The sequence below is a fragment of the Apium graveolens genome, unplaced genomic scaffold, assembly GCF_009905375.1.
Source record: "Apium graveolens cultivar Ventura unplaced genomic scaffold, ASM990537v1 ctg5133, whole genome shotgun sequence".
Taxonomy (NCBI): domain Eukaryota; kingdom Viridiplantae; phylum Streptophyta; class Magnoliopsida; order Apiales; family Apiaceae; genus Apium; species Apium graveolens.
Genome location: NW_027418835.1, coordinates 42484 through 113777, shown reverse-complemented (window position 1 = coordinate 113777; position 71294 = coordinate 42484). Strand labels below are relative to the sequence as shown.

Genomic DNA, 71294 nt, shown 5'->3' with positions numbered 1-71294 from the left:
CTTTTCAATCTTGGCTGTAAGTTTTCCTTAAATTGTGAATAAGATGCTTGTCGTTGACCCAGATCTCTTTGATAATCCGGATCAAGGTCCAGTTTGCGTTTAACCTGTTTTTATATTATTTTTTTTGACTTTGATCCGGATCTCTTTCTTCCAGCTTGATGATCCGGATCAATCGTATAGTTTGCTTATAGAATATAGTTTGTTGTCTCTGATCCGGATCTCTCTCACCCGTCTTGATGATCCGGATCATGCTTCAGTTTGTTTTTAACATGTTTGGCTAAATTTGTTGCCCCTGATCCGGAATTTAACCTTGGGTTTTTTCTTTTGTTCCAACAGGTCTTCCTCATTTCAACCGGGATTTTCTGAGAATCATGTCTTCTTCCGCATATGCTGCTGCTTTCAACACTCTCGGGCTGGCCTTTAAGACAAGCAAGGGTGCCCCTGGTCCCGGATCTGGCTCCGCAGATATTGAGGGAGGGGCCGAGTCCTCCGTCCCTCAGAACATCCTGGATCCGGGCCATGAGTCTGAGCCCGAGGTACAGGAGATTCCGGGCGGTGATGGCCCTCCGAGTAAGAAAAGAAAGTCTGTTCCGAACAAGCCACCCCGGGGCAAAACCGTGGTTTCCAACCGGGTTATATGTGATTCGGAAGGCCGAGGGCCCGATGGAGAGGCCGTGAAGATAGGCACCAAAACTCTAATCGACGTAGCCGGGTTCATGTCCAGTATCCCCTCCGAAGAAGATTGGGAGGAGGTTGAGGGTTATAATATGACTGCTGCCTTGAAGAGGGTCACAGGTCAATGGGGGCAGGTAACTTCTGAATTTTTATGCTCATAGTTCCGGATTATGCCCTCCAATCCACTCTGCTTGTAATAATATTCTTTTTTTTTGTTTCTCAGCTCGGGAGTGCGATATCTATCTGCTCCGATGTTGCCTTCACTGAGCTCAAGGAGGCCAACAACCAGACTAAAGCTGAGAAGATGCTTTTTGATTCCCTGAGGGGTGAGCTGGAGGAGGCCCGGGAGGGGTTCCGGGTTGTGGAGGCCGGGTTGAACGAGAAACTGAAGAATTCGGAGTCCCGGGCTGAGGGGCTTGCCAAGGAAGTGGAGAGGCTCAAGGCCGAGCTTGCTGCTAAAGAGTATTTGAACAAGGAGGCTATCATTGCTGAGTTCAAGGCCAGCGATGTCTATGACTTCGAGGTTGCTCAGGCTGGGGTTCCCGAGGTGCGCAGGTCCTGGGTAGTTGCCGAGCGCCATATCAAAACTGACCCCTTTGCTTCCTGGGAGAGCTTTATTCAGGAGTTCCTTGCTGCAAAGGCTGCGGTTGAACAGGGTCAAGGTGAACCGGAACCCTACGATGGTTCGAGCCCCAGCTTCCTATAGATCCGGACCAGCTTTGCAAAGCTTCTCGGGCCCAGCCCATATAATTTCATTTCTAGGATTTCTTGATTCCGTACTTTAATTTGAACTATATGTAATACTTGGATTTGTTCCGGATTGATGTCAATTCGGATCCTTCTTTGAAATTTTCTTTCGTCGTAGAAAATGTTTGCTTTTCTTTTGTCTGTTGTTTTTCCTTTTTGAGCAATCCGGATCCTTGTTATTGCCCCTAAGCCGGACTGGGTTCATATCGGGTTTGGTCCGGGTATGGGACAGTGTCCGGGTTGATTCTTACTTTTTTACTTTATGTACTTGCTTTTAATTTTGCTTTCAATCTGGGTATGTTGAACCCGGATTGATGTTTGTTTTTTGTTTTATTTTCTTGGAAAATGTAAGTACATAATGTTTGTTTGCATCCCGGATTTGAATGCTAATCCGGGTTGTTCTGTGCTTTTAAATTTGCTTTCAATCCGGGTATAAGGGCCACCCGGGTTGATGTTTGGTTTTTTGCTTTATGTACTTGGGGAATGTAAGTACATAATGGTTGTTTGTAACCCGGATTTGAATGCTAATCCGGGCTGTTTTTTGCTTTTAAATTTGTTTTCAATCCGGGTATAAGACCCACCCGGGTTGACGTTTGCTTTTTTGCTTTATGTACTTGGAAAATGTAAGTACATAATGGTTGTTTGTAACCCGGATTTGAATGCTAATCCGGGCTGTTTTTTGCTTTTAAATTTGTTTTCAATCCGGGTATAAGACCCACCCGGGTTGACGTTTGCTTTTTTGCTTTATGTACTTGGAAAATGCAAGTACATATTGGTTGTTTGTGACCCGGATTTGAATGCTAATCCGGGCTGTTTTTTGCTTTTAAACCCACCCGGGTTGACGTTTGCTTTTTTGCTTTATGTACTTGGAAAATGCAAGTACATAATGGTTGTTTGTGACCCGGATTTGAACGCTAATCCGGGTTATTTTCTGCTTTTAAATTTGCTTTCAATCCGGGTATGTCTAACCCGGATTGGTGATTGCTCCATTTACTTCGAATTTTTCTAAGCAAATAGTGGTAGCTTTTGTTGTTTGCTTCTAACCCGGGTATGAGAACGTGACCGGGTTGCTTTTTGCTTCCATAACTGGTAATTTAAAAGTGATAACTTTCTAGGAAAGAAAAAATCCTTTCATTGATTTGCAATTTTTTTCATACAAGATATAGGATCATAGATTGGTTGCTTGCCATAGGCTACAAGTTCTGGTTGCTTTTGGTTACTTTTTCTACTGGTAAAACTTTCTGAGCCTGAGTCCATGCCATGTATTCGGTACTTCAGACTCATCCATGTTCATGAGCTTGTATGTTCCTGGCCTTAGAACTTCCTTGACTTTGTATGGGCCTTCCCACTTTGGCATTAGCTTTCCAGTGTTGGTGGGGTCTGAAGCTTCCGTGTCTCGAAGTACCAGGTCTCCAACTTGAAAGTTTTTGACCCGGGACTTCTTGCTGAAGTGCTCTCTTGTTTTCTGCTTATATTTTTCCATTCTTGCCACTGCCTGGTCTTGGACTTCATCAATTAGCTCAATATTCGTTCTGATCCCCTCCTAATTTGCTATCTCATCAAATTTGATTGCTCGATGGGAGGGGGATCCTACTTCAATTGGTAGCATGACTTCAGTTCCATAAGCCAGCTTGAAGGGGGTTTCTCCTGTACTTGTTCTGGGGCTTGTTCTGTATGCCCAAAGTACATTAGGCAATTCTTCTGGCCATTTGGTTTTGCTTTCCCTTAGTCTCTTCTCTATCCCCCTGAGAAGTATTCGGTTTGTTACTTCAACTTGGCCATTTCCTTGAGGGTAGGCTACTGATGACTTCTTGTGCCGGATGCCCCTTTCTTGAAGGTAGGATTCGAATTCTGAACCAACGAACTATGGACCGTTATCTGAGACTAGTACCCTCGGGATCCCAAACCTCATCAATATGTTGTCCATAAACTTGATGCAGTCTTGTTGGTTTATTATTCTCATTGCCTTTGCCTCTACCCATTTTGTCATATAATCAATTGAGATTAGTAAGTACCTGAGGTCTCCTCTGGCCCTGGGAAAGGGTCCCATGATATCAATGCCCCATACAGCAAATGGGATTGGTGACAAGACTGAAGAAGGCAGGACTGGGCTCATCCGTGTCACATTGCTGAAGAGTTGGCATTCCTTGCATTTTTTCACAAAGTCTGTTGAATCCTGATGGATAGCAGGCCAGTAGTACCCCTGTCTTATGATTTTGTGAGCTAGTGCTTTTGCGGATATGTGGTCCCCGCAGATTCCTTCGTGAACTTCCATGGGGCAGTACTGTGCCTCTCCTGGGCCTATGCACTTGATGATTGGGGAGGAGAAGGTCCGGCGATAGAGTATTCCCTCTTCCATGAAGAATTTTGAAGCTTTTGCCTTTAACCTTTGCGCCTTCCCTTTATCCTTCGGGAGCTCTCCCTTCTCCAAGTAGTTAATGAATGGGGTCATCCAATTTGGACTGTTGTCTATTTCCATGACTTCCTCAGAATCTGTGCTTGGTTTCTGCAATTCTTCGAAGTAGACCGAACAATCCAGGTCTGATGAATTCTGAACGAGCTTAGATAGTGTATCAACTTCCGAATTTTCCTCTCTGCAGATTTGGATGACTTGTATTTTTGGTATCAAGACGAGGTAGCTTTGGACCAGAGCCTGGTACTTGGCTAGAACTGGATCCTTGGCTATGTACTCGCCATTTGTTTGCTTTATGATGATCTGAGAGTCGCTGTAGATTTTGAGATTCTGAATCCTGAGTGTTCTTGCTAACTTCAATCCTGCAATCAAGGCCTCGTACTCTGCCTGGTTGTTTGTTGCTGAGAATGCAAAGGAGATCGCAGTTTGGATTGTGAACCCTTCTGGGCTCTTTAGGATGAGGCCGACTCCCGATCTTTCATTGGTTGAAGAGCCATCAACTTTGAGAGCCCAGGCTTCTGTTTCTTGATCTGTGCTTCTCTCAGGGACAATGCACATGGGCACGGGCTCTTCTTCTGGGAAATTGCATTCTATGATGAAATCAGCTAGAGCCTGGGCTTTGATTGCTGTTCTAGGAATGAAACTTAGGTTGAACTGACTTAGCTCAACTGCCCAGTTTACCAACCTCCCTGAGACATCTGGCTTGTGTATTATCTTTCTTAATGGTTGATTTGTTACAACTCGTATCTCCCTTCCCTAGAAGTAGTGTCTGAGTTTCCTGGATGTTGTGACTAAGGTAAAAGCAAACTTTTCTAGCCTCGGGTACCGGGTCTCTGCATCTTTTAGCACTTGGCTCACATAATAAACTGGTTGTTGTTTGCCATTCTCTTCCCTGATCAAGGCTGCTCCAACTGTTAGGGCCCCTGCTGACAGGTAAAGGGATAGGGGCTCCCCGGGTTGAGCTTTTGTTAACACAGGGGGTTCAGAAAGGTACCTTTTGATTTCTTCAAATGTGCTTTGGCATTCCGGGCTCTAATTAACTTCTCTCTTGTTGGTTGCTCCTTTTAACAGGTCAAAGAAGGGTAGGCATCTTTCAGCTAGCTTGGAGATGAATCTTCTTAGTGCAGCCAGTGACCCTGCTAGCTTCTGCACATCTTTTTGCGTTCTGGGGGCCTTCATCTCTTGGATTGCCTTTATCTTTTCTGGGTTGGCTTCAATTCCTCGGTTGCTTATCATGAATCCAAGAAATTTTCCTGCCCCTACTCCGAATGTGTATTTTTCTGGATTGAGCCTGAGTGAGTATTTTCTCAAGTTGTCGAAGCATTCTCTCAGGTCTCCTATGTGCCCGGGGACGCTTGTGGATTTTGCAATCATATCGTCCACATAGGATTCCAGGTTCCTTCCAATCTGGTCCTTGAAGATTTTATTCATTGCCCTTTGATATGTTATTCCCGTATTAGTCAATCCGAACGGCAGCATTACATAGGCATAGACCGCCCTGTGGGTGATGAAGGCTGTCTTTAGAATGTCTCTGGGATTCATCTTGATCTGGTTGTACCCCGAGTAGGCGTCCATGAAACTTAGCATCACATGCCCAGAGGTTGCATCGATCAATTGATCAATATTTGGCAAAGGGTAGGGGTCTTTTGGGCATGCACTGTTCAAGTCTGTGTAATCGATACACATTCTCCACTTTTCGTTTGGTTTTTTCACCATCACTACATTTGCCAGCCATTCTGGGTATTTGACTTCGCATATTATTCCAGTTTTCAGTAGTTTCTCAATTTCTTCATCAATTGATTTCTGCCTTTCCGGGGCAAAATTTCTTCTCTTTTGCTTGACTGGCTTCCTCTCTGGGTTGACGTCCAAGCTATGCATCGCTATGGATTCATCCAACCTGGGCATTTCTTTCGGGGTCCAAACGAATATATCAGAGTACCCTTGGAGTAGTGACACCAAGTCTTTTCTGGAATTAGCCTCGAGCCCGGATCCTATCTTTATCTTTTTTGAAGGATCACTTGTACTGATCAGAATTGTTTCTGTTTTAACAGCGGCCTCTATCTTGGATTGATCCGTATCTGATACCATCTTTTGGATCCGAGCCCTGTGTTCTTTTTCATATAAATCTGAGCCTGGGCTGTCATCTCTTTATTGTTTCTTTCTTCAGTAATTTCTGTATTGGTTGCTTGCACAGTAGGGTTGGTTTGGTCAATGCCTAGGCCCAATCCACTCCCTTCTGTGACTTGGTTGCTTTTTTGCTCTTCTGAGCCTTGTTTGGTTGCTTTTGGATCTGAGAGGGTCTCTATGACCTGAACTTCTTTTCTCCCATCATCCCTTGATTGTTGGCGATGTTTCTTAATACTTTGCTGTTTCCAGAGCACGACTGCCTTTCTCTTGTTGTCTTGATGGGTCTCAGCCATTACCAGAGCCTGGCTATAATATCTTTCAGCTACCTCATAGTCTCCCTTGATTTGTCCTACCCCGGTTGGGGTTGGGAACTTGATTTTCAAATGTGATATGGAGGTGATTGCTTGGATCCTGGTCAAGGCTGAGCGCCCGATTATGCTGTTGTAAGATGAGGGAGTATTGATCACGTAGAACTTAATCACATGGGTAACTTGGTTTGGGGCCGATCCAAACATCACTGGCAAGTACAAAGTTCCTTGGATCGGGACCAAGTTGTTCCCGAACCCATACAGAGGGTCCTCTCGGCATTCATTTGAGCGTACGCTCCCTAGCTTCATCCGGTCCATAGTATGCTTGAAGAGTATGTTTACTGAAGATCCATTATCAATCAGCATCCTTCTCACTTCGTTGTCAAAGATATCAAGTGTTACCACCAAGGCTTCATTGTGATTTGGGTTGACCCCTTCATAATCCTTGATGCTGAATGAGATCATCATCTCCGGGTAGGATTGAACTGAGAATACCTCATCTCCTGAGCCCGGGCTCCTAGGGGGAGAGTGTGAGCCTCCCAGGACCACATTTACCACATTTTTACCTTTTCTTTGCCTTTCTTCTCTCTGATTTTTCTCCCTTGATATGTATTGATTTAGGTTGCCTTTCTTGACTTGATCTTTAATAAATTATTTTAAAGAGACACAATTTTCGGTCTTGTGCCCATGGGTTTCATGATAGTCGCACTGCCTGTTGTAAGGCCTGCTCTCTGGGGGAGTCTGCATTGGCTTTGGAGGATAGTAGAATGGCTTTCCCTTAATCTCCTTCAGTATCTCTTCCCGGGTCCTGTTTAGTTGTGTCCACTCTGGCTCTTGCCTAGGTTCCCTTGCCTGCCTAGGTGGACCGGGATCACTTTTGGACTCTGTTTTGGGACCCAATCTTTGGAATATTGGGGTGTTTTGTACGACATTTGTTTGCTGGGTTTGGTTGCTTTGTTTGAACTTTTTCTCCTGATGGTAACCCCCTTTCGGTCGGTCATCAGAAGATTTGTTCCTGTTTCCTCCATTCCGAGTCATTCTCATCGCCTGGAGAACATCTGTTTCTTTTATGAACCGGGCTGCCATGGAATAAGCCGCGGCCAGGCTTTGGGGCTCTTTGTTTATCAACTCCACAATATACCTCTCGTTGTGTTCTGGATCCAGGTTTCTTCGAAATATGCTTAGAGCCTCCCTTTCATCGAGATTCGAGACTTTGTTGATGGCTTCCTGGAACCTCCGCATATAGGCTGAGAGTGCTTCGTTATCATATTGGCGGATTGTCTCCAGGTGGCACATGTGCATTTCATGTGTTTTATTGGCTCTGAATCTTCTAAGGAAGGCTCCTCTAAATTCTTTCCAGGAGTGGATGCTTCTTGACGGGATTCTGCTGAACCATCTTTGAGCCCCCCTATTGAGGGTCGAGGCGAAGAATCTGGATTTCGTCAGGTCATTGTAATAGTATATCTGAGCTATCTGTTCAAAGTAGTTGAGGTGTTCTTCCGGATCCCCAAGTCCGTCGAAAGAGTCAAAGTTGTAATATTTGAGATTTTTCTGTCGAGGGATGGCTTCTAGGGAGTGACTGAAGGGCGTTAGGGTCTCCCCAACTTCCACCCCGGATTCTTTCTCCATTTTTCTCTGGAGCTCGTAAATCATGTCCTTGAGATCTTTCTAACCCTCCTCTTCGTCATCAGAAATAAGTTCGGGGGTAGGGTCCCTCCGAGTTCTTTTTCCTTTTGTTTTAGCTAGGAGCCTTTCCTCCTCCATCTGCATTCTTTTCTGAATTTTTTGCTCCAGCTTTTCCTCCTCTTCTTTTCTTATCTTTTCTCTGATTTCTTCTAACTTTTTCTTTCTGGTTGCTTCTGTCTCCTTCTTACTAGGATCTTTTTGATTCTTTTTTGCCTTAGCCCCAATTCGGTCGAAGACAGATCTCCTGGATTACTGAGAGTCCCCAGACTCTTCTTGCTCATCATCTTGTTCAAATTCCATCTGAGCCCGGGCTTGTTCATCTCTGTAGAGCCTGATTGCTTCAGCAAGTTCATGGCTTGTTAAGTTAGCCATATGCTCTTCTGCAACTGGAACATTGGTGTACTTGTACTGATTTAGCTCTATGACATTTCTAGCATCCCTGATTGGGGTATGCTGTGTCAGTGGTTGCTCCTGGAAGGTCTCCCTGTCTCCCCCAGGTTCTTGAACTTGAGAGGGGTCTTGATCCTGAATATGGGTACTGGCGGAGGGCCTGCCAGCTGTACTTTTTCCTGCTCTTGCCATTACCACAAATGTAAAAACTGACCAGGATTTGAGGCTACAAATGTGGATCTGGGGTTACTTTTTTTAATATTACAAAAATTTTCCAGAATAACAGCAAGCAAACTTTCTGGGTTTTGCTGACAATAATACCAAACAAGAACAGCAGGCTCTTGAACACAAAGGAAAATACGCAAGCTAAAACAGTTCTGGGTTTTAAATCGCCAAGACTGTTATTCCTAGAAGACTAACAATGAGATTTACAGAAGGGGGGTTGAATGTAAATCTCAAAACTTTTTCAAGTTTTGAGCAGTTTATAAAGTTGTGTGTTCAAGAAGAACAAGTGTGTGAATTGCTTTAAGCTAATACAGACAGATATATATTCAAGCACAAATGTAAAGAACACAACAGACCTTAAAAACTTTTCTGGTGGATTTGTTGTTCCACCAGAGATGGTATATTAGAAAATCTGTGTTCAACAATGTTGATCACAGCTGCATCCTAGTACAAACTAGATGAATTTTCTCTCAAGATATCTCTTAACAGCTCTGGAAAAATCTATCTAATTACTAGCTTCTTCTTGGTTCATATATATTACCAAGTGTACAAGTGAAAAACAATATAAAATTACAATAGTAAAATAAGTTCTTCACTTGCTTCTTTTCCTGTTCACTCAAGTACTTTGTTGACTATTGCAACTTTGTACAAAAGAAGAACGGCTGCTTTTTCTGTTGATCCTGAAATTCGGCTACCACATCTCAGTTTTCTCTGTCAACCCACGTGCCTCTGCTTGTAGGTACAACTACCACTTATCAACGGCTGATTAGCAGAACATCCGTTGAAGCTTTCATCCGTTGATGACTTCATCCGTTGAAGGATGTTATCCGTTGAAGCTTTCATCCGTTGATGCTCTCATCCGTTGAAGGATGTTATCCGTTGAAGCTTTAGAGACATCCGTTGAAGCTTAGCTTCTCATCCGTTGAAGGTCTTTTAAGTCATCCGTTGATACCACTTCATTTATACAAAATTACAAGGCATGAAATATTTACAATTGGCCTTCCTATCTGCATATCATCTAGTAGTCAACATGACTCATAGTTTCTCTCAACTTCTAAGAATTACAATTTTAAATACAGAGACTGAAATATGCTACAATACTAGACTTATTTCTAAGTAAAGCTACACCATCAACGGATAGCCAAAGTGGTCTTATCCGTTGAGGCTACAGACACTAAATTTCTACTTAAGTGTTTTGTTAAACATATCATCAAACTAATGCACATATATTCCTAACAATCTCCCCCTATTTATGTCTATAAGAACTGTAGGCATAAATTCAGGGTTAACTTGATGATAACAAAACACTTAACACATATTTGAATTGAAACTAAGTAGAAATATAAAAAGTGCTGCAAAAGTGTATGTACTAGGAGGTAATTGAAGATTTACAGTATTTCCAAGGGTGCTCCTCTAGCCTGAGCAAATCATCATTTTCTTCTTTGTTCCCTGGTTTTCTTTCCTAGCCCTTTGTCATTTCCCTCAATTTGGAGTTGGAGTTTTCTGAAGAATTCAGCTTCATCTTCATCACTGATATCCAACTTAGATTGCATTTCCTTGAGAGTTTCATTGCTGGCAATCTTGAGTTGGTCTTCAAGTCTGAAAAATCTTCTGACTCCTTTGTCATCTCTAAATTCCATCAACCAATGAGGTGATTTGTGAATTTTAGTTCCCCTTTCTTGTATGAGTAAGGTTCTGGGCAAAGCATTTGGTTCCCTCCAAGTCTTCCTTATGTTGGCAATCTTGTTGAGAATTTCAGTCTTGGCTGTTCTGGTAAAGCCAGAATCCTTTTTGATGGCTGAAAAGACTCTGATCAAGGTAGAGTAGCCTTCATTTAGAATCCTGTGGAGAGGCCATGTTCTTTCCCCAGCTCCTTTATATCTGAACACTAATCTTTCTGGTAACTGTCTGTAGGCAGCTATTCCCCTTACATCCTCCAGCTCATCCAGATAGAGTTCAATGTCTGAAATTTCTTTTATGTCACAGATGTGAACATAATCATCTTTAGAAATGGGTGACTTAGGCTTAGGTTTTTGTTTTTGAGTGAATTTCTTAGAGGTTGTGGGAGGTGTAGATTTTGGTTTTCTTTTCTGTTTCTTTGGTGGTGGAAGAGTGGTTAGAAAGGTAGGCAATGTGATGTTGTCCCAATCAAGAGGTTCCTCTTTTGGAATGATTGGTTCACCATGGATATTTATAGAGGGATCAGTAACAAAAGGTTCAGGTATGGAAGGTAGTGGTTTAGATGTAGATTTGGTATCTTCAGGGTTATCTTCACTCCTTCTGTGTGCCTTGGCCTTTCTTCTGTTTCCCTTCTGCCATTCCTCTCTTTCCTCCATATTTTCACCAAATATGCTCCCAAGAACCTCATCTAAGTTAGCAATCTTTTCTTCACCCCTGACTTCAATTCCTTTCATTTCTTCAACTTGGCTTGACTTTAGCTGTTTTTCAAGCTTTGCTTGTGCTCTTTTGTCAGCCTTTAATTGCTTGGCTTCTTCTTTCTTAGCTATTGAGAATTTGGGATGTCCTTGCATCACACATATGCTCTTTCCCTCTCTAATGATAATAGCTCTATTTCTCCTTACAGCCTCATCCATGGACTTTTTGAGATAGGCAATACTCCTGCCTAAGATCTTGTTCTCATCATCTTTTGAAGGAGGAAAGTCCACTTCTTTTAAAGGATTCTTTGTTGAGTCCTTATTGGATCTTTCATTGGGCTTGAGGATTATAGCTTGTAGCTCTTTGGAAGAAGCTTCTCCATCCTTAAGACTCCCTACTGGCATGAGCTCCATGTTGATTGGTTCAATCTTTGTGCTAAATTTCACAGATGTTGATTTATTTTGTGTAGAACCAAACACCAATTGCAACCTTTCATCAATTCTCCTCCATTGTTCTTTCATTTGTATTTCAGCTGCTGCTAGCTGAATCAAATCAATTCCATCAGATTTTCCCTTGATTTGAATGATTGGAGAGGTAGTGATGGCAGGAACTAGCACTTTAGATATCTGAATCTTTGTAGAGGGCTCTCCTTCCCCTTCCCTTTTATTCTCCCCCTTTTTGTTATCATCAAGGAGAGGGGTCAAGCCTTGTGCTTTTGCCAGCTGCATTAGGAGATTGGTTTGAGATTGTTGGTTGAGAAGAAGGGTGGCCACAGAATCTTCAATTCCTTGAACTCTGTCTTCCAACTTGGCCAGCCTTTGTTCAGTAACTGATTCCTTTTTCAATCTCGAAACCAAGTCCTGCAAAGTACCATAGGGCATGACTGAATCCAATTTTTCTGAAGTGAAGGATTTCAAGTCAGCAATATCTTTCCTGAGATCATTTAGACTCATATCTTGCTTTACTTTCTGCAACTTCATGAGATGCAGTGAGTCCAGGTGAGCTTGGAGGATAGCCTTGATATTTGCATTTGAAGTGTTCTGAATGGCCTGTTGAATAGTGATGATTTGTTTGACCAGGTGGACATTGAATTCACCTGTTCTATGCTCCTTAGTCAGGGCCCATTCAGGTAGATTAGGAATGGAACTAGGGTCTTCATCTCCCCCTATGTTCATGCTTCCATCAGAAGAAATAGAGTCATCATCATCAGAATTTACTCCAAATTCCTCAGATGGCTCACCAGCTGTAGAAGGCATCCTGTTAATAGCAGCTTTATCCCTTTGAAGAGATTCTGTTGAGTGCACTAGATGTAGTGTCCTCTCTGCCTCCTCATTGCCCTGAGCAGCCAACAGTTGATAGGCTGTCACAGGATGAGTAAAAGTGTCAGCATCCAAGGAAATGTTATCAATTACAGCTTTGTAATGTTGCTGAAATTGTCTTTCCTTTTCAGCATCATCCACAATCATTGACTCATGAGCAATGGCTGGTTCCACCCTTGTATCAACTGTACCTGCTTTTCTCTCTTTTTCTCTATGTTCTTGCATCAGGGGCTCCCCCTGGCTCACACATCTCACTCCCTCACCTTCACCTTCTAAGGTGGTACTCCACTCACTGACTTTTGCCATGCTGGAAGAAATAGCATGCATTTTTGTGCTCTCAATCTCTCCTTTTGCCTGGGAGCAACCCAGCCTCTCACTCAAATTTTCACTCCCTGCCCTCAATCCTAAAAGTGATTGCACAGTATTCATGTCTTCTACACTTGGAATCATTTCAGTTATTTGTGTAGAGACTATCAACGGATGTGGAATATCCGTTGAAGTTGAAACTGTTGTTATCAACGGATAACTGCTGTTAAGCTTATCCGTTGAAGAGCAACCACTTGTCAACGGATGAGTGATATCCATTGAAGAAGGAAAAGAAGATGAAATTGAAAGTGATATAACTGTTGAATCTGTATAGATTGATTTGATATGTGTTGATACAGATCCTTCAATTATATCTGAAAGAATTTGCGGGTGATCCAACAAATCATCTAAAAGATGATGATCACCTGTATTTGAGTGGGGCTTCTCCCTGAGTTGTAAAGAGGGAGAATCAGGAATTGATGGGAATAGCATATCCACATCCAGAGATGGTGAAGAAGTATTTGGTGATTGATGTGTAGTTATTGTGAGAGAATGGGGCTGTGACTCCACATTTATTGGAGTCACATCAAACTGAGTTTGAGAAGGCACAGAGACAGATGGATGTATCTGTGCAGTGTGTGCACCCTGTGTAGAAGATTGGGTTCTAGCCTTCTTTCTTCTAATAAAGGCTTTTGTAGGTGAGTGTTTGGCTTTAGTGTCCCTCCCTCTTTTGTTCTGTGTTCCTGGATGGGAACTCTTTTCAATAGTAACATCCTTTTGGGAGGATGCTACTAGGGATGTGCTAGAGACCTTTTCAACCACCACAGCTTTTTGAGAAACTGGGGCTTGGCTAGCTTGGGAAGCACTCAACTCTCCTTCCTTATCCTGGGGGTTTCTTTGATGTTCACCCCTCCCCTCACCACTCACACCCTGATCACTTCCCTCAGGGTTAATGGTTGTTGTTACAACTGTTGTCTTTTGAGAAACAACAGAGGTGGTTTTCTTTGTCTTGGATTTTGAAAGTTTGGATTTGGTGACCTTGGTAGAAATCTGTTGGGGCATTGACACAGATTTCATGGCCACACTAGAAGATAAAGAAATAGAGGGGTTGGAAGAAGTAGGAGTTGTAGAAGCAATTACCTCACCTACCTGGGGTGCATTCATGATTGGTAAATATACCAATTGCACACTGCTGTTAAGATCCATTCTCTTCAAGTCTGCAAGAACTCTTTTCTCTTGTGCCCAGCACTTGAGTTTATTATTCTCATTGATTATGACTAAACCTTCAGCAACATGGTTAGCCAATAACATAAAGAATCTAGCATAATAGATGTTATTAGGTCTATTAGCTTTGTTACCTAATCTAGTACCTAATTCTAGCATCACATAGTTGCTAAAGTTAAAGTACCTATCAGAAACAAGCATATAGAACATGTTAACAAGAGATGAAGTTATGGCATCAAAATTACTAATTTTCCCAGAGAAAACCTTTATGAAGGCATCCCCAAGAAAACTCCATTCTTTCCTAAGGCCTTTTCGTCTAATACCCCCTAAATTAGCAGAGTTAAGAGAGTAACCTATGGAATCTAACATGCTGGATACATCACTATCAGTGTGTGGTGTCATGGCATTGTTCTCAGGTAATTTAAAACATGCTTGTAAGTCATCACAGTTTATACAGTGATTTTTACCTTTGAGAGTGAAGGAGATAGTCATATCCATGGAGTTGAACTCAGTAGTTGTCCAAATCTCCTCAACTACTTCACAGAAAATCGTTGGGGCTTCCAGCATTGCATAGCTAAGTTTACAGTTTTTGATGAAGTCCATCATTTTGTGATAATCTGAGTGGGCTTCATTCTTCTCTACCAGAGCTATGAAATTATTCTTCTCGTAGATGAACCCAGATTGAGACATAATCTTCACGACTGGTGCCATTGTTGTGAGTAGAAATTGCAGAGAATAACTTGAGGGTTTTGCAGAGAGAAAATGGTAAATGCTTGAAATTCTAAGAAAGCGTAAAGTAATAATGAACAATCAGAAGGGCTTATTTGCTTTTAAAAAAAAATAAAGGATTAATCAATAAATGGGTGTTGGTGAATTTCAGCCGTTTAAGAATAAACTGTAAGTATTCTAATAACTACCTTTAAAACCAATACATAAAGATGTATGTATGGTATCAACGGTTAAGAAAATAGAATCAACGGCTGTGAAACACCTCAAACGTCTGATGTGACATTTCAACGGATAATGTAAATTGTCATCCGTTGAAAAGTACTTCAGCTTTATCCGTTGACGGATAAAAGTTCCAGAGATATACTTGTCTTTCAACGGATAATGAATATCCGTTGATAGAGCAATTTTGACTTTCAACGGATAGGGAACATCCGTTGATGGAATAAACTTTGTTAAAAGTCAAATTTGTTCTAGCAACTAATATATTTCAGGCTCCACATCAAATTGCAAAGAAGACATGAATTTTAAGAGTAATTAAGCATACCTAGCTCACTTACCAATCTTGTGAATGTTGATTCATCAAGTGGCTTGGTAAATATGTCAGCAATTTGTTGTTCACTTGGAACAAAATGTAGTTCTACTGTACCATTCATGACATGCTCCCTGATGAAGTGGTACTTAATATCAATGTGCTTGGTCCTTGAGTGCTGCACAGGATTCTCTGTTATGGCTATGGCACTTGTGTTGTCACAAAAGATAGGTATTCTATCAACATGAAGTCCATAATCAAGGAGTTGATTCCTCATCCATAACATTTGAGAACAGCAACTTCCAGCAGCAATGTATTCAGCCTCAGCTGTAGAAGTAGAGACTGAATTTTGCTTTTTGCTAAACCATGATACAAGCTTGTTTCCCAGGAATTGACAGGAGCCTGTTGTACTTTTCCTGTCTATTTTGCAACCTGCATAGTCTGCATCTGAATAACCAATTAGATCAAAGCCAGATTCTCTAGGATACCAAATTCCTAAATTTGGTGTACCCTTGAGATATCTGAAAATTCTCTTGATAGCAATTAAGTGAGACTCCCTAGGATCAGCTTGAAATCTCGCACACAGACATGTAGCAAACATTATATCTGGTCTGCTAGCAGTTAAATATAAAAGTGAACCAACCATGCCTCTATAACTTGTAATGTCCACAGACCTTTCAGTCTTATTTAATTCAAGTTTGGTGGCAGTGGCCATGGGAGTTTTTGCAGATGAACATTCCATTAAGTCAAACTTCTTTAAAAGATCATGAATATATTTAGTTTGACTAATGAAAATTCCATTACTAACTTGTTTAATTTGTAAACCAAGAAAATAGGTTAGTTCTCCCATTAGGCTCATTTCATAATTACTTTGCATTAGCTTAGCAAACTTCTTACAAAGATTATTATCTTTAGAACCAAATATTATGTCATCTACATAAATTTGAACAAGTATACTAGAGCCATTAACATTTCTAAAGAAGAGAGTTTTATCAACAGTACCTCTAGTGAAGTGATTCTCCAAAAGAAATTTTGATAATGTTTCATACCAGGCTCTAGGTGCTTGCTTCAGTCCATAGAGTGCTTTCAACAGATAATACACATAGTCTGGAAAATTTGGATCTTCAAATCCTGGAGGTTGACTTACATAGACTTCTTCCTCTAATTTCCCATTTAGAAATGCACTCTTGACATCCATTTGATAGACTTTGAAATTGGCATGGGCTGCATAGGCTAGAAAGATTCTGATAGCTTCAAGTCTTGCAACAGGAGCATATGTCTCATCAAAATCTATTCCCTCTTGCTGAGAATAGCCTTTAGCAACCAATCTGGCTTTATTCCTTATGATAATGCCATTTTCATCCATCTTATTTCTGAATACCCATTTTGTATCAATAGGACTCTTGTTCTTTGGTTTGGGTACCAGCTTCCAAACTTGGTTTCTCTCAAATTGGTTTAGCTCTTCCTGCATAGCTAATATCCAATCTGGATCCAATAAGGCTTCTTCCACTTTCTTAGGTTCCTCCTGAGATAGAAAACTACTATACAGACATTCATCTTGAGTAGCTCTTCTTGTTTGCACTTTAGATGATGCATCACCAATGATCAGTTCAAAGGGATGATTCTTGGTCCATTTCCTTTGAGGTGGAAGATGAGCTCTAGATGAGGTGATCTCAGTATTGTCATGATGTGAGATAGAGTTTTGATTAGTTGAAACTCCCCCTGAGTTGTTGGTCCTTTGCAGGGAACTTGGAGTTCCATCAATTAATGATGTAAATTGATTATCAGTTGATGAGCTATGATCAACGGATGTTTCATTAAGTACTTCAACGGATGATGCACAATGTCTTTCAACGGATGCTGAATTTTGTGCATTATCCAGGAGCAAATTTTGTATTCCTTTTGAAGTGTCGTCTCCATCAATCTCTTCTTCACTATCATCACAATATATTTCAATATTGTCAAATTTGAGTCTCTCATAATGTTCCTCATCTGTTAGTCCATCAATCTTTTTATCATCAAACACAACATGCACAGATTCCATAACAATGTTGGTTCTTAGATTGTAGACCCTATAAGATTTTCCAGCTGAATAACCAACAAATATTCCTTCATCAGCCTTTGCATCAAACTTCCCTTTATGGTCAGATTGATTCCTTAGTATAAAACATTTACATCCAAAGACATGAAGAAAGTTTAGAGTTGGTTTTCTTTTCTTGAACAACTGATAAGGAGTCATGCCTTTAGCTTGATTGATCAGAGAAATATTTTGAGTGAAACAGGCACAATTAACAGCTTCAGCCCAAAAATATGTTGGTAACTTTGATTCTTCAAGCATTGTTCTGGCAGCCTCAATTAAAGATCTGTTCTTTCTTTCAACTACCCCATTTTGCTGAGGTGTTCTTGGAGCTGAGAACTCATGCATGATTCCATTTTCTTCACAGAACAGCCTTAATGTCAAATTCTTGAACTCAGTTCCATTGTCACTCCTGATGTTTCTTACTTTTAAGTCAGGATGATTATTGACTTGCCTGATGTGATTGATAATGATTTCACTTGCTTCATCCTTTGATCCAAGAAAACAGACCCATGTGAACTTTGAGAAATCATCTACAATCACTAAACAATATCTTTTTCTTGCTATTGACAATACATTGACTGGTCCAAACAAATCCATATGTAACAGCTGTAATGGTTCATCAATTGTTGTTTCAAGCTTCTTCTGAAATGATGCTTTCCTTTGTTTGCCTTTCTGACAAGCATCACACAGACCATCCCTTGAGAATTCAACATGAGGAATTCCTCTTACTAAGTCCTTTTTGACTAGATCATTCATTGTCTTGAAATTCAAATGGGATAGCTTCTTGTGCCATAGCCAACTCTCAACTGAACTTGCTTTGCTGAAAAGACAAGTAATAGATTCTGCATCTGTAGAGTTGAAGTCAGCTAAGTACACATTTCCTTTTCTAACTCCAGTTAGAACCACTTTGTTGTCTTTCTTACTAGTGACAACACAGGCTTCAGAATTGAAGGAAACTGTATTCCCTCTATCACATAGTTGACTGATACTCAGTAAGTTGTGCTTGAGACCATCAACTAATGCAACTTCTTCAATGATGACATTCCTTGTTGAAATCAAGCCATATCCCATAGTAAACCCTTTGCTGTCATCTCCAAAGGTTATGCTGGGGCCAGCTCTCTCTTTAAACTCTGTGAGCAGGGAGAAATCTCCAGTCATGTGTCTTGAACAGCCACTGTCCAAGTACCATTGATTTCTTCTATTTTCCTGCACACCACAAAATCAATCAATTTGATTTTGGTACCCAAGTTTCCTTGGGTCCATTCTTGTTAGCCTTTCTCCTAGACTTCATTCCTCCTGCATCTTTAGACTTAGGTGAGTTTGAGTCAACCTTGGTCTTAGATGTGGTTGGTTGAGGTGTAGGGTTAGTCACAACATTATCCAGCACATTTATAGTATTATTAGGCATGGATTGTGCATACATGTTATTCCACATTGGCATATTGTATGGCAATTGAGGCATACTGAATGCAGCAAGATAAGAATTGTTAAAATATGGCATGTTTGCAAAATGTGCATAAGGATTTTGTTGAGACATAACAGGCAGAGCATGTAGAGGTGATACAGACATGTTAGGCATGGAAGAGGGTACAGTTATGGGAGATTTCTTAATAGATTTACAGTAAGCAGATAGATGATTAACACTACTACAATGCACACAGCTTTTTCTAGGAGCATACTTGTCAGGTGTGTAATTGTTATGTTTGTTAACTCCTACCTTCCCATTTCTGTTGGATTTCCTTTTGGATTCCTTTTTATCCTCAACCATCTTGAGCCTATTGTTTAACTGTTCTAAGGTCATGTGCCCTACATTCACCTTTCTGACATCTTTGGATGTGCTTGCTCCTTCTTTGACAAAGTTCTTTGAAGTTGAACCAAACTTTTTGTTGAGTTTCTTTAGATTTTCTCTTTTAGAAACATCTGCCTGTTTTAATTGAGGAACCTTCAACGGATGTTCCTTTTCTTCCTTCAACGGATAACTTTCATCATCCGTTGATTCCACATCCGTTGACAGTCCATCAATTAATTCCAGTTTCTTTTTATTTTTATCCCAGGCAGTTTCACAGAATGATTCAATTCCTTGGACTTTGGCAATTTGAGCACTTACATCCCTAGATGTTTTCCAGGCTTTAATCACCTCTTGCTCTTTCTCTAATTGATTGGAAAGTATTTCTACTTTCTTAATAGATTCAGCTAGTTCATTTTCAACAGATACACAATGCAGCTTAGTCTTTTCTAGGTCAATTAACTTATCTTCTAACACAGCATTTCTATTACTTAAAAACAGATTGTTCTCTTTAATCCTACTATTTTCTTTAGCAAGAGATTTAAGAGATACACGCAAATGATACAGTTCAGTAGACATGTCATTAAAAGCATCATTGCACTCTTCTTTAGTAAGCTGTGTTATATCAGTAGTAATTACCTGGTTGCTTGATGAACTAACTTCATTCTCCTCAGAATCAGCCATGAGAGCCAAGTTAACATATTCCATGTCTTCATCCTCTTCTTCTCCATCAGCTGCCCAGTCTCTTTCTTGAGTAATGAAAGCCCTTTCCTTCTGTTTGAGCAGATCAAAATATTTCTTTTTGTAATCTACTTGTTCAAATTTCTTCTTTTCAGAGGTTGGCTTTCTGCACTCACTTGCAAAGTGTCCACTCATACCACAATTAAAACACTTGAACTTGGATTTGTCCACCATGTTCTTATGGGGTTTAGTGGCTCTAGTGTTTTTCCTGAACTTCATCTTTGCAAATCTCCTGGACAGAAATGCAAGATGCTCATCAATACCATCAGAGTCATCTTGACTGGAGTTGTCTTCATTTTCAGCAACTTGCCCTTTACCCTTGTCTGATTCTGGATTTCTTACACCATCTTTGGAGCTTGATGTAGATCTCACAGTTTCTTTTCTGCATTCTTTCTCATTTTCAGCTACCAATGCAACTGAACCTCCTTTCTTTCTCCCCCTCTCCAATACCTCATCCTGTTCCAACTCTAGTTCATAAGTCTTCAAGATTCCATATAATCTTTCAAGAGTAAAGTCCTTATAATCTTGAGAGTTTCTTAAGGAAACAGTCATGGGTTTCCATTCCTTTGGTAAGGATCTCAAAAATTTAAGATTTGAATCCTTCACCTGGTACACTCTACCATACAGCTTCAGTCCATTCAACAGTTTTTGGAATCTATTGAATGTGTCATTTAAAGATTCATTTTCTTCAAAATGAAAGTGCTCATACTGTTGAATGAGAAGCTGCATTTTGTTCTCTCTTACTTGTTCTGTACCTTCACACAGCAGCTGAACTGTGTCCCAAACCTCTTTGGCAGTTGAACAATTTATCACATTATCAAACATATCCTTGTCAAGACCATTAAACAAAATGTTCATAGCCTTCTTATCCTTGTGGACTTCTTCTGTGTCTTCCATTGTCCATTCTGCTCTAGGTTTTGGAATGGATTGACCAACAGCAATTGTGGCCGTAGCAACTGTGGCTACTTTGTGGGGAATGTGAGGACCATTCTCAATGCAGTTTACATAACCTTCATCTTGGGAGAGTAGATGAAGGTGCATTTTCACCTTCCAGTGGTGATAACTGTCTTTGTCAAGAACTGGGATCTTTACTCCAATATCCTTCTTACTCATCTTTGTTAGATTCCAAGATCTTTAAACTCTTTGTGTGTCAAGAGCCTGCTCTGATACCAATTGTTATTCCTAGAAGACTAACAATGAGATTTACAGAAGGGGGGTTGAATGTAAATCTCAAAACTTTTTCAAGTTTTGAGCAGTTTATAAAGTTGTGTGTTCAAGAAGAACAAGTGTGTGAATTGCTTTAAGCTAATACAGACAGATATATATTCAAGCACAAATGTAAAGAACACAACAGACCTTAAAAACTTTTCTGGTGGATTTGTTGTTCCACCAGAGATGGTATATTAGAAAATCTGTGTTCAACAATGTTGATCACAGCTGCATCCTAGTACAAACTAGATGAATTTTCTCTCAAGATATCTCTTAACAGCTCTGGAAAAATCTATCTAATTACTAGCTTCTTCTTGGTTCATATATATTACCAAGTGTACAAGTGAAAAACAATATAAAATTACAATAGTAAAATAAGTTCTTCACTTGCTTCTTTTCCTGTTCACTCAAGTACTTTGTTGACTATTGCAACTTTGTACAAAAGAAGAACGGCTGCTTTTTCTGTTGATCCTGAAATTCGGCTACCACATCTCAGTTTTCTCTGTCAACCCACGTGCCTCTGCTTGTAGGTACAACTACCACTTATCAACGGCTGATTAGCAGAACATCCGTTGAAGCTTTCATCCGTTGATGACTTCATCCGTTGAAGGATGTTATCCGTTGAAGCTTTCATCCGTTGATGCTCTCATCCGTTGAAGGATGTTATCCGTTGAAGCTTTAGAGACATCCGTTGAAGCTTAGCTTCTCATCCGTTGAAGGTCTTTTAAGTCATCCGTTGATACCACTTCATTTATACAAAATTACAAGGCATGAAATATTTACAATTGGCCTTCCTATCTGCATATCATCTAGTAGTCAACATGACTCATAGTTTCTCTCAACTTCTAAGAATTACAATTTTAAATACAGAGACTGAAATATGCTACAATACTAGACTTATTTCTAAGTAAAGCTACACCATCAACGGATAGCCAAAGTGGTCTTATCCGTTGAGGCTACAGACACTAAATTTCTACTTAAGTGTTTTGTTAAACATATCATCAAACTAATGCACATATATTCCTAACAAAGACTATTAAACCCCAGGCTTCGAGATTACCAAGATTATCAAACCCTAAACAACTAAAACTTAACAAACAAGAGCGGGCTCACACAAACACGGCCTAAAGCAAGAAGCTCATACAAACGTGGCTAAAATGAAAACTCATATTCAAGAAAGGGTTTGGTTGTTTATGTTCTTACAGGTTTGAAAGTGGACTCTCTCAAGAGTTTGCTGATGAAGATGAATCCAGGGGCACCGAGACCCAAGGATGGAGCCCCCTCCTTCTAGCGCCAAATGATAACTCCGGTGAGCGGGCGGCTCCGTCCGACGGCGTTCCTGGACCTTCTGTGCGTGGCTGGGGTGTAGCTGCTGGTTGGGCGCCTGCAAAACAACACTGGAAGGGGGGTTTGGCTCCCACGGCGCCTCCGGTGTGAGAATGAGAACAGGCCTTGGAGAAGACGAAGGGATGTATGTTTATGCCATTTAGAGGCTGCTGTGGGTGTGTGTGTGTGTTTATATGTGGTGGCTGCTGTGTGTTTTTGAGTGTATGAGAGAGTGTGTGAGTGTAAGAGTAAAAATATTTTCCAACCCCTAAACCCTTCAGCCTTGGGGGTATATATAGCCCCAAGGTAGGGTTTAGGGGTAGTTACCTCCAAATCTGGACCGTTGGATCTTGGGATCAGAGGACGCCTGGCTTGGGTGGATCGCTTACACGTGTCCAGGGGGGACCACCTCCAGAGTGTCCTAACAGCCTTTTGACACGCGCCGTGCTTGTCTGGTGTGTTGGTTGTTGATGGCTGTCATAGTCACATGCCTACGTACCCTTCCTTGGCGGGTTGTGGGATGTGAATGTGTTTGCTGGAACCCCTCTCATGGTGGCTTGTGCCCTGATCCGGATCCGGGTAGGCATTAGGCCAGGGTTCCGGGTTGGATCAGGATCCGGGTCATGGGAAGGGCCCGGGTCTGGTCTCTCCATTTGACTGTTCTGGGAGAGGGGGGTCTCGGTCCATCGATCGAGCCTGGTATCCTTTAGATCCAAGTTGAATCCTAGCCGGGTCTCTTATTCTCTATCATGCTTATACTTCAAAATGTACTGACAGCATCTTCCCTAAAAGATGTCATTGCAATAGTATAAAAATAGATAATTTATTAAGTAAGAGTAAATATTTTGATTATTATAATATTATAAAAATAGTATTAATAATTACATATCAATTTAACAGTAAAATATATATTTAATTTTACTCTCCTTTCAAGTAAATTACAAACTTCATTAGCTTGTCATGACAATTGGCAAATATATTTTCAGAGGAAGGATAACATGAATTATAGGTTAGGCTCCGAAATTCTAGAGTAAAAGCGCGTTTTCTCTCAGTCAAGCTTGCAAATTTTTTTTAGTAATTACTTGTTGTAATTTCAGTCAAATATAATATTTTTTTGATTTAAATTTAAACAAGGATAATTAAGTAAAAAGCAGTAATATTTATTAAATAAGTAAGAGGAATTAAGTAATTTCATCAAGTACGGAAGGACTGACTATCAAACTTTAATATTTCTGTCTATTATAATACATAAAATAAAAATGAATTTTAATTTTGGGTGAAAGAGAAAGGGAGCTTAAAAACCCCAAAATCGAAAGAGGGGCTAAAGCGAATAAGGGTAGACCTGACAAATCGGATAATCGGGTCGGTTTCGGATTGGATCTATTTCGGATTGGTTCCACTTTTGGATTATAATATAACCGGAGACCATTCGGATCGGATCGGATCGGATGTCATTCGGTTCGGGTAGCGGATGAAATTCGGATAAAAATCGGACAAAATTCGGTTCGAATATTTCGAATCCTAACTTATTTATTTTTTCATGTTGTGAGACTTAAAAAAAATATATTTTTATTAAATGTAGTACTTTTAATATAATATAATGTAATATAATATAATGTACTTTTACATTAATTTATGATTAAATAATTAAATTATCACGAATATAAGATACATTTAAGTATGAATTTTGTTTATTTCGGATCATATTCGGTTCCGATTTTATATAAATCGGTTTTGTTCGGTTCTAAATTATAATCAGATCTAGTATTTCGGATCATTTTCGGTTAAATTTTCGGTTCGGGTACTTTTCAGATCGGTTTAATTTGGTTTTCGGATAATTATTGGTTTATATAATTCGAATCTCGGATCGGATCTCGGATCCATATATTTCGGTTCGGTTATTCGGATTCAGACCCATTTTGTCAGGTCTAAATAAGGGTTTGCAAAAGGCGAAGAAGCGAATTGATGGCGAGCAAAGTTGAAACATCATCAATAAGGTCAGATGATAATCGTTTTCTGTTCTTGTTTGTGAGGAGAGAAGATGGTGTTTACTTATTGTATAAGATTGATTTTGTTAATTGTCTTGAGAAGAAAGATCCAGAAGAAGAAGTGGCGCTCTCACCTTTAATTGTATTCAGCAAAAAATGTCTTGCTACTGACTGTTATTTTGCTTTTGTGTTTCTGAAACCCTATTTCTATTTCATTGGAGGGGATAACAAAATCTTCACTATCAGGAAATCTCAGCTTTTGAAAATTGATCCTTCAGAGAAGAGACGTGGCTCGCATCTTTTAGAACCTCTTGATACACGGATGCATGGAAACAAACTAGACCCTCTTGCTTTTACTTATGAAAACAACCTATATGTCATTTCAAAGGGCTATTTTCCTCTCATTTACCCAATTGACGAATCGTTCTTCGAGTTTGAAGTTTATTCCCCTGAAACCAAGTCTTGGACTGATTTGGGTGATAAACCCATGAGACACTGTGGTATCACTTCTCATCTTGTCTTTCATGACATTGTATATTTCACCACTACTTCACATGTTGTCGTCTCTTTTGATTTGGTCAATCAACTATGGCTCACCATGTTTGACCCATATGGTCTACTCGCCCGTTATCCCGAGTATTCTGTTTTTCCTCGCTCCACTTTTGATTCTGATATTCAAATCATTGGCAATACTGTCTTTGGGGGTATTTTTAATACACCTGCTTCATTTTCAGATATTTGTGCTTCTCCTACCCTCATCCCAAGTGATGATATGTTCTTGCGACCATCTCTAACACACGATAGATCTTTTCATGATCATATCTATGCCTTTCCCCGCCTAACTCGTCGCCATCTCACCACTCTTTCCAAGTCGCTTGTTACCATCAACAGTGAGGAACGAATTATGTGTGTAATCGGCTATGGCAACGACCCTTATGATAAACTTGCCAATTATGCTGTTCTTACCTTCTTTAAGGTCCATGATGGTTCCCACCAGGGTGACATCATTCATGAACCCGAAGAACAGGAAAATGGGAAAGAATTCGTTCAGCGATCTCATTGGATCAATAAATTTGATTATGCCACGGACGAGCAGGGGGACCATGTCAACTTTTTCCGGGCTGACTTCATCACCTCTACCCTTATGCCTATTTATACTAATAAGCAAGCCACTCCGGGTGTTATCTACAATTCTGTCCTAGCTTGATCTTCAACGGACTTAAGTCTAGACTGTGCTACTGTACCTAGAAGGTGTAATTGCAGACATCTGGGATATTTTTCAGTATGGATTATCTTCTCTGTACTTTTACTCTTTATCTCAACTGATATGCATCTTTTAAGACAGCGCCATTAAGCTGTTTATGTTGCAAGGGATGATGTCCTGTAGTTTTGCTTCCCGAGACTATGGAGGTCATGTATTTTCTGCTCGCTTAACTTTCCACAATTTTTTTTACTTGTTACATTGTTCACTCTAGACTTGGATGCACTTATGTCAAGCTGACGTACTCTTGTATTGCATGTGGTTCTACTATTATTTCTTTTATGGTTTTAGTTATTGTATTCAAATCGTCTTTGTTTTCTATTGCTTTTGCGCCCTATAAGTCCCTCATATTTCCTTTGATATCTGTTTTGCAAATTGCAACCAAGTTTTTCTATTATATAAGTCTGTATTGTTGTTGGATTCCCTTTTTTTGGATGTATGATCTGTGGGATTAATCTTTGCTGGGGCAGATTTTTTATCGAGGTGGACTACTTTTGTGCATATCTTAAGTTGAAATGGTTGGGGCCGTTTCCACTTCACATTCCTCAGAATTGAAGATCCTTCTCTGCTTTCGGTATAATTGACATTCTAAGATTTTGTCCGCCGGATGGTTTCAAAGCTAAACAATGATTTTAAGTTTCTGCTCCATACAAATTGATGCTAGATTATGTTCCTTGGTGTTAGCTGTCTAACTTTTAGCTTGTGCTTGTTTTTCTTGTAAGCTTTCTGTATAATTATGATTACATCACTTGGTTTTCTGTTGTTAAATATTTTTGTGATATTTCCTTTGATATCTTTTCAGCAAGCAAGTTTTCTTTGACATAAGTTGGTATGTTGCTGAATACTCTTTTGGTTGGAGGTTTGATCCATGCGATTAATGATTGCTGGCCAAGTTTTTTATTGTGCTAAATTACTTTTCTGCATGTTTGGTTGGGCCCTTCTGAACTCAAGTTTATTTAGAAATGTTCTGTTACAGATCCTTCACTCCATCACTGTATGATTTAGAGCTCGTCTAGTGCCTCTGATTGTGGGTTTTTTTTGGGGGGGGGGGGGTTGGGTTCAAGTAGGATCGAAAAGATTTAAGCTCATCCTCGACTCGCACTTTTGTCATCATGTCAGCCATGCATCTATGCTATGTCACCATCACGTGCAACTTGTTTGTAACTTTTCTATGTAATTATGGATGATGAGATGATTTCCTCAACATCGTTTTATTAGAAACTGGTGTTTAGGATCTTCCATATATAGATCCGTAGATCGTACTGTCCTTTTTGTTTTGTTGCTGATGTTGCAACAGTTGAGCAATTTAGAATGGTTCATGTGTATTCTTTCCGGGTTTTTTTGCAACATGGTTGTTGGGACTTAGTTGGGCTTATGAGCAAGCCAAAATGTTAAAAGAGGGTTAGACGAAAGCTCTCTTAATACATATGAAAACTTTCTAGGTCCTGTCCTCACTTTTGGCTCCAAGCCTCTGGTGTTGTAATTGGCTGCATGGCTGGATGGTTCTAAGACTTGGGATCCCCCCCATTGGGATTGGTTTTGTTGTTGTTGAACTTGTGCAACATTTAATTGACAAGTTTAAAGTATTTACCGAGTGTCACTGCCTTCGATTATAATTGGCTGTCTAACTTTAGCTTGTGCTTGTTAATGTTGTAAGCTTTCTGTATAACTATGATTACATCATTAGTCTTCTATGGGTTCATTAGTTTTGTGCATTTAGAGTCTGTATGATGAGATGATTTATTCTTCCTTGCGTTGTTAATTCCTTGACATCGTTTTATTAGAAACTGGTGTTTAGGATCTTCCATGTATAGATGGTACATGTGCTTTATATTTTGTTGACGATGCTGCAAGAGTTGAGCAATTTGGAATGGTTGGTGTGTTCTATTTTTACTGGGTTTTCTTGTAATTTGGTTGTTTGGACTTGTTGGACTTATGAGCAAGCAGAAATGTTAACAGAGGGGTTAGATAGAATCTCTCCCCTATAAGGTCACCTTCGTTTGTTTAATTAGGGAAGAAGAATATCCAAAATTGACTGTAAATTCCTGCAGAAAATGTTAAAAACAACATTTTATTTAAAATCCTCAACACTTAGCTATAATATTTCAGAGGGGGCTACTAAATCTGAGAGGGAAAGAATGATAATCGGAGGGAGATAGAGAGCATATATTAGGATGCTTGGTGCAAATTTTATATTCACAAGGCCATATATATATAGCCAAGTTGAAGAATAAAAATATTCAATGCATTATCAAAATTTCTACTCCTAAGACTAGCTTTACTATTTTACCATCGACTTAAAAATTACAATCAATTATAACACTCCCCTTTGATTGTCATTTAACATGGATCATAGATTGTCTCGTTAAAACCTTGTTAAAAAAAACTCGGTGGGATAAAAATTTTGACGAAGAAAAAAGAGTACAATCTCCCCTGGAAAAAATAATCATTCTCTGATTTTGTTGTAACAGATCCTTGAATCGACACATTCCAATGTTATGTCGTAACTTCCCAAATGTTGAATTCGGTAATGATTTCGTAAATAAATCAGCAAGGTTGTCACATGACCGAATTTGTTGAACATCAATTTCACCATTCTTTTGAAGCTCATGAGTGTAGAAGAATTTTGGTGAAATGTGTTTCGTCTTGGTCTCCTTTGATATATCCTTCCTTGAGTTGATCAATGCATGCAGTGTTATCCTCAAACATAATGGTATGACTTCTATTGATGTCTGGTAATTCACGTGATTCCCGAATATTTTTGATGATAGATCGCAACCAAACACATTCTCTACTGGCTTCATGAATTGCAATGAGTTCTGAGTGATTTGTTGAGGTTGCCACTGTAGTTTGCTTCGTGGATTTCCAGGAAATGGTTGTACTGCAATATGTAAATACATATCCAGTTTATGGTTTACCAAAATGAGGATCTCACAAATATCCAGTGTCTGCATATCCAAAGTCTGTTGTTCCACGAAGATAACGAAATATATGATTGATCCCATTCCAATGTCTGTCCATCGGAGCAGAGCTAAATCTAGCCAATAAATTCACAACAAATGTAATTTCTGGCCTTGTATTATTTGCAAGATACATAAGTGCACCTAGATATGGGATTTCAGGACCAAGAACCTCTTCATCATCTTCTCGTGGTCGAAATGGATCTTTATCAGGCTCTAAAGATCTAACCACCATTGGAGTAGTCAATGGATGAGATTTATCCATGTAAAATCTGTTCAAAACCTTTTCTGCATATGTGGATTGGTGGAGGAAAATTCATGTTGACAAGTGCTCGACTTGTATCCCAAGACAATATTTTGTCCTTCCAAGATCTTTATTTCAAACTCTGTTTTTTAGTATATGACAACATTATTAACCTCCGTAGTTGTTCCTACAAGATTTAAATCATCCACATATACAACAGTAATCACAAAACCAGATTGTGATTTTTGATAAAAACATATGGAGAAATTTGGTTACTAATATACCCATTTTTTTGTAAATAACGACTTAGTCTGTTATACCACATACGACCAGATTGTTTCAGTCCATACAATGATCGTTGAAGTTTAATGGAGTATATATGACGAGGTTTCTTGAACTCATCCATTTTTAACCCTTCTGGGATTTTCATAAAAAATTCACTATCAAGTGAACCATATAGGTATGCAGTAACGACGTCCATAAGACGTGTTTCCAATTTTTCTTTATATGCCATACTTAATATAAAATGAAAAGTAATTTCATCCATCACTGGCGAGTATGTCTCTTGATTATCAATTCCAGGCCTTTGAGAAAATCCATGTGCTACAAGTCGAGCTTTATATCTCATAATTTCATTCTTTTCATTTCGTTTTCTTATGAATACTCATTTATTCCCAACAGGGTTCACACCGATTGGTGTTTGGACAACAGGTCCAAATACTTCTCTTTTACGCAATGAATTTAATTCTGTTTGGATTGCGTCTTTCCATTTTGGCCAGTCTTTTCTTCGACGACATTCATCCACACTTTGTGGTTCAGGATCAGAATTTATGTCTATATCCAATGCTGCGGAATACACAAATACATCATCGATTATGGCTTTACTTCGATCCCATAATTTCATATCATGCACATAATTTATTGAAATTTCATGATTATTTAACCCCGTATCTTCAGGGACTAGAATCTCTTCAGGAGATAATACCACTTCAGGGGTATTTGCTTCTTCTGGAGCATGTGCCACTTTAGGGGCAATTTTCTTTATTTTTCTTTTTCGTGGTGTAACATCTTTTGCACCGACCGGTCTACCATGCTTCAGGCGTGGCTTTGATTCTGTAACCAATTCTTTTGTATCTGATTTTTGAATTGGTATATCTATTCTAACTGGAGTATTACTGCAGGTATATGAGATTTAGTTATATTTCTAGAATCGTTAAATGCGTCAGGCATTTGGTATGCAATATTTTGCATATGAATAATTCTTTTAAGTTCAAGTTCGCATTGACCGGTACGTGGATCTAGAAAATAAAATCCTGATGCATTCCATGTTATGTCAGGATTAACTTTATTTGAATGTTTATCTCCCCCTAAGGGAGGAAACATAGACTCGTCAAAATGATAATCTGCATATCTTGCGGTAAATAAGTCTCCGGTTAGAGGCTCCAGATATCTAATTATAGATGTGGAATCAAAAGCAACTTAGATACCTACTCTTCTTTGAGCTCCCGTCTTCCATCTTTGTGGTGGAGCAATCGGTACATATACAGCACTTCCGAAAATTTTGAAGTAAGAAATATTAGGAACTTGACCAAGTACCAGTTGTAGTGGAGAATGTTGGTTGTAGAAAGTTGGTCTAATCCTAATAATGTTAGCAGCATAAAGTATTGCGTGACCCCAAATAGATGTAGGTAATTTTGCTTTCAACAACAGCGGTCTTGCAATAAATTGGAGTCTTTTGATAAAGGACTCGGCTAACCCATTTTGTGTATGTACATGAGGAACTGTGTGTTCAACTGAGATTCCTACAGACATGCAATAGTCGACAAAAGTTGCAGATGTGAATTCGCCGGCATTATCTAAACGAATTAACTTAATACAATGATCTGGGAATTGAGCTCGTAATTTGATTATTTGGGCAAGTAATTTTGTAAAAGCATCATTACGAGTTGAGAGAAGACAAGCATGAGACCATCTAGTTGAGGCATCGATTAATACCATGAAGTACCTAAATGGGCCAGATGATGGGTGTATAGGTCCACATATGTCGCCTTGGATCCTTTATAGAAAAGTTGGGTTTTCAAGCTGAACATTAGTAGGGGATGGTCGAGTGAATCAATTTTCCTAAAGAACATGTTGAACATGGAAGGTCATTGTTGGAAAGAACTTTAAAATCTTTAAGAGGATGACCAGTAGAATTCTCTATAATACGACGCATCATAGAGACGCCAGGATGACCTAATCTTTCATGCCAAAGTGTAAAAGATTTTGGATCTATGTGTTTGGAAGCAATGACACTATGTGACTCAATAATTCTAATTTTCATTATATATAATCCTGAGGAAAGTGAGTGAAACTTTTCTAAGATTTTCTTGTTTGTAGAATTAGCGGAAGTAATAAGAAGATATTCTCTATCAGCCTCAGAGGTAGTTTCGATGTGAAAATCATTGAGTCAGATATCTTTAAAACTAAGAAGATTTCTAGTAGACTTACTAGAATATAATGTATTTGAAATGTGTATGTGGATACCATTAGGGAGGATAAAATTAGCTTTTCCAAAACCTTCGATTATATTAGATACGCCGGAAATTGTTCTGACTTGAGCTTCAGTTTAGGTTATTTAGGAAATAACCTAAACTATATATCACAAGTATATATATAACCCCAACATTCTGAAGTGCTGCATTTAGGAAATGAGAAATCAAAGACGTAGAAGATAATATCATAATCTATATATCACAAGTATCGTGATGTCAAAATATGACAAACTTTAAGGAAAAGCGCTTTAAATTAATAATTACGGAGATTCACCTAACTCATAGGCCCTCGAATCGTGTCGGAACTACAAAAACAAAGACATAAAAGGTGGATAAACTATATATCTCACTAAAACAAATAACAGTTACACAATAAAGAGATCTATAAACATGACAAATTATCATATAGATGTGCATATATATACATTTTTGAGAAGAAAAGGAGAGTGATATTGCAGAGAAGTTCAGGTTTTTATTAATGAAACATAAGAACGTAGACACACTTGATATTTATATTAGTCAGTCTGCATTAAGATTCAATATCGTTTAACATAATGCATACAATAAAACGATACATGTATATCTACAAAATGCTACATGTATATAAACAAATTGTAAGAGAGATAAAAGTACTTGCATATCCAATGTGGATAGTGGAATCAAAGGTGTTCGATGAACACATAGTATTACCAATACTTTCCTCTAGTTTGAGAGATTGAGATAAGTCTGTAGAAACTCAATCCCATCATTGGTAAGTTACCAATACTAATGCATCCAGGATAATGTCTCACGCACATACTCTTTCGACTTAAACCTCTGCAAGACTGTAATCCTTTTCTTCATAGAAAACACCCGTTGTAAATGTAAATTATATTCATTCACCAATCCATTACATAAACATAATCAGACATAAACAATACTCTGAATTTAAAAAAAAATTCTGTAGATCCAGAACTAACATTCTATATTCTGAAATTAGAGAAGAACGAAAAACTAAAGCAAAGACCTATCGATTGTAATTGGAAAATGCATATCAGTAAGAATTACCTGATACATGTACATCCTTTGGCACAAGGAAGCCAGATGTTTTTCCTAATTAGTACAGAGCTCAATATAAACCCCCAGAAGATTAATGCGTGAACTTAAAAATTAAATAAACAGTGAAAGTAGTACTATGATATCATGATATGCATACTCTCGGCATAAAATTCTCCTGAAAAGTGAAATAATATGATAATAAGAATCAATAACGGATGGCATAACAGAGGCATCAAAGTGGTACAAAAAATACGTGATTTTACATCTAAAAGAAGGAATAACTCACCTAAAATATTGCTTCAAATATCTTTCGTCCTTATAGATTCCTAACCGAAGTGGAGCAATAAAGATCATGGCTGTCCAATTTCGCTGAGGCCTTTCAATTTCTGTTTGTAAAATGTAAAATTTTAATTTTAAAATTACTGAAATATTAGGAGGGAAGAGAGAAAACAAAAATACGGATTTTGGAGGAGCCACGTCAGACTTCCGTGATTTTACTCATACTACTCCACCAGGGGACTATCTTTGACAAAATAATCTACAGCTGATATACAACGAGTAATTGGCAGTTTGTAACCCACTTTTATTTTCATTATTGCGATTTGGGTCTATATTATTTTTTCTGTCAATTTACACCCCGTAAAATTAATTTCGCTTCTATTTGCACCTCATTGACGGCTTTCCATCCAAAATGACCGTTAACTTTAACGGAATCAGGGGCATTTCAGTAAATTACTGATTAAAACAAAAGAAAATAAGAGTAATTGACACTTTGTAACCCATTTTTTTGGGCGTTTTTTCAATTCGGGTCTATATTATGTTTGCTTGCAAGTTGCACCTTTAACTTTAAATTTCACTTTGTTTTGCACCCCCTTAATCGTTTTTATCAGGGCAAAATTGGAAATTTCTGGTGTCCAAGAATAAATTGTCGGATCCTTAGATTTCCCAGTCCAAACCAACAAATAAATACATGAATCGATTATAAATAGGGTTGAGCAAAACCGAACCAAAACTGAAAAACCGGACCGAACCGTACTAATTCGATTCGGTTCGGTCCTGATTTTTTAGAAATCCTTTCTATTCGGTCCGGACCAAATAGACCGAAATAAAATTCGGCTTGGTCCGGTTCTTTTAAAAAATATTTATGTCCGTACTAATTCGGTTTGGACCAAGAAATTTAAGGATTCGGAGATTTGTTCTTGGAAACCCTAAATTTCCGATTTTACCCCTGATATAAAAGTTAAAAACGATCAAGGGGTGCAAAACAAAGCGAAATTCAAAGTTAAAGGTGCAACTTGCAAGGAAACATAATATATACATGAATTGAAAAAACGCTCAAAGAAATGGGTTACAAAGTACAAATTACTCTTATTTTCTTCTATTTTAATTAGTAATTTACTAAAATGCCCCTACTTCCGTTAAAGTTAACGGTCATCTTGGATAGAAAGTCGTCAGTGGGGTGCAAATAGAAGCAAAATTAATTTTATGGGGTGCATGTTGACAGAGAAAATATTCTAGACCCAAATCGCAAAAATGAAAATAAAGGTGGGTTACAAACTGCCAATTACTCATATACAACAAATACAACCAAAAATCGTACCTTTCCCAAACCCTTGTAGAACACTTATAGGCTGTTAAAGAGAAAAAAATGTGAAAGTAATGTAGATTAAGTGCACAGTGCTTCAATCCAAGTGCTTCAATCCATCCACATCATGAAGCCCATTATTAGCACGTTCTTGGAATGGAAGGAGCTTGTGCCACTTCCCATGTTTTCTGCAGAAATATTACAGCTATAAGTTCACTACTAAATGTCACCAAGCGCAGATAAAGTCATAAATACAAAAATGTTTAACATAATATAATACTTGTGAGTCAATGGATAAGCAAATTACACCTAAAGTAGTGAACATGCTTAAAAAAGGAAGAGAACTTAGATCTTATAAATGAAGCCCACAACATAATTAGGAAAAGAACACATTCATTGGAAAAAAGGGTTACCTGACCTGCGAGTTTACTCTACACAAATGTAGCAAAAAATCATCTCTACACAATTGTAGCAAAAAGTCATAAAATTATTAACCAAACATATATACCTTTGTAGAACCAACACAAAGGGAGCTGAAATCCAATTTTGAATCCAACAGCATAACTCAGTAATTTCGAGGACAAAAAAATGGAGCAAATACATAACATACATAATACAAATACAAGTGAAGTACACAGCTCTCCAAAAATTGAAATTGAGTGAAATCAAATCTAATTGCTCGAAACTTCCTACTCTAGTTTTTGTTTCCACAAATACATAAATAAAATATTTGAAGGCGTAAAGACCAAAACCGATTTAATGGGGGAGACGGAAAGCCAACAGTTTCACAGTTTGAAACTGACTGGATTTGAGATGTAAAAAAACTCTAAAATCGATGAAGACCCTAAAACATGAGAAATTGGTTTGGGGATGCTGCGTATTGCAACGTCATACACGAGAGATTTTCGTTTATATAGATATAAGATTGAAGATTGATGATTAATTTGAGTATTTTTATTTTTCATAATAATTTTATCATAAATTTCAAAAATGAGAATAGTTAATCATATAACCTTGTTGGTTATTATGCTTGTAAACATGATTGCGTATTTCGAAAATCGAAACTATTCGATTTATAATTTATTGACGGATGATTAATCGATAATTTTCATAAATCAGTTAAATTGGATAAAAAAATTTGACCGATTTAAACGATTTATCGATGATTTTTTGAGGGCCGGTGACGGGAGGATGGCGCTCACACTGAGACATAACAGAACATAAATGTATATCTTAAAATTTTAGTTGTCAAAAACTCTTTTGGGCACCTAAATCACATGCATCTAGAGTAATTAACACTCTTTAGTCTCCCCAATGGCATTTGAAATATAAAAAATTGCATTTTGCTCGACTTTGAGGTGTCAAACTCACATGGAGCTGAAAAGTATACTATATCATACAATCAATCTCAATGGCCCTCGAAACCTTATGCTGTAAAGCTACTTTGCTCTGTTTTCAGAATCACTCAATACTTATTAATTCTCAGAAGATGAAAAAGAAAAGAGAAAGCTAAACGGTAGAATATTAAAAAATATTAAGAAAGGAGATAAAGAAAAGAGAAAGCTGAATGGTAGAATTTTAAAAAACATTTAAAAAGGAGAAGAATATTTTAAGTACGTATTTAGGGAGTTACATGAGCTACATTGTAATACCCTAGTTCCGCGTTGAGAAGATTTCGAAATTGTGTTCAATTTATAAGGCAAAGTACTATTACTATCTGCACCAACAAATCATGATCTTTTGGGGGTCCGTGGTGGACAAATCAGTTAACCAAGTTGTGGTTGCATTTGGGTCAGTAGGTTTCGGCTTATTTTGAACTCGGAATCGGGGCTTGACCCGATTTTTAAAAAAAGACTCGGGATTTAACTTGGATTGTCAACATACATGAATACGTAGTGTATTTTAAAATAAATTTAATAATTTTTAATCAAGTTATGTTATTACAGATGGACCGCTTGTATATTCACATTAAACAAATTTATACTCATCTAAATTATTACTCCCTCCCTCTGTCCCAACCATTTATTTAAACTTTCCTTTTTTGGATGTCCATCCAATTTTTTACATTTCAAAACTTACCAAAAATAGTAAATGGGACTATCATTTTCCCACTTTTTTTTCCTTTTCATACTACTTTTACTCCACTATATTCTTTTTATACATTAAAAATCAATGGGTCTCACTACTTTACTCACTTTTCTTTCTTTTTTTCACTAATTTATACATATTTCTTAACCTTCGTGCTTAAACTAAATATAAATAATTGGCCGAGACGGAAGGAGTATATACAGAGTGATGTGCTATATCTTATACTGATACTCCCTCTGTCCCATTCATTTCTATACAATTTCCTTTTTTGGATGTCCCATTAAATTCTATACATTTCAAACTTACCAAAAATAATAAAAAATTTATAATATAAAATTCGACTGCACCCACTACTTTCTCCCACTACACTCACTTTATTCATTAAATATTGGATGGTCCTCCCACTTTAACCAACTTTATACTTTTTCTCTCTAAATTACTTTTTTTCTTTCTCTCTCAACCCACTATCTTAACAAAAGTAATATTATTTTATTATGTTTTTTGTCCCCGTGCCCAAATCATTTGTATACAAATGGCTGGGACGGATGGAGTATATTTTTTATTTGTCGGTGAACCCTTTATAGATTGTTAATGAAAAGGTTTAAATAAGTAACTAAAAAGAAATGGTTATAAAGTAAAGAAGTCACATCAGAAGCAACCTTCCTCAGCTCCTTTCATTGTCCTTTTTCCCACTAAAAGGCCATTTATTTTCATGTAACGGCTCAGTAGTAATTATAGCCGTTAGCTTTTCATATATAATAGCCTCTGAGACCTTACCAATCCCCAGGGCCACAGATCAGTACTGTTACTGAGAACAAAATCTGCATAAAAATGGCAAAAGCACAAGACTTTTCTCTCTGTCTTCTCTTACTCCTCTGCATCTCAGGTATGTATATAAATCACCTAGATTTCAGTGCCCTATTTAAAATCTGTTTCTGCGGTCTATGGACTATCCGGTATCTCGGCTTATATGCGGATGATCTGCACTAACTGAAAGTTCTTTTAACCACTTTTCTCTGTTTATGCAGCTAGTACTTTCACTTTGACATTGGCTGAGGGACAGGTACTTTCAAGATCTTGTAATAACAAATTACAAAAAAAAAACAGTGCAATATACAAATTACTAAACAAATACTAATGGGATACTTCTGTTGTGCAGAAAACATGGTGTGTGGCAAAGCCATCATCAGATCAAGCAACTCTTCAAGCCAATATAAACTATGCATGTGAACATGTAGACTGCAGCCTAATAAAGAAGGGCTGCCCTTGTTTCGTACCGGAGAGTCTCATAAACCATGCTTCAGTTGTCATGAATCTTTATTATCAATGCAAGGGAAGAAACCAGTGGAACTGCCATTTTGGTGGATCTGGTCTCGTTACAATAACTGATCCAAGTAAGTCCAGATTTACCTGTGAAAATTTCAGATTATTCGAAAATCTATCTCCATTCGAAAGTTTATCCTGTTTTCTTTTATGGATTTGCAGGTTATGATAGCTGTGTTTATGAGTGAATGCAGTTGGTGATCAGATTAGCAGAAATCGCGTATCGCAACCTTTCTAGATAACAGATTGTTCTGATGCAATTCAATTAGACAAAGCATTAAGCTTGTCTTTTTTCTTTTTTACCAGATGCCACACTTTGTGGATTACTTCTTAATACATATGGCAGCTGAGATCAAAGCTCTTTTAGTTTCTTCTTTTGTGCATTTAAAAATCAAATGGTTCATAGTGACTGACAGACTATACAATGTCAGCTCTAAGTAAATACAACTTTTCGTATGGACAGAGATTATGCAGACAGAAATCATTTGATTTAGATTATGGAGACAGAAATAATTTGATTAAGGATTCTGGTTCTGCATCTTTGTACTTATTTTAGTTTTTACTGGCTCTTGTACAGTTCTCAGTTCCTCATCATACACTGACAGGGGAACTGCATGCCTGTAACTCTTATAAAAAATGCATCTTTTTCTATTGTGATTTAGATTAATGTCTTTAGAAAAGCAAAAAAAATAAACTTATAAATACAAATAACCTTGGTCAAGAACATGTCAATAAAAAAAACTTATTCAAATACCTACAAACATACAATATCATGTTAAAAAACATATAATGTCACGTTAAAAGAACACGTTTAACGCATACAATCTTTAAATAAAATATACAAAAGACGTAACGCATAATGATTTTCGTAAAATTAAACAGAAAAAACGCTCAAATACGTGTATTATTTAATGCAATAAAAAATATGTAATACCCAATCAAAAGTACATGCAATGCTCAATCGAATATATTATGCACGTTATTTTTATAATAATTTAATAATATCATACTTTTTCGACTAACCGTCACTCAAACACGTATAACTTCCCCTCAAATACAAAAACGTGGAATGTCCGATCGAAAAAAATAAAACCGTTAATCAAATACATGAAATACACGATAATATTATAATGATTTAGCCGGAAATTGATTTGAGCTATCGATTTCGGTTTCGATTTCTGATTAAATGGTAACTTAGACGACTGAGTCGGTATCTATTCGAATAGTTGCAAATCTGCATAAAATTTATGCAAGTACTCCATAAAAAAAATGTTTTCCTATATTAAGAAAATCAAAATCTCTCTACTTTGCACCCTCACTCAAGACTCGAGAGATGTTGCATTAGATTTCTACGAAGTACGATTCAAATCCATACATAATCCCCCATCCATATTCATAGATTAAAGTAGCATTTTCATTCACAAAAAAGTAGTATTTTCATACTCTTTTCATTCCGCTAAATAGTTTACGTACACTATTTGCACGTATTTCGAGATTTCAATAAATTATGGTTTCATAATATTTTTTCTTAATTTTTTTTTAAAAAAAATATTATAGAAATATACTTTAAACGAGAATTGAAAAACATGTCGAAAAATAACGTAAACAATTCGGTGTTCCAGAGGGAGCACATTAATGGGAGCACATTAATAGCCACATCCATTCGTATATTTCACTTGTACTATGGTTATGAGATCTCAAACTTTGTTGTTCAAATCTCAGTAATATCATATAAAAATAGTATAAAAAATAAAACAAATACTTAAAGTTAAGATTTTTGAAACAAATATATATATGAAAACACTAAATATTATTATTATTAGTATATTATAAAGTTCTACAATATATAGTAGCCTTTCCTTGGCTTCTAATCAACCACCAGAAACGAAACAACAAAAAATAAAACAAAAATCAAAAAAATCTAGAACACACAAAAGAAATTTGACTCATGGATAAGAGTACAATTCAATCACAAAGGGCTGTGAAGAAAGTCAAAAACATCACAATTTCACCTTCTAAATTTTCTTGATCAAATATCAAAAACCCAAAAATTATAAATTCATATGTGGGCATTTTGAATCCACTCATATTCTTAGTATATTTATATTAAGCCACATCTCTACTTAAGCTTAAAGCTTGTAACTTGAGGACAGTAAACACTTGCATCTTGTTTATATATACATACACTTGGTGGGTATTTTTTGTAAGTATATGTTGTGTGATCTTTTTGATCTTTTTTGGGCATTTTAAAATTTGGGTTTTGCACAAGATGTTGTCAATGACAAGCCATAATCTTGAGTTTTCAAGAACTGGTCTTGATTTTGTGGCTTGTGGGTGTTCTTCAAATGCTTCTTATTTGGTGAGAAATTCTTCAAAGGGTGTGCTTAGAAGGGTTAAATATGAGTATGGAGCAAGAAAATGGTTGTGTTTCAGGAGAGATTTTGGTAGTTGTAGAGTTGTTTCTACCAAAACACCAGAGGCTTTTGTGAATGGTAATGCAATTTTGTAAATTTTGTTTCTTTGTGTTTTTTTCCTGTTTTTTGGTTGTTAAAGTTGTAATCTTGATTAGAGTTTGTGTTTTTATATGTAGTTTTGATTAAAGTTTGTATTTTTATGTGTACTTTTGATTAAAGTTTGTATTTTTATGTGAAGTCTTGATTAAAGTTTGTGTTTTTATGTGTAGTTTTGATTAAAGTTTGTATTTTTATGTGTAATTTTCATTAAAGTTTGTATTTTTATGTATAGTCTTGATTAAAGTTTGCATTTTAATGTGTGTGAATCAGTTCCTCCACCAGTAATTGAGCTTAAAACAGAATCAAGAAACTCGAAATCTGTTTCGGTGAAGAATTTGTTTGAAATTGTTGCTGATGACCTGTTGGTATTGAACAACAATTTACAGTCGGTGAGTATATGATAATTGTTAATTTTATGCCTTGAATTCTAGTCCTGCAATGTACTCCTGTGATATTACCATTGCGTCTTTGCTCTTACACTTGTAAATATTGTGTGATAACTGTCAAAGCCGCGGCCTTTAATCTTTATAAAAACAAATATCCTTACCCTCCCGAGACTCTGTTAATTTGGTTTGGTTTATGAAATGTAAGTGTAAAAGATAATATTTAGATTATAATTAAAAAATTAGATGCATTGTAACTGCAATAGTGAGTGATGATGACTGGCATGATGATATCTGATATGTAAGATGAAGTAGCTGTGAGGCACATACTAAGTTTTTGGGTACTGTTGTGTGGAAAAAGAGGACCTCAATTGTGGCTTTGCTTAAATTGAATAATCTGCTATACTTGGTTTGAGTTGAAATAATTGCATTTGTAGCCGGCTTTGAATAATCTGTATCTTGTGTGGCTTTGTTTTCTATGCATGTAGTTGGTTAGCCTCTTCTTTTGACTATAGAAGTCATAATTAAAGGAGTTGCTCAATAATTTTGTGATAGGTAGAACTTTAAGCGAGTAATTATGTGTCAGAAGTAGTTGCAATTGCAAATGGCAAATTACAGACTCAATCTATTTAAGTGTTTAGAGTTAGATTCAAGGCAAGGGAGTGTAGTAGTTTAGGCTGTAAACAATTAATGATGGCTGCTTTTCGGGTGGGGGAAGATATTTTTTGGAAGGAAGAAAACCAATTTTAATTTTACCAGTTATATTTTTGATAAACAAATGGCACCAGAAACTCCAAGTACCAACACAAATATTGCTTGCTGTTTTCCTGTTGAGCACAGTCCTTTCTCATATGTTAGGATACATTTTGGCGGCAACTTGCAACTAGTACAGTGTATCTACAAATTATTTATTGCATCTACCTGCCGTTGATGCAAAAGGGCCTAGCATAACTTCTGATTTTCAATCTTTAATACGGTGCTGTAATATGTTTCCTCTCTCCTCCGCATCTCCTTATATGCTGTGTCTAATGTAGTTCATCTGCTAGATTGTTGGTGCAGAAAATCCAGTGTTGATGTCAGCAGCTGAACAGATCTTTAGTGCTGGTGGAAAGAGGATGAGACCAGCTCTGGTATTCCTAGTATCAAGAGCCACTGCAGAATTTGTAGGCTTGAAGTAAGAATAATGGACCTTCTTATCTGCACAGTCGCTAATATAAAGAACTAGTTCATCATCAGTATTGATCAATAATTGTTTGAAATCTAGGGAACTTACAAAAGAGCACAGGCGTTTAGCAGAGATCATTGAAATGATCCATACTGCAAGCTTAATACATGATGATGTACTGGATGAAAGTGACATGCGGAGAGGTACACCACGACTTATGAAATTCTTGACTTCTTAGTCATTATGGTTCCTTAGCGACTGACCAACAACCTTTACTAAAACTTCTCAAGTTGTCTGTATGCAGGAAAAGAAACCGTTCATCAACTTTATGGTACTCGAGTCGCTGTACTGGCAGGGGATTTTATGTTTGCACAGTCATCATGGTACCTAGCTAATCTCGAAAACCTTGAAGTCATCAAACTCATCAGCCAAGTATGCATTACATTTTCCTGACCTTGTCTTTATTTCCGATCTTGTCTTAATAATGAACAACGGAAAATATGGGTGTAATGAGCATTCGTGAAATCCTTAATTATTAATGCAGGTAATTAAAGATTTTGCTAGTGGTGAAATAAAGCAGGCATCCAGCTTGTTCGACTGTGATGTGGAACTTGACGAGTATTTGATTAAAAGCTACTACAAAACAGCTTCTTTAATTGCTGCTAGCACAAAAGGAGCTGCCATATTTAGTGGGGTTGATAGTGAATTTAGTGAGCATATGTATCAATATGGCAAGAACCTCGGTTTATCCTTCCAAGTTGTCGATGACATATTAGATTTCACACAGTCAGCGGAGCAACTGGGGAAGCCAGCAGGAAGTGATTTGTCAAAAGGAAACCTGACCGCACCGGTGATTTTTGCTCTAGAAAAAGCTCCAAGACTAAGGGATATTATAGAATCAGAATTTTGCGAGACTGGTTCGCTGGATGAGGCCATTGAGCTAGTCAAGAACTGTGGAGGAATTGAGAGAGCTCAGAATCTTGCAAAAGAGAAAGCTGACCTAGCTATCAAAAGTCTGCAATGCCTTCCTCAGAGTGCCTTCCGACAAGCGCTCGAGGGAATGGTGAAGTATAATCTCGAGAGAATCGACTAGACGACAGATTCTTTTGAGCAAAAACAAAATGCTTGGACAAATTTAGCCATTCTCAGGTGTGATTAACTAAGCAAGGAGCGGGGCTCGAGTCCATCCCTCAAAGGCTACAATAAGTTGTCACACACATCACAATGACAATGTAAAGCTGGGACTTGTATTGATCTTGATATGTAAGGAGCTAGGCCTGTAGCAACTCCCCCCATATTTGTGTATAAAGCTTACATTCACATTATAGATTCTTCATACTTGATTATATATTCATTTTTTGTTGTATACAACAACTGTTTTATGGTTAATTTTTTTCCCTACTGGCTGTCAAAAGTTATGTTTGAAATCAACCTTCTGTTGCTAACCATACAATTACAAACACAAATAAAATACTTCTACCCATGGTTATAAAAATTGGCTATCAAAAATCGCTAATAAATTACTCAAAAATTGTCAAAAATATTTGTCCGATTTAATCGATAAAATTGCAAAAAAATCAACTGATTTTTTAAAAATCGACCGACCGATAGATTATAAATCGATATCTCAATCAAATAGTTTCGTTCCGATTTCCGGAATGTGTATCCATACTTGTACACAACATTGAAGAGGTCCAAGCACCTCTGTGTTCGAAATAATAATAAGCAACTACTACTAATTGTGACAAACTATAAGTACATAGGTAGCTCATAAAATTTTAAAATTAAGCTAATTTATTATCAATCCACTTTTCACCAAGATGGACTTTAGATATCAGTTGTATTATTTTTTGCCATAAATTTTATCTAGCAAGTTTAGTTCTTAATTACGAAAAATTGACAAAACTTGCACATTTACTTCTTTTTTTAATGTAATTTTTTAGCTAAATTATTTAGAAATAATGAACTGTATAAATTCTTTTTAAACCAAGCGTTTGAATTTTAAAAACCCACTGATACATTGATATAATTGCAAAATAATTACAATTTGTAATTTAAAAAAAATTATAAACTTCTCCCAAAAAGAATTTTTTTAAATAAATAATATCTTAAAAACTATATTCTAGTTGAACCTCGATTAAGTAATAATTGTTAAAATAATATTTTTTTCAGTCCTAACATAGTGCATTTTCACCCGATAAAATAATAAACTCGTTAGAATAATAATATTTCCAACTTTGTAATATTGTATTGTATATGAATATAATAAGATGTTATCCAATACATTAGATACAATCAAAACATACAAACATGTTTGCAAAGACGAGGCCAATGATGAAAGAAGCACTGAACCAGACACTAATCTTTGGGAAGTTCCTATGTCTTCTCCACATCACAGACAAGTACATTTGTTCACCTGTCATCGTACGTTGTCTTAACCTTTTTCAAATCTTTATGTTTCTTGAAATTAATGTAATAAAATCAATAACACCATGTTTGTTTTAATGTGATTAAGGTTCATGGGCCAAGTATGCTTCCAACTATGAATCTAACTGGTGATGTAATATTGGCTGAACATATAACTTCAAGATTTGGGAAATTGAGTGTTGGTGATGTTGTTCTTGTTAGCTCACCTGAAAACCCTAGAAAAACTGTTACTAAGAGGATTTTGGGCTTGGAGGGTGATAAGGTTGCTTTTTTAGTTGACCCTTCTTTCGATTCGGGGAATTATCGAAGTGTTGTGGTATGATTCTTTTTTTGGTTTTAGTAGCTGTGATTAGGCATTAATGGATTGGATTGTGCATTTTCAAGATTTTTTCATTTGTGAATTTTCAAGATTCTTGATTGTTGTTGTGAATTGTCAAGATTAGTTTTTGATTTGGTACGTTATGTGTTTAGTCTGTATTTTCTTCGAAATGTTGGATTTTTAAGTATTGTGGGGGTGAGAGTGAGGATATGAAGATCAAATTTTTACTAGTTAGCATCTAAGAAATTATGAGATTTTGGGCTTGGAGGGTGATAAGGTTGCTTCTTTTAATTGACCCTTCTTTCGATTTAGGGCATTATCGAAGTTTTGTGGTATGATTCTTTAATTGGTTTTAATAGCTGTGATCAACTGCATTGATGGATTGTATTGTGTAGAATTTTTTTTTATTTGTGAATTTTCAAGATGGTTTTTTGGTTGTGAATTGTGGAGATTAGTTTTTGTTTTATCAAACTGTTGTGGTGGGATTCTTTTTTTTTTTTTTGACAAAATGCTTTTTATACATTGCATCAACCAAAATTACTACTTAATTTCAATAGGAACAAAACTCCCATCGAAAAAAACACAGCCAGGATTAAACAAATAAACAAGCTAAGCAAATAGTCGTTTATGTTTTCAGACTGTTTAACATCAGATTGTTTAACATCATGAATCTCACGATTCTTTGAATGAAAAAAGATTAAAATGGCTTCCTGATCGATCAGACCTGCACCAATCCTGGAACTAGTAATATCACAAATGACCTTCACATACGCACCACCTGTAGCCCAATATTCAGAAGCACCCAAGCTATCTACATGCCAAAAACCAGCTATAGACAAGCCGAGGGTGAAAGATCTCAAAAGATGAACACATTTTAGTTGTGAAAAGTAAGCTCTTGTAATAATCGGCACCAGCCCAAATTCAATGCACGAAAAACAGATCTCCCACAAAACCACATAAATCATTTTCAAACTAGCCAGATTAACCCAAGCATGACTAAGCAAAAACATAACAAACACTCCAAAAGGAGAGATAGATACACACTCCAAGAGGAGAGACACACAAATACCCAAAAGAATTGAGTTTTATTGAAAAGAAATCAACGAGAATAAAAAAGAATGAAGGGATTGGGGTTTTTCACTGGAAAAAACCAGTAGAAGCCCCTCGATTTACTTGAAAATTGACAAACCCTAGGAGAGGGGACAGAGGAGGGAGGCGGCTCTAGGAATTTTGTACTATAATCGACCTGGTGGGATTCTTTTTTAGTTTTAGTAGATATGATCAACTACATTGATGGATTGGATTGTGCAGACCCCTTTTTACATTTGTTAATTTTCAAGATTTTTTTTGTTGTGAATTATCCAATTTTGTTTTTGTTTTGGTATGGTATGTGTTTAGTATATATTTTTCCGAAATGTTTGATTTTTTCTTTGATGGATTCGAGCTGTTGTGGTATGATCCTTTATTAATTTTAACTAGCAATGATCAACTACTTTGATGCTTTAGATAGTGCAGACCTTTTTTCATTTGTGAATTGTGAAGTTTGTTTTTTTTTGTTGTGAATTATCAAGATTGGTTTTCATTTTGGTACTTTATTTGTTTAGTATGCGTTTTTCCGAAATGTTAGATTCTCAAAAATAGGGGGACGCGGGCGAGGATTGAAAGATTAAATATTTACTGGTATCTAAGAAATTGTGATATATTATGTAAGCATCTTTGAGGTGATGAAAGTATTAGGCGTTTTGGTTTTTTGGCTTCGTTGTCATCAGACCTTCACGAAAAATAAATTTAGGTTTGATAGTAATGAAAATGTTGTAAAGTTGTAAGCTTTACAATTTCAAAGTAGATTAAAAGCCTTGAGTATGGTAAAGTTAAATTAAGCTGTGGTGAATTAGTAACAGACTTATCAGTTATAAGAGCTTTAATTCCAAATATAGGTGCTGGTTTTTTAACACCTTTTTAATGAAGCAGTTATGTTTTCCTGACCGGAGGTTGACATGTAAAAATGTGATGTCTGGATTATCTATGCAATTGTGTGCTTCTGTAATAGTCGCTCAAGTTTCCTTTCTTAAAGTAGTCAGATCCATCATGATTTGGAGTTAGAAGCTGATCTTCTAATATCCTTTGAATTTCTTCATAATCTGTTATATATTCTCATCTGTTACTTATGCCTTCTCTGTAGCTTAACGGAATATTTCTGCCTGTTTTATACAAATACAAAGTAGCTTCATTAATTTGGAATTGTTTGGTTTGAGTTTTAGGTCCCAAAGGGGCATGTTTGGATTCAAGGGGATAACATTTATGCATCTAAAGATTCTCGGCATTTCGGGCCTGTTCCTTATGGTCTAATCCATGGCAAAGTTTTTTGTAGAGTAAGTACTTTTTGTATATTTGGTCAAATATATGGACGAAGTATGTTAATTTTGCAACTTTAGCCTTTATTTTTAAGGGTATTGGGAAGATACTAACTGCGAGTATAATCCATTAATGATGGGGACGGGATCTATAAATGCGGACATCAATGCCTTTTCCTTGATGAGATTCACTTATTAGACAAATTAAAGGAGTCCTTTCTGTTTGTTGATATCACCTCCTGTTTCCCTTTTAACTTGCATGCTGTAATGTAAATGGTAAAGGTTGTTCAGATTTTGGGGTCAGGCTATGAATCATTACAGCTTTCATAATTGTTTGAAGGCCTCTCTCTCAAACTTTCTGAGCTTTGAGACTATAAATTACTATGCTCTCTCTCACACACACACACTTATGTCACCTTTGCTGTGCTGAATTGCTCATATTTTCTCTTAGGGGATCACTTATATGTTATTTCAGGTTAAGTTTTATTTATCTTTTTTATTAGTTTCTTTTGTGGGATTGTGGCGGGGGTGTGCTTTAAATTTAACATATTTTAGTTATTATTTTATTTTCATAGTATAGGATTTTACTAGCCAAATGTTGCTTGATTTGCAGTTATGGCCGCCTGATGGGTTTGGATCGCTGGACCAGTAGAAAGCATGACTGTCTGTAATTAGCTATCAGGATATAATATTGAAAGTGGTTGCATCCGAAGGTACATGTTTTACCTGTCCTGCACTCCTGCTTATATGATGATACATGCCAACTCAATCTTTCCCATGTAATGGGATTACGTTTGGTGATATATTTCCGATAGTAATCTTATATGGTTTGATTTTAAGTAATTTCTCGTGACTGGCGGCTAATGCTTTGTTCTTTGTACCGGACATCAGCGCTAGAGTATATGTTAATCTATTTTAGATATTGACTGATCCAAGCAAAGATTATTTTTTTAAAATTTCTGGTTAATCAAGGGTTCTCGGGAGTAGACTAAGAATGTTGATACATTGTCTATCATAGCCTACATGATACACTTTGCACACAACATTTTGTTTGACCAAATTAAATTTTAGGAAAAGCGCCTCCATACCCATGGCAATTATTATTGTACCACATCTCTTTCTCTTGTAAAAACAAAGTAAAATTCATTTAATGCTCTTGTATAATTTGATCTTGGTCCTTTAAAAAGTAAGGACTGTCTATAACTGTACCATACATAAAAATTAACAAAAGCACGTTTAAAGCTGTTCAAGGCACCAGTCGTACATTATGAAAGTTGTCGATTATTAGTACATTATTAAAAAATTGTTTTTTTTTTATTTACTATTCTGAATCCTTTTGTTGTAAAAACTTATCTTTTACATGATCGTTTCTTGATTGTAACCCAATTACTTTTTAAATATTTTGTGGCTCTTATTTATAAAATTTACATAACTATTTAACGTATTGTAAAATTATATGCTATGTAGGATTCTATTTGAAAAAGCTATATCTTAACCCGACTATACGATTCATCCTTATAATTTTGTTATAAACTCCGGGATCCTATTTTTAATATCTAATTTTATTTTTCAACCTTACTATAATTGTGAACCCAATTAGACCCTGTACAATAATTAGAATCCTATTTTCACAAGTGCATTGTGTCTTAATTTTATCAAACCATTTGATTTTTATGTGCTACCAACGATCCTATTTTTGAATAGGCCTGGAATACAGGCCGACTAAAGCTCTCTAGTTCAGCTTCAAATTTGTTATGCAGACTGAAAGTTTTAAACATGAATATGTGTACACGTATCATACTTGGCAACATTTTGAAAGCTATACATGTTTTTGGCCTGAAATAAGTGTCCATACCCATGTCCAAGTGTCCAAGCTTCAAATTATGGTATATATACCAAACCTAATACTGGAGGTGTTATGCAAGGAAAGAAACCATAAAAGAGGTGTATATATCTGAACCAGCAAGTAGGGAATGTTAAAAAAATATATTTTCCTTTAAAGGAAAGGTAAAAGTGAAAAGTGGCACATGCATATTAAGGACTACAAACTCGCATTCTGCATCTTATGAGAATATGCATTTACCTAAAATCTGCAGAGGTGCTAGTTAATGCACTATAGGTTTATTGCTCTCAGCTATCATATTTTTCTAATACATATACTAGATGAGTGGGGACTTTCTGATTGGTAGTATTAAGTATCAAAGCGTAGATGCTTCCCAAATCTAATTCACACTAGAGCTTGTGCAATATCAGTGGTCCTCCATGTTGAGGTTGAAGTGTAAGAACGGGAAAAGGAGCATGCCTATAGTGTGGCGAAAGTTCAAATACGAAGGTCTTAAGGATCATCGATAAAGCCATTTTTGCTTCAATCATTGCAAAGTTCTGTCCTATGCATATTCGAGGACCCCCTCCAAATGGGATATACGAAAATTTTCCCCTTGTTGCACCCAAAACTCCTTCAGCAAATCTTCGTGGTTCGAATTCATGTGCATTTGTGCCCCACAGTTCTTGGTCATAGTGAAGTAAGATTACTGGCACCGTTAATCCTATTCCTGCTGCAATATTAATGTCTCCTAGTTTCGCATTCTGAGGAGTGTCACGAATGAGCAAAGCTGCAGGAGGATACAACCTTAGCACCTCTTGTAATATCATTGTTACCTACAGTCCAGGAGTTAAAATTTTTTTAGATGGATTCAATGCTACATATACTGAAATATGTACGTGATTTATATACATTGATATAAGATCAATCATAAACGTGACTGAAATAATTTGTAAATTTCATAAGTTTATTGGTGAATTGCCCGACTAATTAGGCCCAAATATTTTTTTTAAGATCGAGTTGTAGTAGTTGACTTCTAACTTTTTAGGAAAGGGATATATAGTATGGGAAGGAAATGTGTGTATACACTTCATATCAATTAGCCTGCCATTATTATTCATTAAGAGGTTTTCAGGGTCATAAAAAAATATTTGCTTCCGTCGACTTTTTAATGCGTGCTAGTGAAGAACTTCTGGATAGATATCTTAATTTCTTACTATTTTGAGGCGGTTTAGTCCGTCGAAATCAGGAGTGTTGTTACCCAAAACTTGTAAAACTTCTTCTCTTGCACGAGTTTGCCATTCTGGATGTAAGCTCAACAAAATCATTGTCCATACGAGTAAATTTGATGTCGTCTCCGACCCTGCAAAATAAAATAGTTTGCACTCATCTATCACCTCCTGGATGCTCAATCCTATGCCCTGTTCTTTAATCTCTTTGGAATTTGATTTCATCAGAATGCCGAGTAAGTCATCATTATCGACTTCTGTTTCCATTGCCTTCTCTCTTTTAGTGATGATACCACTTAGTAGAGCCTGTAATTCTTTGCACACTTGCTTCATTCTCCTGTTTGCTTTTGTAGGAATGTACCTAACCATATCCTGATAGTTAAAAGTTACTGTAATAATAATAATACACAACTAAATTGCTCAACTCTATGCATAATTGCAATTTTATTGTTTTGCAGGAACTTGAATATTACCTATATCCGGGGGCAAAACTAAATTTGATAAGATGAAGTGCTAGATCAACTTGTTCTTTCTGCAGGAGAAATATTTTTCTTCCATCTTCATGGTTACTTCCAAATGCTGTTTGAGAAATCACATCACCGGACAAATCTTGAAGATAAGGCCATACATCAACCTCTAGTGTACTTCCTGCTGTCAAGACTGCCGTTTTCCATTTGTTGATCATCTCGGCACAACATAAATGAATTGCTGGTAACATTTTCTACCAAAGATGAACAATATAAATTTCACCAAGCCATTGTATATTGATAATTGTAATTCTATTTATCAAATTAAAGACCGCTATAGTTATGTCATTGTGCCTTTTCTGTTGATGAGAAGTTACCTTTAACATTTCAAGGTGGAACGCTGGGTTAATTAATTTTCGATGCTTAGTCCATTTCTCGCCCTCAGTGGCCAGAAGGCCACCTGCAATCAAGTTACCAAGCGGGTTTGGATGTGGCTTCTGGAATACATGAGGCTTTGTCATAATCTCTTTGATTAGTTCAGGGTCTAGAATGTTTAGTCTGGGGTACATCCCCCACCACATATATGAGTTCTTACCTGAAACTCAAGGCAATATAAGTTAAAAACTTTCTATGTTTTCGGAACTTTGGCCTAAAAGTTAGCTAGCAAAGAGACATCTCTTAGTTAGGTACAGCTCAAAATTATAAGATGTAAAACTGTGGTAACTGCGAAATTTACTATAAGAATAGTAAAGAACAAGTATGTTAGACTTGGATCGAGCAACTTATAATACATCTCATATCTTGATTAGAATACCAAATTTGTTGATAATATGGTGAGCATAGGGCAAAGCATGCAACGAGACGTTTTCAGAGAATTTGATCTGCCTGGGTTGCTCCTCTTTTATCGTCCTTGCATACTCCCCCATGTCCCCGAGAATAAGCCTGTAGGCATTCCCTTTGAAGCCTTGCTCTTTCAGGTACTTCTCTAGCCTCTTCGGTTTGAGCCATACCCAGTTGAACACAATGTAGAATTTACGTACAATTGCTATTACAGCAATTGAGATTGCTACCAAAAGTACTTGTGTTGCATCCATATTCAATTGCTAATAACAATTGTTAGCACTATATGAAGGGTACTTTGTTGTTTGTATTAAACTCCTGCAGGCATTGGTAATGCTGATGTTTATAATTAGTTGCTCAAGACAATCTACAAATAGACAAACCTTACTTATTATATTTATGTTCTGACTGTATAAAATGGATGATTTTCACGTTTGTTCTATGTCTTTAAGAAATCTAATGTCTGTTAATTGTCATACATCCAAGTCGGACATTACGAGGGTATTTGTGACCGGCAAAATTCTTATCAAGCTTTGTTTTTGAATAATTAGACTTATACGCGTTACAAATGGTTATCTGTTTTAACAAATTTCGGGTTGAGCAAGAGTCGAACTCAGTACCTGAATTGCGGCAACACAAGATGGTTATCCATGTCGTTTCCTCTATGAGTTTAGAGCATTCTGTCTATGTCTCTCTACGAATTGTGAGAAGTTTGTACAATTTACATTTTTCGATCTCTGCATGGCCTTGTCCTCTTAGTTGGACTTGAAGAAATCAAATTCAAGTTGAAGTTACTTTGAATTTGTTGAAGTTATTATTTCATAGTCTCATCACGACTGCTTTATGGAGTATATTCTGGGTACGTTTGGTTGGTTTATTATTTCGTAGTCTCATCCTTTAAGACGTTGATATAATATGTACGAGTTACCCAATTGTATTGAACACATGCACAGTTTTACCATGAAATATTATAGTTTATACCGTCCAGAGAGAGGCTAACCGAGACTGAAACCGGTTAATTTCAAATAATCATTAAATTATTATTATTTTGAGTTTCTGGTTTGGCCACTGTATTTCGATTTACATGGCGGGAAAGTATCAGCTCATTTACTGGAATCAGAAGTCTGTTAACTCAGATGCAAGCACTAGGAATCGGATCTTGCAATCCACAAACCATATTAGCAGGTACAACTATGTTTTTTTTTGCCAAGGAAACTCATGCACACCCAGGAGTGGAACTCCTCTCGACTCCTCCGAAGATCGCAAGAGTTCAACCACTGCACCAACCCTTTGTTGGCACAGGTACAACTATGTTAATCATTATAGGATGGGGCAAGTTCAAGTCTCCTGCTATTTCCGAAAGTGCATTGTGTAATTTTTTCTATATGCTATCTCCACTTAGCTTTCATAAAACTGCAGTCGAAAAATCAGTATACATAAACACGTAGAGGTAGAACACAAGTCATGATCAATTATATCAAGGGCTACAAGATTGCAGTCTGCATCTTATGAGAACATGCACATAGCTGCAGATGTTTTAGTACATGACACGCCATAGGCTTATTGCTGTTGGCCATTTTATTTTGCTAATGCATACTCGAAACATCATAGCTTATATAAATCTTGTAGCTAATAATTCACTTTAGAGCCTGTGCAATATCACTGGAGCTCCATATTGGGGTTGAAGTGTGACAATAGGAAAGGGAGCATGTCTGTAGCGTGGCGAAATTTCAAATTTGAAAGCCTTTAGGATCATTGAAATCGCCATTTTTGCTTCAGTCATGGCAAAGTTCTGTGCAATGCATACTCGGGGACCTCCTCCAAATGGCATATAAGAGAATTTGCCCTTTGTTGCACCCTGAACTCCTTCAGCAAATCGTTGTGGCTTAAATTCATGAGCATCTGTGCCCCATAGTTCTTGGTCATAGTGAAGTACGAGTATTAGCACTGTTAATCCGATTCCTGATGGAAGATTAATGTCTCCTAGTTTCGCGTTCTGAGGAGTGTCACGATTGAGCAAAACTGCAGGAGGATACAACCTTAGCACCTCCTGTAAGATCATTGTTACCTACAGTTAAGAAGTTCAAAATATTAGCTGGATACATATGTTTGAAAATCAAGTTGAATTGACTTTAGAACTTCTGGTGTAGATATCTCGGTTTCTTACTATTTTGAGACGGTTCAGGCCGTCAAAGTCAGGAGATTTGTCGCCAAAGACTTGTAAAACTTCTTCTCTTGCTCGAGTTTGCCATTCTGGATGTAATCCCAACAAAACCATTGTCCATAAAAGTAAATTTGATGTTGTGTCCGACCCTGCAAAGAAAAAAACTTTGCACTCGTCTATCACCTCTTGGATGCTCAGTCCTACGCCCTGTGCTTTGATCTCTTCGGAATTTGATTTCATCAAAATACCAAGTAAGTCACTGTTTGTGTTACTGACTTCTGTTTCCAATGCCTTCCCTCTTTTAGTGATGATGCCACTTAGTAGATCCTGTAATTCTTCGCAGACTTGCTTCATTCTCTTGTTTGCTTTTGTAGGAATGTACCTAACCATAGCAGAAACTGTTATGATTATACATCACAAAAATTGCTAACTCTGTGAATTTTATCATGTTTGCAGGTACTTAAATGTTACCTATATCCGGGGGTAAAACTATATTTGAGAATATGAAGTGCTAGATCAACTTGCTCTCTCTGCAGGAGAACAATCTTTCTTCTTTCTTCATGGCTACTTCCACTGAATGCTGTTCGAGAAATCACATCCCCAGACAAATCTTGAAGATCAATCCATACATCAACCTCTACTGAACTTTCTCCCGTCAAGAATTGCTTTTCCCACATCTCGATCATCTCAGCACAGCATATTTGTATTACTGGTACCATATTCTGCCAAAGATGAACAATATAATTTCACCAACCATTGCATATTGCTATATTAACGTGATTGTGCGTTTTCTGGTTGATCAGAAGTTACCTTTAACTTTTCAGGGTGGAAAGCTGGGTTAATTAGTCTTCGATGCATACTCCATTGATCACCCTCAGTGTCCAAAAGGCCACCTGCAATGAAGTTACCAAGTGGGTTTGGACGTGGCTTCTGGAACACACGAGGCTTTGCTACAACCTCTTTGATTAGTTCAGGATCAACGACGTTTATTCTGGGGTACGTCCCCCACCACATATATGATTTCTTACCTGAAATTCAAGGCAATTTGAGTTAAAACATTCTACATTTTCAGAACCCTGCTCTAAACAAACTGCAAAACCAATAAGCATACCGAATTTGTTGAGAAGATGTTGGGCATAAGGCAAAGCATGCAATGCGACATCATCAGAGAGTTTGATCTGTTTAGGTTGCGCTTCTTTCACCTTGACTGCATACTCTAACATGTCCCCGAAAAGAGGCCTGTAGGCATTGCCTTTGAAACCTTGCTCCTTCAGGTACTTCTCTAGCTTCTTCGGTTCGAGCCATAGCCAGTTCAATGCTCTGAAGAATGGCCTTACAAGTGCTGCTAAAGCAATTGAGATTGCTACCAACAATACATCAGTTGCATCCATTTTCAATGGCTAATAACAAATTTTAGTGCTATATGAAGGGTTTGAAGTGTCTTTTATTGTTTGTATGACAGTATCACTAGTATCTTATGTAATGAACTTCTGCAGGCATTGGTAATGCAGACAGTTCACATGTAGACAAACCTTTTCAATAGATTTATATCTTGACGGCATATATTGGATGATTTTCATGTTTTTTCCTATGCCTTCAAGAAATCGTTGTCTGATATTTCAAGTTTGATAATTGCTATACATCAACCGGACATGTCGAGGGACGGAGGGACGGTCGGAAGACAAAAACAACCCAATATTTACAAAATTATACTATAGTAATTTATAAGGTCTCATTCTATAGAAAACATATTTTAGCGTACAAATATATTGTTCAGAAGACAAAAACAACCCAATATTTACAAAATTATACTACAATAGTTCATAAGGTCACATTCTACGGAACATATTTAGGGCCCGTTTGGCACGCTACTTATAAGCCACTTATGGCTTATAAGCCCTTAACAGCTTATCGACGAGTGTTTGTCGACCCAACTTATAAGCTGAATTTACAACTTATAAGCTGATAAGTTGAAAGTTGGCAGTGACGTACTTTTTTCCAACTTATTTTCATTTTTTCACTTTTTTCTAAAGTTTTGATTTTAAAATATAAATTTTTAAATATTTTCTAATTTAAGATTCATGAACTAAGATAATTATATTTAATAATTATTTGTTTTAATTCATTTAAGTAAAAAAAATTCTGACTTATAAGTAAATTTATCCAAACACTTATAGAACTTATAAGTATTTATCAACTTATCACTTATTTCGCACTTAATCATTTTAAGTCATAAGTTACTTATTTTAAGATTTCCCAAACGGGCACTTAATCATGAGAGCTTTTTGTTCTGCAGCAAAATAATGTAATGTTGAAAATATGACAAATATGCGGAACAACTGTTCTCACTCTTCACACGTATAAATCATTTTCGTAAGAATCACGTCCATTATTCATTATTTGATATATTTCAAATTATAATTTTTGGTTAGAAATGGTTAGTCTGCAAATCTGTTAAGCTACTGCAAACCATGTACCTAAAATATATTGATATGTATTCTTCTTCTTTTCTTTGTTTGTTTAAATCCGCAACATGCATTACTTACATGCTTCTAAAATTTCAGTACAAACCTACAATGTTTATAAAAGACAGTTTTTTTTATTATAAACCTACAAAGTTTGTTGAAGCTGATCATTCAACTTGAAATCCCCTCCAGAAAGTAATAATTTGATCATTTTTACAGTTCTGAACTTCTGATTTTACCACATTGGCTCCATGAACAAAGATGGACATATGCTCCTTGACAACTTGTAAATTGAAGATTAATTATTATTGACCAAAACTAGATACACAACTAGATCTTAATTAAGCCATTCACGCAATCAGTTTTGATACAAGTTACACAATCGTGTAGAACACGAGCACTGCTTGTGTGTGCTCTTTATTTTGTCAATTTACTACGAAATGCTATATTCATCAAGTTTATACTCGTCGAGGAGATGCCACACCCTCTTGTATATTAGTTGAGTACCATTCACAATGGGTGAAAGCATTGAGCTCATCTGGTGAAATCAGTAGGCCGGAAACTCAGATGCTAGCACTAGGATTTGGATCTTGCAATCCACAAACCATATTTGCGGGCACGGCTATGTCAATCATCTTAGGATAGGGCAAGTTCAAGTCTGCAGTGTATATATGCACTAGTTAGTTATTTATTTATTATATCTTTTTTCGGGGGAAGGAGGGTTGTGAAAGTTCTGTAGGTTACAGTTTTTAGAACAAATGGAGTCGTGAATACTTACTTTCCATAATCTTCGTGAAAGTTTCCTGCAACAGTAATTTTTTCATAAATTACACAAAACATTATGATAATCATTAGTTAAAACAACATAAGAAGCATCATAAATTTACATTTTTGATATAGTATACTATTGAAGATGACTAACAGCAAAATCTGTGTTGATCCCATCTGTAAAGGTATCACAAAGTTCATCCATTGCATATTATAAAACATCAAATCATATGATACTAGAAACATTATAATGAAGAAAAGTAGAATCATCTGTACAACTTTAGTGAAGAAAAGATAATATAACGTAAAAACTATAGCAATGATACTTTCATTTTAAAAAAAAAATATTTTTTCTTTTTTCAGATATCACATTCATAACATTCATATTACAATAAATAAAAGGAAGCATAAAATCTGTCACTACAATAAACACTTCACAAATCCAGATTCTTTATACCAAAAAAAAACTATATGTGTTACACTTCGAAACAACATCCAATTTCAAAGTACTGTATTGGCAAAAAAAATGCACAGTTAGAAGTTACAGAATCACCTCATCTTTCGTCAGACGAGCATTATATTGCATCTCCTCTCCGACAGTACTTACCTGAAAAAGACATAAAGTTAGCCAAACAGCAACTTCCGATATTAAACATACTAAAACTGATGGTATTAGATGTAGCCTTACAGTGAACCCTTTGTAGTCATGAGCAGGACACACCAATGTATCTTTGGGCAATGTAAATATCTGCTTCATCATGAGATAATGGAAGATTACCAACAATAAAGAAAAGATTCAAAATATTAGACTGCCTTTTGTTCCTTCTCTAATTTTTACATATAAAAAACTAATATTAATTAAATCCCTGCCTGTGAATGCACCGACTTATACAGCTGTACTGAACTTCCACCCTGCAATGAAATTTGTTAGAATTAGATACTCTACCACACTTCAGTAGGTACACACCAGCGCGTTAATCCGTTATAACTGTAGTAAACAGATTAATAATCATGCATTAAAAAAATGTTCTTTAAAAACCCTGCAAAAGAACTGCTAAGTACATAGTACTTATATTATTTTGTCATTTGCATCAGTTCAAAGTATAAGATGTATCTGAAATAATTGGAATTTCTGATAGTACTCATCTGAGTTCCTACCTGATACAAAAAGCACACAACGTATACAGCTGATCAGGAAGTGATCTAATTTCTAGTATGTCATGAAAATTATTTATATAATACAAAACCTTCATGATTCGCCTCTAGTCATGGTAACTATGATAAAGATCATGACACCTGAACATAAATGTTCTGATTCACCCTATATATTTAAAAAAAGTGCGTATGAACCAAAAGGTAAGCAATTTTCCTCGAGAAAATGCACCTGAAAATCAGTTCTTCCACATCCACGTATCAATAGAGCATCACCTGTAAAAGCCATCCTTGGTTGAGGCTGTTTAGGTCCATCACCCGTGACGTATGTAACACAACCTAATGTATGACCTGGAGTACTGCGGACCTGAATTTGAAACAAAAGCTTCTGCAAAGTTATTTGGACAGTATTGACGAGCTTCATAGCTGCATGTATATGCAAATGACTCCCTCTAGCACTTTCCAATGTGTGCTCATTAAGCCTATTCTTTAAATATAAGCCCCCTGATTTAACATCACTATTTGCATTGTTTATAGATTTTAGATCACTGTTCTTCCATAGTACTCCGTAATCACTGTTATTACAACTCTGCAGCAGTATACATAATAAACTGATAACAAATATCATAAGGACGGAGATTTAACACATACTTGTACATTTTCACTTTTACAATTCAGAAAAACTTTTTCCCGTAAAATAACTTTTTAGTACCTGCTTATTACTGGGTAATATGTTACATTCTAAAGGAGAAACCATACCCTAACACCAATTATTACTTACACTATCCGAATTACCTAATGAATGTTAAATATGAAAATAATCTGCTACCTGACTTACTAATTGTACCAATCAACCTAAAAGACAACAAATTCTTTTGAAACACATATGCTGGCTTGCCTCTAAGAAAAGATCCCCAAAAAAGATTTCGTCACCAGGTTCAACCAAACAATCAGCTTTACCATTGCTTGCTCTAGAAATAACAGATTTCACATCAGGGACTTTACTCTGCATAAGTATTACAAAATAACATTCAGTACATGAGGGTAAAGATCATTAGAGAATGAAACGAAGAGAAAGGTATCACCTTAATTAAGCCAGTCCCAGTAACATGATCAGCATGTACATGAGTATTAAGGGCATAAATAAGCTTTAGACCAAGATCTTTAATAAGAGCGAGATCTCTTTCAACTGTCTTGTCGACAGGATCAATCAACTGCATTCAATTAAAATATAAACCAAATGGCATGTACTACATTCAGTAATCAACTCTGACAACAAATAAAATCAGAAATCAACAAAGTAAGACATAATTGAATCCCGCAAATTATTTAGCTGATTTAAATGTGAAATTTTAGTACTAATAAAGTGATAAATTTTAGTACTAATAAAGTGATAAATTTATACTTAATCTAGTTTTATGTTATGTCCATGTTTAACCGGTAAGTGTATAAAATTCATCCAGCTTCATATCTTGCTAAATTTGTATTCCCCCCAATCTTCAAGAATTTAGCCACATTCGAATTTATGTGTTTCTCCTACTAAACAAATCCCGGATCCTCCCCAGTTGATATGGGCACATCATTGTGGCGGTTGCTAGTTGGATGTGGTTACTAGTAACCTCAATAAAGCAAATATCAACTACGAATCACATTATAAAAGTAAACCGTGATCTCTGCACAGATTAAAGCCTGTTCCGCAAATCTTATTTTGCCAAAATCGGTACTATGTGATATGTCTGAAGACTAGCACCTCAATAGGAACAAAAAGACCCTACTGATTAGCACTTTAGATTAGAATCAACAAGTGTACTTTGATACCCACATTCAGTTTATTCAAAAAATAAAAACCAGGATTCTGCAAAACTCGAAATCTGAGCCAACACAATCCGATCAACCCAATATCCAAAAAAACCCATAATCAACAATTTGTTTCTTTATTGATCAAAATATAATCATTTTCATCAAATTTTAGTCACAAATTGACACGTTTACAAACACGAACCATAACCGAAACCCGAAATTATCATCCAAAACTATCTATATAATCCACTATCAACATTTTGTTTCTTTTCTATTAAAATACAATCACAATCATCAAAATTAAGTAATCTACAAAAAAACCCGCAAAAATTGACACGTTTACAAACACGAACAAAACCCGAAAACAATCAAAAGTCCATAAAACAAGAACAACTAACCACAGCAGGCTTTTGAGGGTGAGAAGCATCAGCAAGAAGGTAAGTATAAGTACAAGACTCCTTCTCAAACAGCTGACGAAACAGCAGCTTTGAGGCCTGACCACACGACGTCGTATATAAAGAAGAAGCCATTCTTGATTTTCCTGTAATAATCTTGTTACAATTCAAGAATCTTGAGAAGCCCAGGTGGGTGAGATTTGAGATGGGGTTTAAGGATAGTAATTTAAGCATTTAATGTTATGGTTGTAAAATGAACAATAGATGAAATCAATGGAAGTATGATACGATGAGCATTGGTAATATAAAAATGCGGTAACAATGCGAGTTGTGTAACAATACAATGAAGTGGTCGTCTGCATTATACTAACCCGGATTGCGTCATTTTGTTGGCCTCTTTTGTCGAGCATGGTTACGGATTTCGGAAATTGAAATTACATGATTGGCATATGGATTTATGATTTATCGAGAAATTTTAAAAAATTGGATAATTTATCGGTGATTTATCGAGAATCAATTAAATTGGACAATTTTTTTTATCGATTTTTGAATAATTTATCGACGATTTTTGAAAAAATTGACTAACTAATTATTTTAATAAAATTACTTTACAACTTAATTTAATCAAAATTACAATTGTAATTCGAATGTAGATTAATTCAAACTCGATAAAAATAAGTTTGAGTCAGTTAGACTCGAGGTAGACAAATATTTTAGGCCACCGATAAAAAAATCTCTACTCCCTCCGTACCTAAAAACGTTTCCTCTTTGTGTTGGACATGTTTGTTAATGCTCCAACGAGATCACTCATGACTATGTTTGATATTATAGATTAGACGGAGGGAGTAGTTTTTTTAACGAGGCCAATAATTAGGATGACGTGACATCTTACCAATTATCTAATCCTTTTCGGTGGGCAATACCATGATGGCGCTGTTGCGCTACAGGTTAATCTACCTTCTTGATGTAATTCCAAAATGTATTACTTTCACAATTTCTTAATGGTTTCTTACCATTAAATCCGTTTAAGAAATTGGGATGCTTAATTCCCGAAAATATGCTGTTAAGTTACCCAACTGTTCTTTATATGAGAAATTGAGATGATTTAATTTACGAAACTGTGTTGCTAAGTAACTCAAACTCCATATTAATTATTATAATAATTTTTTTTACTGGAAAATCCATTTTTGAGCGAAAAGTGAGTCATGAGTCACCATTTTCCGTACTCATAACAAATTGCAATTATAATGGGTGACAGAAAGTAAAACTTGAATACAATTTTGATACCATATAGGAATTCAATCTCTCCAGCTTGAGCATCGACCGGTTTGGGCGGTTTGGAGGGTTCAAACCGATCCAAATCAAAATTAGCGGTTTCCCTAAAGTCTAATTCGAAACCAAAACCGTTATGTGAAAAAATCAAACCAAACCAATCTGGTTAAAACGGTTCGGTTCGGTTTAAACCATTTTTTATATAAAACAAAATTAGAAATTAAATTAACTTTAACTTGTAAATAAGAATCGAAAGTTTGTATCATATTATAAAATTATATTTTCTATTATAATCATATTCAAAAAATATATATATAAATTATGACTTCGAGAAATAAAAAAAAGTAAGCAGACGCGAAAGATGCGATCAATTCTCATGATTTATTATAAAAATAAAAATAATGAAAATATAACAGGTACATAGATATTAACATCTTAGAATAAAATATATTAATATTAGTTCTTTTTTATATTTTAGTTTACACATATGTTATGAATTATAATTTTATTATTAATTGCACATTATTAATATATGTATATTGATGTTTCATTCTAAATTTGTGGTTCAGTTCGGTTATTTCGATCGGTTTGGAGGTAAAAACCGAAACCAAACCAAAATAATTCAGTTTTTAAAATGTCAATCCGTAACCGAACCAAACCAAACCATTAGTAAACCGTAAAATTCGGTTTGGTCAGTTTGGACTGGGCGGTTTCGGTCGGTTTGGCTAATTTATGCTCAGTCCTACTCCAGCTGGACTCAAAATTCTGGGTTGCTGCTTGTGTTGCAACTTGCACGAGCTGAAAATCAAACTGACCTAACTCAACCTTTTTTAACTCGAAAAACTCAACCCAACACAAATTGAATGATAGATGGGCTTTTAATGAGTCAATTTGACATAAATGGGTTGAGTACAGGTTATAAATATTTTTATTATAACCTAACTAAACCCGATTCATGTATCACCCATAATTTTTATAAAATTTTTAAATTTGAAATGTATTTATATTATCTTTTTTACTAATCTCCAAATAGCTACCAAAACTAACGTATTGTTAGCTATAAATCAGGAAAATTAGTAATGAATCTAACAACTTTTACTAATCACCTGTCACTTATTATCAGTACTACAATTTCTCACTGACAGCATGACTAAGTCGTGAACTGAAAAAATCAAATAAGAAAACATTATCAATTTACCACAAATAAAAATAAGCTTAAAATTATTTTTCCAACAATCTCTTCCATAATCTTAAATTTACGAAGTACTTTTATTATTCTGTGATACACTTCTCACCACTATTAATTTTGATGCACATCCATAAAAATAATTTGGAGCACTTCTCCCCATGGTGCACATAATCACCCATATTTTTAAAATAAAATTTCTATCAAAATAGCCAAGATATCTTTTTCATTATTTTCCTGCTCATATTTCTCCTTGATTTTTTCATCATGCTTCTCTTTTTTTTTCTCATACTTCTCTTTAACGTAGACTTTCATCTTGGTACCTCATTAAATATAGATGAAGAATTTTTTTGATGCCACGAATATGATAGATAAATATTTAATATATATATATAGGTGTATATATAAAAATATCAACTCACTAGTCCTAAATTATGAGACTCGGATACGAAGTATAGAATTTTAACTAATTATTTATACATAAGTATATATCTGTTCATTTCTCACTTAAAAAATACAAATCACACGTACATATTTGCACTCCAAAAAACTTGCTTTTTCATAGTGATACAATATATAGAAAGTAACTAACGTACATGTAGCTATAAATCAGGAAAACTAGTAATGAACCTAACAACTCCTACTAATCATCTGTCACTTCTTATCGTCCTACAATTTCTTCACTTACAGCATGACTAGTCTTCAAGTGAACAAATCAAAGAAGAAAATATTATCAATTTACTACAAATAAAAATAAGTTTATGATTATTTTCCAAACTCTCTCCTGCTATGTAAAAGCCTCCTTGACTTTCCCACATGCTTCCACAATCCATGCATTACAGCATAAGTATCGAAAAAATTCTCACATTTCGACTACAATTCTCGATCGATCTGCTAAAATATTTCATTCAGCACCTGGAATGCAGCCTTCACATCACCACACTCACACTACCATTTTATAATACCTTCCCAGATAGGTCGAGGGTTTAAGTTTCGGTGGAGGCATGTATGAGTATTTATTTAAGTTCTGTAATTCAATTATTGATCACAGTAGTGTACAACACTTGATTGGGTTTATATCCTTTGCGTTCTGATACTTTATTTATATTACTGTAAGATTTTGAAAAAATTTGACAGCATACACGGGCTTAAGCTTAAGTGACTTAACCAATCTTCGTATTAGAGGATACTGAAATTATAACATTTTTCGATCTTGAACATACCCAGAGATGTAATGGAGGAAGAAAAGTACAATTCTGAGGCATGATTTGAGTAAAGTGAATTTGGTAACCTGAAAATCATATCTGATTGATGAATTATATTAAGAAAAAACCTGGTCCAGATTATTTTACATGCGGCGTTGTTCACCTAGGAAGAGCTGGAAGCGATATTTGATACCAGCTGAGCCTTTTTGTGGAGTGCAGATTGCTTTTTCTTTCAGCAAGTGTGAGAATATAGATCCGGTTGGGCCTTCCTCTAACACTTAAGGTTTTCGATGAGCTGGTTACTCAACATAGGTATCAGAGCTCAGGCAGCGGGAGGACTCTTTCGACCCAAAAATGGGCTCTCGAGTGAGGGGACTGTTAGAATATAGATCCCGTTGGATATAGATCCCGTTGGGTCTTGCTCTATTAACTTAAGATTTTAGATGAGCTGGACTTGGACACTTTTACGCGACGATATTACAAAGGTCCTCGAAGCAGGAAGTGGGTCTGAGTAACGCAACACGCCAACACCTTATGTGGCCTTGTCAAAGCCTCTACTGAGTTGCAGATAGAAAAGGAGGAGGATGAACAAGTGAGACCTCTAAGAAACTGGAAAGGATTAATATATCTGTGCAGAATGAAACGAAGATTTGTTTATTAACGATGGATTTGTAAAAAATTTATTGGAAAATTTTTGTCCAGCGTCCATCATTATTAATAAGCTCTCCACAAATATTTTATGGACACCTCATCATTCACTAATTCTTAGCATGTGCTCATGGACACACACCGAACAAACCGATGAACGATTTATGCTACCATTTGTTTCGGCAAAGGTTGATCTTACAACGGCTTGAAAAACGAACCGATACACACATTTAATGGAATTTGCTCTTAGCCCTCAAACAAGTATAGCTTTAGCTAAACACATTCATATAAACGCAGAAAAGAACAAGATGACTTAAGAGTTTACGCATGCATGGACAAGCTTAATTAACAGTTAACACTGCAACTACCGCCACCACACACGTACCACACTACAAGAAACATGGCCTTTACCGACGACAGCTAGAAAACCGACCATCAAACAAGGCCTTTACCAGTAGTACTAATACTTTCTCTAACCACCATCATAATCTTCGTATCTTATGCAGTAGCACTAGCAGTACTAATATTACTTGTTCCGTCTTTCTCAACATCAGGATTATCAGTCATTGGTACTATCGTAGGCTGCAATGTGTGCACCGGAGCAACAGCAGTAGTCCTTGTCACCCTGGTAGTAGATAAACTCGAAAAGAGCCTTACTATTGCACCACCGAGTCCTCCGAAATACGCAGCAGTACAAATAATACTTGCAAAGACAACACCAACCCATACAAGTATGATTAGCGTACCTGAGTTCATAGTCGTCTTTGTTAAGCAACCAACTAAAACTTTAAGGTGTCGGAGAAAATCCTCAACACGATCTTATAATATTCAACCATTTTTACATATTCTTTTTTTCTGCACTCAAGTAATTAGTTCTAGTTTCAGTTTTGGATTTATAGTCTGTGTTTAACAGCTTTTTCAAACGTCGAAATGAATTAGGTGAATTAGTAGCTGGTTTTTTCGAATATACTCAGCATAAATTTAAGATTACGAGCGTAACGAAGACGTAATTGACTAGCACATAGTTGAAGTAATTGACAAAAGCCCGTAGTGTAATCCTTTTCCCACAATCTTGCCTTCGTAAATTATTATTGGCTAGGTTACCAAATTTAACTTTGCTTTTTAATCAGCGAATTGACCGTGTACACACTCTTAATTTATAAATGTAATTTTTTTTATTGAAATTAAAAATAACAAATTTGAATTTGTACATGAAGAATTTGAAATATTTAAAGAAAAATATCAAAGTTCACATATCGGTTTTCAAAACAGTTTTCAAATAATAAAGTGTCAACTATTTATCAATAATTCCTTTATAATAAGTTAGATCACGAGTATAATAACAAAAGTCCATCAATTATAATATGACATGCGTATTTCGTGAACAATTTTAAAATCTGTTTCCGATTCTTAGCATTGCTCAATTTTAAAATCTGCTTCAGATGCTTAACAAATTTAAATTTTTACATGAAGAATTTGAAATATTTAAAGACAAAATGTTAAAGTTCACATATCCGTTTTTAAAACAGTTTTCAAATAATAATATGTCAACTATTTATTAATAATTCCCTTATAAATAAGTTAGATCACGACTATAATAACAGAAGTCCATCAATTATAATAAACAGTGAACGTAAACATTAAATTTTTTGTCGAGTTTGTTAAAACAAGACTAAATTTTTTAAAAAATAATAATATAATTTTGTCGAAATTGAACTCAGCCTGCAATGCTCAGCTAGTTCCCAATTGGTCCAGGTCATTTCGGGGCACCCCGGGCCCCCGGCCCATTTACACCCCTCTTATTCTCTCCTTCCCATTTGTATGTACTGCCCTCTGGCTCATTTTAATTAAAAAAAAATTATTTATGTCATTGTTAGCCCTGAATATTAAATTTGAGTGTATACATCTTCTCATTCTGCAGGCAGTACTGATCTGAGGACTAATTCTAAAGTGCATTCGTATTAAAACTTTAAGATGGTAGAGAAAGGTCCGAACATGATTTTCCTGATGTCACAAAGGCCGCAGAGCAACATCTTCTCTAACCAGAGCCTAGAAATGGAACACCTTATGTTGTCTTACCATTTACCAGACCTCTCTGCCTCATTGCTGGTAAAAACTAAAGGAGGATTGGATGAGGAACAAGTCATGAGGATAGCTCAAAAACTGAAATGGACTAAAAACAATTCAGGTTGCACCTGGATCATGGAAGTCGATTCGTTCTTCACGAGATCAATCATATAGAATTTGCAGAAATCAGTAGTATATGGTTCATTGTAGATGAAATGAAGCACAAGTAGAAAACTCGTATTTAATTTTTTTTGCTTATAGGACATTACTTCTCTATTAGAGCAAATCCAGTAATAAGATGTAAAATAGCTATAGTTATTGCTATAATTTGGCATCAAAAAAGTGTTTTTTAGTGCTAAAATAAAACTTCAACTCCAATGCTAGATGTATTTTGAAACCAAATATTTCCTTATTTGCCTAAATTTTGTCACTTTGTCCTAAGTTTCATTTAAAGTACAACAACATGCATCTCATTTGTAGTAGTATGATGATGTGACTAGATGTATAAATGCATCCTTATTTTCAAATTTATAACCAAGAATGCATATTTGCATCTAAGTATATAACTCTTTTGAAGTTGAAATGTTTGACATTTGATTTCAAATTATAGAAATAACATCACTTATAGCATTGCATTGAATTTACTCTTATATATGCCATGAAGAATCAAACTATGTAAGATTAAAATTACATAAGAGGGTGTTTGTAAACATGCATTTTATTTCAAATGACAGGATTCGAGTTATCATTTCAAATACTCATGTTTATACTAATATTTGAATGCCTATGAAATCCAAATCCATATTTTCAAACATATTATTTGATCAAATTCAGAATTTCAAATAAAACCCAAGTTTCCAAAACGGTCACGGGGCATAATCCAATTGATGCATAGCAATAAAAGTTCCTCATAACCATGAAACAAGGAACCTGGATTTTCCGTGGTACGCTAATGAACACACAATAAAAATTATTTATCAAATTTTGATGGATCATCTGCATTCACATCAATTTCATCAATAGACACATTTCAAATTCATGAATATTAATTTTTAATATGTACCGTGTAAGTAAATAGTTCATCTAAAATATTAAGGAATCAAATTAAAATCTCATGCTATTCAACACAATTAGAAATGCAGAAAATTTGAGATCCAAGCTACAAACACATGGACAATCCGACAGTCAACAGCCACCTGCAGCTCACCTAGATCTCCACCATTTCCGGCTCCTCCTGATCAGCCCCTCCAACTAATCTACCACCACGATCGCATCAACCTCATCTTCTTAATTACCAACGCCTTGTCATAACCTACTTTCAACATTTTCAGCAACAACAATCGTTACCTTCTTTTCTTCTGCACTCGCACCAGCAAAACTTTTAATGTTGATGACTTCGCCTTTCTCGACATCATGATCAGCAGTGCGTGGTATCGTAGGCTGCAACATATCCACCGGAGCAACGGTACTAGAACTTCTCAAACAAGTACGAAAAAACCATCGTATTAGAGCGCCAACAAACCCTCCGAAATAAACAGCAGTGCAAAGTATGCTTGTTAAGACAACACCAACCCATATCAGTAATATGAGATTACCGGTATCCATAGCTTTCTTATTTCAGTTCTGGATTAAGAGCTTTTTCAAACCAGATTGAATTAGCTGGATGATTAAGTAGCTAGTTTATCCGACTATTTATATAAAAGAATACGAACCTATCTCACTGGAAAAATATTAAAATAAATAACTTATAACTTAAAGGGATTTAAACTGAATAAGTGAGTGATAAATAATAAGTTGATAAATGTTTATAAATTATACAAGTGTTTGGATAATTTAACTTATAAGTCAGAATTGTTTTTATTTTAATTTTTTAATTTTTTTTTGCTAAATCATAATTGTTTTTATTTAAAGGAACTAAAATAAATAATATATATAATTATCTTAATTCTTATATTTTAAATTAGATTAACATTTAAAAAAATATATTCGAAAATTAAAATTGATTAAAAATGAAAAATCAAAAATAAGTTGAGAAAAAGTATGTCGTTACTAACATTCAACTTATCCGCTTATAAATTGTAAATTTAACTTATAAGTTGGGTCGACAAACACTGTTACGGGATTATAAGCCAGTAAGCTGACTTATAAGATTTGTCACATACCTGTGCGGACAAATAAAAAATATTGCGACGGAAAGAAGGCAACTTGATGATTAATTAGTCCTATTTTTGCAGTAGTTGACAAATGGTAGTGTCTTGTTTTATTTTATGTCATTAAATTAATATTTTCCCCACTGTTTCGCCCCCCGTTTCCATGTGTCATTAAATTAATCAGTTTGTAGTTTTTGGAATCTATTATTCATGAATCATTTGTACGCTACGCTGCCGATCGATATTAATATTCTGTTTCAACATTATTCCCAGAAAAAAGAGAGTAAAATTCGCCTTTTTATCGATCAGTTATCATCAATCAGATTAACATTTAAATAATTTTAATCAATATGTATAGTTTTAGAGATAAATATATTTCTGTGAACAATGAGTAGCTCAAAAGTTAGTCAAATTTTGTCAAGTCAATATATATAGACTAGTGTTAGATTCCCCAAATATTTTCCCAAAAATTTTATCAAATGACGTGGCTGACACATGACTTATTTTAATTCGTGAGCGCATATTAATGCACGCGAGGTCCTATTTTATTATTAGAAATGTTACCAACTATTCATGTGACACATCAGATTTGGAAAAAAAATTGTGGTAAAAATTTGGAATCTCTAGAATTTTCCATATATATTGATTTTTTTATCTCTCCTCCATATCATTTTTGGCAACCGTTTTTAAAAATACACTCCAATGGTCCAATAGTTGGCAAACTCAATAGTTGCCAATATGATCACTACATTAGTATAACAAAATTAAATTGAAAATTTGAAAATTGAAAAAAATTAAATATATTTTTTGGACAAAAATTATATTTGACTAAATGAGGAAATTCCCAAGTTTTGGTAACCTTCTCGATAATTTCTTGACAACCACATAACTCCAATAAACTGACAACCAAGATGGTAACGAAACCAGGGAACCCGAATGTAAACACAAATATTAACCCAGCCCAACAACTTTATAAGCATAACGTAAGCATACCAAACAAAATGTCAAGACAGCCCAGCGGATAATATATTATACATAGTCAGAAGTCCAAACAATATAAATAAATAAAATAAATAAAGATTAATTGTTTATTTATATTCCCAAACAAAGTCTGTCGAATATTCTAAAGATTCGTTTATTTTGTACTCTTTACCCACTCTCTACATGTTTTTCATGTAGGCTCAATTATTTGTATATATGACTTTTTTCGGTTGAAGTTTTAGCCAGTCTTTTTAATTTGTTTTCTTTTGCTTACTAGTAGGGAATTTAGGTAGACTTTATGGTGCGTAATGGTCCTGTTACCGGCAATCGTGTGTTATTTAAGTTTTATGTAATATACTACTTCAGAGTCGTCAGATCTATATTTTAAGGGTCCAGATTTAAAAAAAAAAATTTAGCCTTCCGCAGAACCGCGGAAGGGCATTTCTCCTTTTCACGGATATTATTAGTAGAAATGAGAAATGCCTTTCCGCGAAAAATATCTGTGAAAGACTAAGAAAAATTTCTTAAATCTGATCTCTTAAAATAATGATCTAAGAGTTCTGAAACAGTGTGTTAGATATGGTTATCTAACACATGATTGGTAGGGATTAGCACCCGTGCGTAATACTGCCCCCATCTCATATTATATACTCCTTTCCACGGATATTATTAGCGGAAAGGAGAAATGCCTTTCCGCGAAAAATATCTGTGAAAGACTAAAAAAAATTTCTTAAATCTGATCTCTTAAAATAATGATCTAAGGGTTCTGAAACAGTGTGTTAGATATGGTTATCTAACACATGATTGTTAGGGATTAGCACCCGTGCGTAATACTGCCCCCATCTCATATTATATATTATGTTTTAATTTTTATGTATTTAAATTAACTAGTTTTTGACCGGCGATTAAGAAAAATATATGTATTATTTTAAAAAAATTGAAAAATACATTTTAAAGAAAATTAGATATTTTTTCTGATGAAGTTTTTAAATTTATTTAATAATATATTAAGTGTAATTTGAGGTCAAAGTATGATAAAGTTGACTATATACTAGTCAAAACATGACCCATAATATGAGATGGAGAGCCGGAGAGGGCAGTTATGATGAAAAAATGACAAAAATAAGCGATTTTTTAAAAATTTTAACAAAAATAGTCATTCTGAAAAAAGTGGTCAATTTTAGTCGATTGAATACTCCACTATCAGTTGCCAATTTGTATAAGATACTCCACTGACATTTGGGTATTTCATATACTCCCTCCGTCCCTCCCAAATGTTTACATTTGTGTGGGGCGCGGAGTTTAAGAAAAATGATAAAATAGTGGAGGAAAGTTAAAAAAGTGAGTAAAGTAGTGAGACCGATTAATATTATATGTATAAAGTGGGTATAGTGGAGAGAAGTAGTGGATGTAGTTATTTTAAAAATTATAAAAACCTTACTATTTTTGGAAAGTTTTGAAATGTAAACAATTGGATGGGACATCCAAAAATGGAAAGTGTAAACAAATGGGAGGGACAGAGGGAGTATAAGATACTCCACTGACAGTTGGGTATCTCATATAAAGTGAATACTCCACTGATAGTTGGGTATTTCATCGGCCAAAGTTAACCAACTTTTTAAAAATTAGTCATTTTTGTTAAATTTTATATAAAAATAGGCTAAATTTGTGTTTCACCCAGTTATGATAAGATTATTATACTTGCCGAATCTGAAACTCATTTATCATATTTTCACAAATAAAAAACATCTCCGAAATTTGATAATTTTTTTAAGTCTTCATTCGGAGTTTCTAAGTGAGTATAATTGACCGAAAGTTTTGTGTACCTGGCACTTGAACTAATTTGATTGTCAATGAAAAATATTATTGTCGCTTTTGTTTAAAATGAATAAGGTTGAAGAAAATTTTAAAATGCATCACGGATAAATATATAAATTCAACAGTTTGAATAATTATCTATATTCTAATATTGTTTGCGGTGCTTTATTCGCCATCACATTTTCAGCTCGATCTCATTACTGCATCTTCAACATGAATATATCCTAAAATTGCTAATATTGCTATATCATGAAAAATACCAGAATGCTTAAATAATACCATTAGCACCTTTTCACTCAAAATTACCAATTTATTATCCAAATATAATTAAAATAAATATTAAAGTACATGTCTCCAATATGTACACATTTTTTTTATATTTTAAGAGGATGTTTGTAATGTAAAACCATAAATTTTATTTCAAACGATGAAATTTTGAATTATTGGATTTGAGTTATCATTTTTTTAAAGTAAAATTGTACTTGCT

The 71294-nt window shown here is 36.0% G+C and overlaps 5 protein-coding genes and 2 long non-coding RNA genes across 9 annotated transcripts; 4 read left to right on the top strand and 3 right to left on the bottom strand.

The window, feature by feature from the left end:
* Window positions 1-32323: 32323 nt before the first annotated feature.
* LOC141702440 (uncharacterized) lies at window positions 32324-34486 on the bottom strand. The gene is made up of 3 exons (XR_012567107.1): window positions 34315-34486; window positions 33822-33994; window positions 32324-32607 (listed from the first exon to the last, which is right to left on the bottom strand). It is a non-coding gene; the product is annotated as an uncharacterized LOC141702440 (long non-coding RNA).
* A 2149-nt stretch (window positions 34487-36635) lies between these two features.
* Window positions 36636-37463, top strand: LOC141702449 (major pollen allergen Ole e 10). The gene is made up of 4 exons (XM_074506126.1): window positions 36636-36780; window positions 36923-36957; window positions 37054-37288; window positions 37380-37463. The coding sequence occupies exons 1-4, from the start codon at window positions 36726-36728 to the stop codon at window positions 37403-37405; spliced, it is 351 nt and encodes a 116-aa protein (XP_074362227.1). The 5' UTR covers window positions 36636-36725; the 3' UTR covers window positions 37406-37463.
* Window positions 37464-39199: 1736 nt separating this feature from the next.
* On the top strand, window positions 39200-42667 carry LOC141702441 (solanesyl diphosphate synthase 2, chloroplastic-like). The gene is made up of 6 exons (XM_074506118.1): window positions 39200-39709; window positions 40001-40119; window positions 41160-41287; window positions 41378-41481; window positions 41583-41710; window positions 41823-42667. Exons 1-6 carry the CDS (start codon window positions 39487-39489, stop codon window positions 42369-42371), a joined length of 1251 nt encoding a protein of 416 aa, XP_074362219.1. The 5' UTR covers window positions 39200-39486; the 3' UTR covers window positions 42372-42667.
* A 906-nt stretch (window positions 42668-43573) lies between these two features.
* LOC141702450 (mitochondrial ATP-independent inner membrane protease subunit 1a) lies at window positions 43574-50239 on the top strand. Its single transcript, XM_074506127.1, has 5 exons — window positions 43574-43702; window positions 43794-44021; window positions 46286-46396; window positions 46992-47091; window positions 49888-50239. The coding sequence occupies exons 1-4, from the start codon at window positions 43589-43591 to the stop codon at window positions 47028-47030; spliced, it is 492 nt and encodes a 163-aa protein (XP_074362228.1). The 5' UTR covers window positions 43574-43588; the 3' UTR covers window positions 47031-47091; window positions 49888-50239.
* LOC141702445 (cytochrome P450 CYP72A219-like) lies at window positions 48611-50990 on the bottom strand. Its single transcript, XM_074506122.1, has 5 exons — window positions 50794-50990; window positions 50274-50493; window positions 49903-50150; window positions 49418-49790; window positions 48611-49036 (listed from the first exon to the last, which is right to left on the bottom strand). The coding sequence occupies exons 1-5, from the start codon at window positions 50988-50990 to the stop codon at window positions 48611-48613; spliced, it is 1464 nt and encodes a 487-aa protein (XP_074362223.1).
* Window positions 50991-52260: 1270 nt separating this feature from the next.
* LOC141702448 (uncharacterized) lies at window positions 52261-54454 on the top strand. Of its 2 annotated transcripts, XR_012567109.1 has the most exons (5): window positions 52261-52788; window positions 52887-53151; window positions 53357-53612; window positions 53725-53896; window positions 53973-54454. It is a non-coding gene; the product is annotated as an uncharacterized LOC141702448 (long non-coding RNA). The 2 variants fall into 2 exon arrangements; XR_012567108.1 differs by having other exon boundaries at window positions 53725-54454.
* A 1234-nt stretch (window positions 54455-55688) lies between these two features.
* On the bottom strand, window positions 55689-59830 carry LOC141702447 (persulfide dioxygenase ETHE1 homolog, mitochondrial). Of its 2 annotated transcripts, XM_074506124.1 has the most exons (10): window positions 59484-59830; window positions 58371-58499; window positions 58184-58291; window positions 57518-57652; window positions 57004-57045; window positions 56822-56881; window positions 56687-56740; window positions 56253-56310; window positions 56144-56168; window positions 55689-56023 (listed from the first exon to the last, which is right to left on the bottom strand). In XM_074506124.1, coding segments are annotated over exons 1-9 (819 nt in total). In that variant the 5' UTR covers window positions 59715-59830; the 3' UTR covers window positions 55689-56023; window positions 56144-56166. The 2 variants fall into 2 exon arrangements, with proteins under 2 accessions (XP_074362225.1, XP_074362224.1); XM_074506123.1 differs by lacking the exon at window positions 56253-56310 and having other exon boundaries at window positions 59484-59826.
* Between the last annotated feature and the right edge of the window lie 11464 nt (window positions 59831-71294).

Bases quoted from the DNA above. Each gene is read 5' to 3' on its own strand.
- LOC141702445 (XM_074506122.1), bottom strand. From the start codon at position 50,990: ATGGATGCAACACAAGTACTTTTGGTAGCAATCTCAATTGCTGTAATA. The intron at 50,494-50,793 runs GGAGCAACCCAG...GCCTTGAGTTTC, and splicing joins TATGCAAGGACGATAAAAGA to AGGTAAGAACTCATATATGT. The intron at 50,151-50,273 runs GTAACTTCTCAT...CATCTTTGGTAG, and splicing joins TCCACCTTGAAATGTTAAAG to AAAATGTTACCAGCAATTCA.
- LOC141702450 (XM_074506127.1), top strand. From the start codon at position 43,589: ATGTTTGCAAAGACGAGGCCAATGATGAAAGAAGCACTGAACCAGACA. The intron at 44,022-46,285 runs GTATGATTCTTT...TTTGAGTTTTAG, and splicing joins GGAATTATCGAAGTGTTGTG to GTCCCAAAGGGGCATGTTTG. The intron at 46,397-46,991 runs GTAAGTACTTTT...CTTGATTTGCAG, and splicing joins ATGGCAAAGTTTTTTGTAGA to TTATGGCCGCCTGATGGGTT.
- LOC141702449 (XM_074506126.1), top strand. From the start codon at position 36,726: ATGGCAAAAGCACAAGACTTTTCTCTCTGTCTTCTCTTACTCCTCTGC. The intron at 36,781-36,922 runs GTATGTATATAA...CTGTTTATGCAG, and splicing joins CTTACTCCTCTGCATCTCAG to CTAGTACTTTCACTTTGACA. The intron at 36,958-37,053 runs GTACTTTCAAGA...TCTGTTGTGCAG, and splicing joins TGACATTGGCTGAGGGACAG to AAAACATGGTGTGTGGCAAA.
- LOC141702447 (XM_074506123.1), bottom strand. From the start codon at position 59,714: ATGCTTAAATTACTATCCTTAAACCCCATCTCAAATCTCACCCACCTG. The intron at 58,292-58,370 runs GTGATACCTTTC...ATACTTATGCAG, and splicing joins CTGGGACTGGCTTAATTAAG to AGTAAAGTCCCTGATGTGAA. The intron at 57,046-57,517 runs GTGCATTTTCTC...ATTTCATTGCAG, and splicing joins GTGGAAGAACTGATTTTCAG to GGTGGAAGTTCAGTACAGCT.
- LOC141702441 (XM_074506118.1), top strand. From the start codon at position 39,487: ATGTTGTCAATGACAAGCCATAATCTTGAGTTTTCAAGAACTGGTCTT. The intron at 41,288-41,377 runs GTAAGAATAATG...TTTGAAATCTAG, and splicing joins GCAGAATTTGTAGGCTTGAA to GGAACTTACAAAAGAGCACA. The intron at 41,711-41,822 runs GTATGCATTACA...TTATTAATGCAG, and splicing joins TCATCAAACTCATCAGCCAA to GTAATTAAAGATTTTGCTAG.